Source organism: Spinacia oleracea, chromosome 4, assembly GCF_020520425.1.
Source record: "Spinacia oleracea cultivar Varoflay chromosome 4, BTI_SOV_V1, whole genome shotgun sequence".
In the NCBI taxonomy this organism is placed as follows: domain Eukaryota; kingdom Viridiplantae; phylum Streptophyta; class Magnoliopsida; order Caryophyllales; family Amaranthaceae; genus Spinacia; species Spinacia oleracea.
Window position 1 is genome coordinate 124,945,045 of NC_079490.1, and position 72,089 is coordinate 125,017,133.

Here is a 72,089-nt window from a genome sequence, read left to right on the forward strand (position 1 = left end):
GAAGGTTCCAAATATATTTAGGATGTATTTAGAATGCTTTATTATTGTTGCGAATGATTAGAAGTTGATTGGGAATCCTTGTTGGTTGTTTTAGGCGGAGAATTCTCTGTAGGCGACTTTTGAAAGTTCTAAAGTGGCCTATCAATTTGTTTACACAGGGTACGTACATACATGTGTGCTTGTGGATGTGTGCTAATATTGAAACCATGTTGAATATGTCTATAAACTTGGTTATGTTGAAATTTACATGTTTAATGTTGTTGGATGAACATGTTGAACATTGATTTTATTATGAGAATTATAACATGTTAGCATGGATGTTTGATGCAAGCATGTTGGTTGGGAACATTATATTATTTTATATATATATATATATATATATATATATATATATATATATATATATATATATATATATATATATATATATATATATATATATATATATATATATTATATATATATATATATATATATATATATATATAGGTTTAGATCGATTGATCGTTGTTCCCTTTTAGCATTTCACTACTTTATGAGGGCCGATGACCTTGTTTAGTAAGTTGAAACCTTATACCCATATAAAAGGGGTTAACCATTGTTAAAGGAGAGGTTGAATTAATTGGAATGAGTTCTTGATTGATAATTTTGTGATCGCTTACTTAATTCCAAGATAAAAACAATTGTGAATACTTATTGATTGTATGATTTATGGGATTGTTGAGTCATCACAAAGTATTAATTGGTAAATCATGTAAAGTGAAACTGAGTAACGACAGCTTTAGACTGTACACGTCTGAAGTGACGGACAATCAGGAGTTGGGATCATGGGTCGCCTATGGCTTTTTCTGGGGCCGGATTGATCACCGGTTCTATTTTATTCAAAAGTTCCTCGATATCGCAGGTCATTGGGGTTACGAAGTCGCGCCCGTACCTCGTCTTCCTTAGTGAAGGTTTCTAGTAGACAACTCGGTCCATTGACTATTTCAATTAAAATAATGTTAATGATACAAAGGTCTAGTCTAGTCAAATGTGGTTTTCAAATTAATATGTTTGGGTCGTCCTTACTTATATTTTATTAGTATCATGCTAGGATTGTTTATTCATTTGATTTGTATGTAGTACTCAGCTTTGCTGATTACGTGGTTTGTTTGTGTGTGTTGATCATGGCTATGCCTTATTGATCTTGTGATGACCCATTTTGGTGAGCAGTCTCTAAGGATCAATAAGCGTTGCCCATCTACAGGTTTGAAGATGATGCATAATTGGGATCGTATTAGAGAGCTTGTATTTAGTTTTGATTTGCTAAGTTGATATGGGTATGTTAAATTGAACTTTAAACTTGTCGTACACTAGTAGAAAAACCCCTGTTGCAGCCCCCTTGTTGCAGCGTACATGTATTAATACGCTTCAACAACCAGTCGGTCAACGCGGGTCAAACCCTTTAAAGGGTTATTGCAGCGTACAATTTAATTGTTCCCTGCAAAAAAGTTTATTGCAGCGTACATTTTAAAAGCCCCCTGCAATAGCTCGTTTTTATTGCAGCGTACATGTTAAAGCCCCCTTCAATAACCCGGGTAAAAAAAAATTCGCTGCAATATTCGTTTAAACTAATTCAAAACAAATTAGCATCTCTCGCGCTCAACTGAGCTCCTTTCTTCTCCCTTAACTTTCCCTGCGTCGTCCCCTCAAAAAAAAAAACCTTTCCCTTCATCGTCAATCTAGATTCTTCGTCGGTGGTTCTGCCTCCTCGCCAGTCGCCACCTATTAGCTTGCTCGGCCTTTGGTTCCAAGGAAAAACTTAGCTTGCTCGCGCTGGTGGTTTCAAGAAAGAAAGTTGCTCGCGTCCTATTTTCCGTCAACCTCTTTGCCGCGCCTAGTAATCTTCCCTGTCCCCTCTTTTAGGTTTGCTCAATTCGTTTATCTGATTTTCGTTTTAAGAATTAGGGTTTGTTCATTTCGTTTTTAGGGTTCTGTGCGTTTGGTCAATTCTTTTTTAGGGTTTGTTCAATTCGTTTTTTCAAAAAAAAATAGGGTTCAATTCGTTTGTTCAATTCATTTTTAGGGTTTGTTCAATTTGTTTGTTCAATTTGTTTTTACGGTTTTTAGATTGGGAAGGAACAGACGCATCATGACTATACAGGAGACTGTTTGAATTTATATGATGGGTTTTGGACCTTTTGGTTCTGTCGTTTATGTTAGAACATTTTGGTGCAGTTACTTTACCTTCATTACTGTTGAAAAACTATGTAAATCACTGGAGTCAGACAATAGTACAGGTACCTGATTTTCTCCCTTTATTTGTGTTCTTGTTAACCACTGATCTTATCCTTTATGGTCTGTTAAATTTCAATGTAGTTTTCAAACACTTTACCTAATTTATTGTAGGTGACAATGTTGTGATTAAAGGTGGAGATGATTCAAAGGCAAGGTTAGTTTGTAATTCTCACTTCTGCAGAAGTTATTTCCTGTATCTTATACCTCGTGTAGCTAATCACAATATATTGACAGCATTATTCACCCATTAGCCATTTAGCCCGTGACTTTCAGATAGGTGGTTGTAACTCTGATCACCTAGTGCAGTTACACCTTAAATCTTCTGAATATGAGATGAGTAGTTATATGTTTTTTGTTATTTAGCTCATTACCTAGTTTTCTTTCATTGGTTTAGTTTTATCCATTTGTTATTGGATATGCAACACTTTACTTACCACAGGAAGTGTGTCATATTGTTATACTAGTAGTCTATTTTGTCCTTTTGGATCTTAACTCATCTTTTAAATCGTTCTTACCCTTTCACATGGTTGGAAAGTTATCCTTGTCCGATGGTCCTAGTTTCTTGTCTCGATTTTAATTACTATGACTTTATAGTTTGGTCCTGCAGTTTCCTACGCTCATTTTGCATCAGTAGGCAAGAGTTTTTCTAGTGCCTCCCTCTTGCTAGATTTCGATATTATAGAGGAAATGGACCAAGCCTCTGATTAGTCCAGGACTTTTTTTCACTTGGTTTTTATTTTGGTTTGTCACCTATGGTTTGGTGCTTGTGACAAACTTGCATATGGAGAAGCATAATTTAGTTTAGCTTATACAAACGTAGGTTTTTACCTATTCAAACTTAGCTTGCTCGCAAACGTAGCTTCTGGTACCTATTAGAGTGTGGGAATGGTGTAGCTTATACTTTGTTGTGTCTGTGCGGCTTAGTTTAGCTTCTGGTACTGGTGTGTGTTGTTTGTGGTTGCTGCAGCTGCTTGGTCTCAGCAGACTGCGTTTTTTTTGCCTATCTGCTCATACAAATCTTCAAGCAAATCTATTGTGTTTGGTGCAGCTTCTGATTCTGGTCTGTGCAGTTTGTGTTTGCTGCATTTGCTTGATCTTTGCAGGCTGCTTTATCTGGCCAGCAGCTGATGCTTGTTAGGCTTGACACTGTGGTTGTGGCTTGTTGTTTGAAGGGTCTGCTGTGATGCTGCTGCTTGATCCTTTTTACTACTGGAAAAGCGAGAGAATACACAACCTTGCTTTCTGTGCGCACAGACCTGTACCTGTTGTTCAGTTGTTATTATGATCGTGGCTTGGCTATGTTGTTGTTCTGCTCGGTTTTAGCTGCTGTCGTCAAGGCTCGTAGCTGCAGTGAATGTTGAGCGTTGCTAGCTTGGCCTATGCACTGCATTTTGCTTGTGCTCGTGAGCCCACCGGGCTGCTCTAAGGCAACAGCTACACGTATGACAGTAGCTTTGTGCATGATGACTGGTGAAGCTTGTGCAATGATAATAAATGTCCTTTTGATTTAGGTTACATACTTAGTGCTTTACTCTCCCTACTTTTTTTTTGTCTTTAGGTGGCTGAGTATTCAGGACTGCTTGTACAGCCTCACAAGGCCATAGTTGGAGCTAATGCTTTTAAGCATGAGAGTGAATTCATCAGGTTTGTACTTTTAGCAACTCGTAAAATTCTTATTGACGCTGCACCTTTAACTATTGAGAATGTTGCCTATTTGAAGCCCATTTTTCTTGTTGCAAATGTTCTCATGGGCCGATTCTACCCTGTGTTTAGCATAAACTAGGTTGTTTACTTGTCTAAAATAAATTTTGGGTTCCTATTATGCCTGTGAAAGCTATGGAAAGAAACTCCCCATGTTCTTCAAAGTATCCAGTAATATGCCACTCATTGAAATACTGAAGTTAACTCATTTTGTAATTTTCTTCTGTCATTCATATATAAGTAATTTACTTTCCAGTTGAGCTGGATTTCCATTATTTTACGGTGGTGTCAGTGATATGGAAATACTGAAACTAATTCAGCAGCTCTATAGTTTTCTCGCTTCCTTTTTTATTTCCCCGATGGTGGGAGGGTAGTGGACTGGTGGGTGGTTGTGTGTTAGCCAGCTATTCCCTTATTCCTTGAACTATTTGTGGTGTTTTAAACTTTTTGGGTTGCAGAATAGTCATGAATACTCTAATAAAGTTTAAAGTACCCCGTAATGGGTTCTGACTCTTCTGACTTCCAGTGGCGCATTCTAACTAAATCGTTATAATACTTGTTTTGGTTGGCAGGAGCATGCCGAATTTTACTCTCAAATGATGATCTGTGGGGGTCTACGGTCGTCTATTGAACCAGACTCAAATACTGTTTGTACTAAACTGGGAGTAATGCAACATTTTTGTTGTGGCTTTTTTCCGAGTGTAATTACAGGAATAAACTTCATAGAATGCATAAGAATAGCATAATACTGAGTTGTTTCCCTCTCGACTTTGGAACTTTTTTGTAGCCTATTAGTTTCGGTACCTAGCAAGATATCTGTTGGACTTCAATATGATATGAGAAATGCTGATATATATTAGTGGAATAGGAAGATCTAAAGTTTAATCCAGTTCAAGTAGTTTCGGAAAAGTTTCTCTAATCACGACAGGTTATGGGGATGTATAGTATGAACCTTTAAAAGTGGAATATTAATAGTTGTGTTAGTTCGGGCCATGAAAGCTGGGATATTTGATGCTTACTTGTCTGAAGTTAACACGTTTATTTTTATTGTATTTTACTTTTGCATCCTGAACAGTGTATATATAATTATATATACATTTAGTCTTAATTAGAATATTGTTAATTTTTCCAGTGTGATGAACTTGTGGAACATTGAGCTACTGTTGGAGAAACACCTACAGATGTGGTCTGGAAGTGCAAGTATACGATTGCAATGTTGTCTGATCCCTCAGCCGCCATTTCGGTTCGTAAATTAGTTCTGAATGCTTTGTTAAATCTTGTTTTTGTATTCTTATTTATCCACAGCTTCATGATTCCTTAGGTTGCTTTTGATAAAGCCGGGGTGTAACACCCTAATAATTCCTTGCTTTTATAAAATTATTTTCCAACTTAAAATAAAGGAATTACTAAAGTATTACCGCCACCGTGATAACGGCTAAGGCTATTACCAGAATTACGCAGCGGAATTAAATGTCAACTAACTTTTAAAAACCATAATAAATAAAACATCGAGGCCTTCTACAATTTGGAACCATAATGGCCCAAAACCCAAAATATAACTAATTCAAATATTTCAAACATACTTAAAATAAAGTTAAATAAAATAGTTTCAAAGAACGAAAACATGCAACTCTCTCAATCATCCCAAGCCACATGATTTCGATCGTACTTGATCTACCAACCTGCTATATTAATCTACTCCCCAACAATACAAGTGCAAATGATGGATCATCATAGGGTCATTAAGGCAAAGGCCATGACCGGAAACACACAAAGCACGTAGTCAGCAAAAGCTGAGTACTTACAAGCATAGAGTAATGAAACTAAAGCATGCATCACTCACGAAATACTAATCAACATGCAAAAGCCATATAATAACAAATCAAACAATCATGAGAAACAAGACTCGACTCTTGACTCGACTCTTGACTCACAATTTAATTAGAATAAGCTTCGAACGGGGCAAAAGAATAATCCACAAAGGGAAAAAGGTGATGGGAGCCAACCAAACACCAAATATAATAATAATAAAATCGGGCCATACCGAGTGTAGGGCCATACCGACGGAATTCCTGCGCATAATATAAATGAAACAACGTCTTGTATCATTAGTAGGAGTACGAGCTTTCCGGCAAGACTCCCCCCATTGTTCATACTCAAGGTATATACGTTCCAAGAGTTTTGAAGCTTGTTCCGGTTGCACTTTACGTTTATTAATATTTTACTAAAGGCGAACTCAAGACTCGACAACATGCACACATACAATTAATAAACGACAACCAAAACAATCTTATTTTAATGCCTTAGGACTTGTGATCAACCAAGCAAGACACTTGTGATATTACTACCATGTTCCTCCTCACCAAAGTGAGACTCCACATCATGCATATTAACATGAGGGTTGTGCCCTTGCACGACAAATCCTAATTCATTTCATACATAATATTCCCAACTGAACCCTACATGTGCGGTGGCTTACGTGAGCTAACCCTTCACATGTGGTAAAATAAATAGTACAACGAGGTACAAATAAATGGCTCAAAGTATGCTAGACATCCCGTACAATAGCATACAAATAATTAATCCATCCCTTGCATGTTAATTGAACCATACATGCATAAATATTGAACAACATGATTGACAATGAAATCCATACTCATAATAATTCCAACATGCTTGTTCAACAATTAATTCAATAAATCCAGCATCACACAACAATGGTCGTTCACCAAAATAAACATGATTTCACATAATGTAATTCACATCATCAACAATCATGTATTGTCATTGACAAAAAGGTGTGGTCGCCCTAGACTTGTACGTACCTTGAATACCTAAGCGTAGGGTCACTTTGCAATAACGAGCACTCAACTAGAAATCACCTCCTATCATCAAAATAATGAAACTTAAATTATTTCCATGTTCATTAAATTTCCAGAAACTTTATAAAATTTAAAACTTCCTTTAGACTTTAGAATTCAATCGTTTTTCATTAATAAAGTTGTCTCAATTTGCAAAATCAATCCCTAGTACAAAAACATACTTTTTCCGCCTTTAAAATCAATAAAAATCGACACTTTAAACCTTTATTCAAATCTGAAAATATAATTGATTATCATAATTAAAATCATCACCTAATTATGCTAATCAATTGACACATTAGGTCTAGGTTAAAACCCTAACTTGAAAATCCCAATAACACTAGTTTAATGTCATAAAAATCCATGCTTTATTAAATAAACAAATCTGAAAATTCATTCTTTAATAATTAAAACAAACCTAATGAATCACAACACACAAATCCTCAAACCACGGTATTCATAACTGGTTCCCAGCATTTTAATTACTCAAAACAATATTAATATAATAATTTAAAATACGGAATTTAAATAGAATAGGTAAGGAAGAAGAGAATTATACCAATCCGGCCTATAGCACGGAACAACCACGAATTAATGTGATTGGGCGAAAAATAAATCTAATACGAACACACACACACACACACACACGCAATCGACCTGCGTGCACGCGGGCGAGGGGCAGGCTCAGCAGCGCGCTGGGGCGCGCGGGACGGATGGGCGAGGGCGCGAGCGCTGGGCGCTGTGCGAGAGGGAGAGGGAGAGCAGGGGTGTGCGGAGCACACGAGCAACAACAACACAGCAGCACAGCACCAGCAGCTATGCGTGCTGGCTGGGCGGGCTGCGAGAGAAAGAGCTAGAGACAAGTGGTGTGGGCGCTAGGCGCACGCGAAGAGGGAGCGAGGGCGAGAGCGAGTGCTGGGGCGTGAGGTCGAGCAGCACGAGGCACAGCCGCACGAGCACGGGCTGCGTGCGTGCGGGCGTGCGGACGAGAGGAAAAGAGAGGAGAGGAGTGTTGGGCAAGAAATCAAAAAGGGGCTTAATGAAATTTTAGGGGTTTATTTAATGATGGGGAGTCCTATTTATAGGCTCCCTAATCCCTTGATGGGCTACGCTTAGGACTTTTAAGTTGGGCTTAGGAATTAAATGAATTGGGCTAGCTTAGGACTTGAATTAAATACTTTTGATTGGGCTCGTTTAATAAAACGAATTGGGCTTTTTATTCAAAACCCGAAGCTTTAAAAATCATTTGCAACTCATTTAATTTCCCGACTCAATAATTAAATTCGTTTCGTAATTAATTAAAATAATAAATATTCTAATTAATTAAAGTACATTAAATACATTTAAATATTATTTAAATGCTAATAAATCGTAAAATGCTTTATAAATATAATAAAATATATTTATAAATATTATAAAAATACGAGGTATTACAGTCTACCCTCCTTAAAAGAAGTTTCGTCCCGAAACTTGGGTTCGGAAATCCAAAATTCAACTCAACTTGAGACTTTCTGAGACTTTTTAATACGTTCATTTGCCAAAGTTTTAAGTTGCTGTACTCTTTACATGATTAAACAGGACAATAATAAGTGCAAATTCAATAGAAAGCACTAAATTAAGTATAAAATAGGGGAAAACAAGGTAAAAAGCGCGAAATTCTACCGCACTCTACCCCCCTTAAAAGACACGAGTTGCGACCCCGTAACTCAACTAACCTCGGGAAAAAGCTCGGGATATTTCTTTCTCATTTCGTCCTCCGCTTCCCAAGTGGCTTCCTCAGATTCTTGATTAGACCACAACACTTTGACAATTTTCACATCTTTAGTACGCGTACTACGCACTTTGCTATCAAGGATTTTAACAGGTCTTTCCTCAAAGGTTAGACTTTGGTCTAATTCTATGGTCTCCGGTTTCAACACATGCGATTTATCCGGGATATATTTCCTTAATTGAGATATGTGGAACACATTATGCACTCTATGCAAGTCCATAGGCAAGGCTAGTCTATAAGCTACCTTTCCGATTCTTTCTAAGATCTCATATGGGCCTATGTACTTAGGGCTTAACTTCCCTTTCTTCCCAAATCTCATGACACCTTTCATTGGTGACACTTTGAGCAACACTTTATCACCTATGTTGAACTCTTCATCCCTACGTTTCAAGTCTGCATAACTCTTTTGGCGATCCTGCGCCGCTTGAATCTTTGATTGGATGGTTCGGATTTGGTTCATGGTGTCCTCTATCATTTGAGGTCCCAACACTACGGTTTCACTAATATCGTTCCAACAAAGTGGACTTCTACAATTTCGTCCATACAAAGCCTCAAATGGTGCCATTCCAATGCTAGCATGATAGCTATTATTATAGGAAAACTCAATCAAATCTAGGCTATCTTCCCAACTTCCTTGGAAATCAATAACGCATGCTCGAAGCATGTCCTCCAGGGTTTGGATAGTCCTTTCAGTTTGGCCATCCGTGGCTGGGTGGAAGGCTGTACTCATTTTCAATGTCGTACCAAAGCTCTTCTGCACACTTTTCCAGAAATTCGAAAGAAACCTTGAATCTCTATCTGATACGATATCCTTAGGAACTCCATGTAACCTCACAACATTCTTAATGTAGGCTTTAGCAAGTTGTTCCATTTTCCAGGTTTCCTTCATTGGTATAAACACTGCTGACTTGGTCAACCTATCTACCACAACCCAAATTGTATCATTCCCAGTCTTTGACTTAGGTAAACAAGTGACAAAGTCCATAGAAATACAGTCCCATTTCCAGCTTGGAATCTCTAAAGGTTGGACCTTCCCTTAAGGTCTCTTATGCTCAATTTTAACCTTCTGACAAGTCAAACATCTAGCCACAAATTCAGCCACTTCGTTCTTCATCCTTGGCCACCAATAGACCTTTTTCAAGTCCTTGTACAGCTTGTCACCCCCTGGGTGCACAGAATATGGCGTATTATGCCCTTCTTTCATCAATCTCTCTTTCAGTTCTCCACACTTTTGAGGCACGCACCACCTGCCTTTGTACCTCAACTTCCATCATCATGGATTCGGAATTCTAACTCCTTACCTTGCGAAATCTTTTCCTTGATTCGCTCCAACTTTACATCACCAACTTGGTTCTCTCTAATCTCATCAAATATTGACGGCTGGATGGTTAAGGCATTCATTATGCCCACAAGGCTTTCACCACTTACTATTTCGAGGTTTAAACGCTGCATGTCCTGACACAGCTCGTTAGCAACTACTAACGCATTGACACTATGACTTGATTTCCTACTCAAGGCATCCGCAACTACATTGGCTTTTCCCTCATGGTACTGGATATCCAAATCATAGTCCTTAATTAACTCCAACCACCTTCGTTGGCGCATATTCAAATCCTTCTGTGTGAAGATGTACTTCAAACTCTTGTGGTCCGTAAATATCCTACACTTCACACCATACAGATAGTGTCTCCATATCTTCAATGCAAACAATATAGCCGCTAGCTCTAAATCATGGGTAGGGTAATTGGATTCATATGGCTTTAATTGCCTTGACGCATACGCAATAACTTTCCCGTTTTGCATCAATACACACCCCAAACCATTCTTAGAGGCATCACTATACACATCGTATGCACCACTCTCATCTGGTAAGGTTAACACTGGCGCGGTTGTCAATCGCGTCTTTAAGGCTTGGAATGCTTCCTCACACTGGTCACTCCATTCAAACTTGGTTTCCTTCTTCATCAAGGTAGTCATGGGCTTGGCTATCCTAGAGAAGTCTTGAACAAATCGTCTATAGTAGCCAGCTAATCCCAAAACACTACGAATGTCAGTCACACTCTTGGGTGTAGGCCATTCACTAACAGCTTTGATCTTAGCAGGGTCAACTGCCACTCCTTCTTTTGACACAAAATGTCCCAAAAATGCAACTCTTTCTAACCAAAACTCACACTTGGAGAATTTGGCATATAACTAGTTATCTCTCAAGGTACTCAACACCGATCTCAAGTGTTCCGCGTGATCTTCTTTACTCTTTGAGTACACTAGGATGTCATCTATGAAAACCACTACCAACTTGTCCAAATAGGCATGGAATACACGGTTCATTAAGTCCATAAATATTGCAGGGGCATTGGTTAACCCAAAAGGCATAACAGTGAACTCATAATGTCCGTATCTAGTTCTGAATGCGGTCTTTGGTATGTCATGGTCAGTGATTCTCAATTGATGATAACCCGAACGCAAATCGATCTTTGAAAAGATTCCTGCTCCTTTTAGTTGGTCAAATAGGTCTTCTATCCTAGGTAATGGATATTTGTTCTTTATTGTGACCTTATTGAGCTCCCTGTAGTCTATACAGAGCCTCATACTTCCATCCTTTTTCTTCACAAACAACACTGGTGCTCCCCAAGGCGATGCACTTGGCCTAATATAACCTTTCTCCAATAGATCCTCTAGTTGGCCTTTTAACTCATTCATTTCTGCTGGAGCCATTCTATAAGGTGCTTTTGAAATAGGGGCGGTTCCAGGTACTAAATCTATGGTAAAGTCAATAGGTCGATTGGGAGGCATCCCCAGGATCTTTTCTGGAAATACATCAAGGAATTCATTGACTACTGCAATATCCTCAAGTTGATCCTTGGTCACATGCTCTAGGTTCCTCACATTACATAAGAAGGCTGGGTTCCCTTTACTGACTAGCTTCACGAGTTCCATTGCCGTGATGATTCCTATGTTCTTAGGTTTACCAAAACGACGATATGACACTACTTTGCCTAGGCTAGACCTCAAGTGAACCTTCTGCTTCTCACAATCTATTTTGGCTTTGAACTTGGCCAACCAATCCATTCCTAGAATTACATCTAGCTCTCCTAACTCGAATTCGATTAGGTTAGATAATAATACGGTCTTGGCTATGGTCATAGGCACATCTCTATGGATTTTGGTACACTTCACTATACTACCAGTAGGTATGACTATAGGTACTTCAGTCGATTCAGGCTCTTTCAATCCTAATTTCCCCAAAGCATCTACTGATATAAAAGAATAAGTCGCACCAGAATCAAATAGAACTTTGACTGAAACGGAATTAATAGAAAAAGTACCCGCTATGACGTCAGAGGAAGTCTCCGCTTCTTGCCTAGATATCACATTCAACTTTCCTTGGGCAACTCCTTTGTTATAGCCACCTCCATTGGTGTTCCCATTGTTGTTTCGGTTCCCATTCTGCTATTGGTTCCCTCCAGGCTTTCCATGGTTCTGGTGATTGCCATTGCTATTGCCATTGTTACCACTTTGGTAGTTCCTTTGATTTCCACCTCCATTTCCCCCATTCCGGTTCTGATTATTCCGGTTATTGCCTTGGTGGTTACCTTGGTTAGGCTTTCCATTCTTTGAATAGCATTCATACTCCCTATGGCCTAACTTCTGACAGAATCTACAAGTCACCAAGTTCCCATCACAATCCTTTCCAGGGTGATTCATGTTACAGCGCCTACACTCGTAGGTCCGTACTCCATTCCTTCCAGACTGATTTCCACCACCTTGGTTGTTGCGATTACCACCATTGTTAGCCCTAAACTGGAAATTCCCATTTCCTTTGTGCTTCTTAAAATTCCCCTGATTCTGATGGTTATTTCCTTGATTTGAGTTTCCACCATCCTTTCTCTTTTCAGCACTACCATTCTTCCTTTGCTGTAACCCATACAGGTGAGCAGCTTTTCCGTACAGGGTGTCTAATGAGGTAAAGGTCTCTCCAGACAACAACAGTTGTAAGTCCATGGTCAAACCATTCTCAAATCTTTGAGCCCTGAGCTCTTCCGTTGCCACCACTTCAGGTGCAAACCTAGACAGCTCTATAAACTTAGAATAGTATTCCGTCACAGACAAACTTCCCATTTTGAGTTCAATGAACTCCTGCGCCTTTTGCTTCTTCAGGTAGGGTGGGTAAAACTTGTTCCTTAGTGCAGTTTTGAATGCTTCCCATCCAAAGTTAGGTGTGGCTCTAAGGGTATTTTCACATCGTTGCCACCACATATCAGCTTCACCTCTCAGGTAGTACACAGCACTATTCACCCTAAGGTTTTCGGGGCAATTCACAGCTACAATGAGTTTATCAAACTCTCTCAACCAGTTCTCCAACACACTTGGTTCAATCTCTTCGCTATAGAGTGGAGGCTTGCTTTGAGCTATTTCTTAAACATTTCCCCAGCCGGGTCATGCATTGGGTTTTCTCTGGTTTGAGCTAGGTCACGAACTACCTCAGCTAGTTGTCTAACCACTTCAGAAATCTCTTGGTTAGCCATATCCCTTCTCCTGAATAAATAAAAAGGCTAACTTCAATATTGGTTGGACACGACATTACTAAGGTACTGGTTCTACAACGAACCTACTCACAACAATAACACACTTAGGCGCCACCTAGGGGAAGAGTTGGCGCCACTTTCGGGCCTTCTCACCCCACTATTCGATGCAAGTAAATTTAGATGGTTGCTACTAAACCACCTTGCACATAAAAATTTCATTGAAGAAATAACAAATAATCCCTTTGCGATACCCACACGACTTAGAATTGAGAATTAAACTTAAAGGATAACGAAAAGGAAATTCTATTCTTTTATTAAAACTCCAATGAATAAGTATTACATCCACTAATGCCATAACATCACCAACTATAATAGACTAAAACCATAAATAGTAGCTTTGCCACTTTATTACTTCAACGAAAAGAAAGAAACAAAAGAAATAAAACTAAGGATTACATTTCTCTAGAGACTAACGTCATCACGACGATCATTTCTTTCCTTGTATTGCTCTGGAGTAAAGTCTTGATCATTAGGATCATCCAAGTCTTCTTCCGGATCTGAGTCTTCATCCATAGCCTCATTATTTTGTTGTGGCTCACTATCAACCACATTATTCTCTTCAAGCTCATCTTCAGATCCACTGGATATCTCAATGGTTGGTTCAGGAACTATAGGGTTAGGATTCTCAATCTCTACTACATCATCATCACTATCCTCCTTAACATCACTAGCTTGCTCATCATGGATCATATCATCCTCACCATCACTTTCTATTCCTCCATAGCCCATACCTAGACCCGCAGAATACTTTCCATCCTCATAGCTATTTTCCGCAATCTCTAGTATAGTAGCAAGAACCTCAGAATCATACTTCCACCTACCATCACTAGTCCCATATTTGTACCAATTAGGGGTACCATCACTATAATGCATGTCACTGAACCTATTCTTGAGGTCTATGTAAGGGTACTTATGGGGTAAACAATGTATAATCATACTAGCCATCATATCTTTGTGCCTAAGGTGGGGCATGTTCTTGGTCGAAGCCAAATAGTCACAAGCAAACACGATCTTCTGAACATACGTGCGAGGAGTCTCATTATCCATCTTCTCTAAGTATCCTAGACTGGTGAACTTAGAAGGTATCATCCTTAATTCCTGAAAATTCACAACTCAAAAGTCTTACTAACGCGTTTCCATAGAATTTCCAACCCCAAAAGGATACAATAATTAGTTCATGGAGCCATACAATTTCAATGCACAAATATATGCTCAACATGAAATATGATGCAATTAATCACATAAAGCAAGATAAAACATGGTTAAAACATATACATGGCACTTAATAATCACATTGTCACATAATATGCATTCTTAGACTAATATGCCCTTCTTAGTCTACCCATTTCTCACTTGAAAATAATATTAATTTTCGAAATTAATTAAGAAATAACTCCTAACTTTGTTGAAATTATTTAAATTAAAATCGAAAATTAATAAGAATTATTGATTAATTAAATAAATAAATAAATAAATTTCGGATAAATAATTAAAAGGAAAATTCCGAAAATTTTAAACATAAATTCGAAATAATATTCGAATAAAATAAATAAATAAATAAATGATTAAAATAATTCGGATAATTAAATAAATTAATTTCCGAAATTAAGAAATAAATTCGAATTTAATTCGAAATTTTCGAATAAAAAAAATTCGGAAAGATTAATTAAGTTAAATAATAATTCAAACTTTTCAACTTATTTCAAATGACCCAAAATAATTTGTATTTGACCTTTAAAATATTGAGTACTCAAAATAATTCGTTTTGACTTTAGGAAAATAATTTTCGAAAATCCTAAAGTTCCGCAATCGTAGTTTAAGGATTTACCACTTTGCACTATTAATTAATGCAAAGCAGCTCTCAAACTAGAGCTCTGATACCACTTTGTAACACCCTAATAATTCCTTGCTTTTATAAAATTATTTTCCAACTTAAAATAAAGGAATTACTAAAGTATTACCGCCACCGTGAAAACGGCTAAGGCTATTACCAGAATTACGCAGCGGAATTAAATGTCAACTAACTTTTAAAAACCATAATAAATAAAATATCGAGGCCTTCTACAATTTGGAACCATAATGGCCCAAAACCCAAAATATAACTAATTCAAATATTTCAAACATAATTAAAATAAAGTTAAATAAAATAGTTTCAAAGAACGAAAACATGCAACTCTCTCAATCATCCCAAGCCACATGATTTCGATCGTACTTGATCTACCAACCTGCTATATTAATCTACTCCCCAACAATGCAAGTGCAAATGATGGATCATCATAGGGTCATTAAGGCAAAAGCCATGACCGGAAACACATAAAGCACGTAGTCAGCAAAAGCTGAGTACTTACAAGCATAGAGTAATGAAACTAAAGCATGCATCACTCACGAAATACTAATCAACATGCAAAAGTCATATAATAACAAATCAAACAATCATGAGATACAAGACTCGACTCTTGACTCGACTCTTGACTCACAATTTAATTAGAATAAGCTTCGAACGGGCCAAAAGAATAATCCACAAAGGGAAAAAGGTGATGGGAGCCAACCAAACACCAAATATAATAATAATAAAATCGGGCCATACCGAGTGTCGGGCCATACCGACGGAATTCCTGCGCATAATATAAATGAAACAACGTCTTGTATCATTAGTAGGAGTACGAGCTTTCCGGCAAGACTCCCCCCATTGTTCATACTCAAGGTATATACGTTCCAAGAGTTTTGAAGCTTGTTCCGGTTGCACTTTACGTTTATTAATATTTTAATAAAGGCGAACTCAAGACTCGACAACATGCACACATACAATTAATAAACGACAACCAAAACAATCTTATTTTAATGCCTTAGGACTTGTGATCAACCAAGCAAGACACTTGTGATATTACTACCATGTTCCTCCTCACCAAAGTGAGACTCCACATCATGCATATTAACATGAGGGTTGCGCCCTTGCACGACAAATCCTAATTCATTTCATACATAATATTCCCAACTGAACCCTACATGTGCGGTGGCTTACGTGAGCTAACCCTTCACATGTGGTAAAATAAATAGTACAACGAGGTACAAATAAATGGCTCAAAGTATGCTAGACATCCCGTACAATAGCATACAAATAATTAATCCATCCCTTGCATGTTAATTGAACCATACATGCATAAATATTGAACAACATGATTGACAATGAAATCCATACTCATAATAATTCCAACATGCTTGTTCAACAAATAATTCAATAAATCCAACATCACACAACAATGCTCGTTCACCAAAATAAACATGATTTCACATAATGTAATTCACATCATCAACAATCATGTATTGTCATTGACAAAAAGGTGTGGTCGCCCTAGACTTGTACGTACCTTGAATACCTAAGCGTAGGGGCCACTTTGCAATAACGAGCACTCAACTAGAAATCACCTCCTATCATCAAAATAATGAAACATAAATTATTTCCATGTTCATTAAATTTCCAGCAACTTTATAAAATTTAAAACTTCCTTTAGACTTTAGAATTGAATCGTTTTTCATTAATAAAGTCGTCTCAATTTGCAAAATCAATCCCTAGTACAAAAACATACTTTTTCTGCCTTTAAAATCAATAAAAATCGACACTTTAAACCTTTATTCAAATCTGAAAATATAATTGATTATCATAATTAAAATCATCACCTAATTATGCTAATCAATTGACACATTAGGTCTAGGTTAAAACCCTAACTTGAAAATCCCAATAACACTAGTTTAATGTCATAAAAATCCATGCTTTATTAAATAAAAAAATCTGAAAATTCATTCTTTAATAATTAAAAAAAACCTAATGAATCACGACACACAAATCCTCAAACCACGGTATTCATAACCGGTTCCCAGCATTTTAATTACTCAAAATAATATTAATATAATAATTTAAAATACGGAATTTAAATAGAATAGGTAAGGAAGAAGAGAATTATACCAATCCGGCCTATAGCACGGAACAACCACGAATTAATGTGATTGGGCGAAAAAGAAATCGAATACGAACACACACACACACACGCAATCGACGTGCGTGCGCGCGGGCGAGGGGCAGGCTCAGCAGCGCGCTGGGGCGCGCGGGACGGATGGGCGAGGGCACGAGCGCTGGGCGCTGTGCGCGAGAGGGAGAGCAGGGGTGTGCGGTGCACACGAGCAACAACAACACAGCAGCACAGCACCAGCAGCTATGCATGCTGGCTGGGCGGGCTGCGAGAGAAAGAGCGAGAGACAAGGGGTGTGGGCGCTGGGCGCGCGCGAAGAGGGAGCGAGGGCGAGAGCGAGTGCTGGGGCGTGAGGCCGAGCAGCACGAGGCACAGCCGCACGAGCACGGGCTGCGTGCGTGCGGGCTTGCGGACGAGAGGAAAAGAGAGGAGAGGAGTGTTGGGCAAGAAATCAAAAAGGGGCTTAATGAAATTTTAGTGGTTTATTTAATGATGGGGAGTCCTATTTATAGGCTCCCTAATCCCTTGATGGTCTAGGCTTAGGACTTTTAAGTTGGGCTTAGGAATTAAATGAATTGGGCTAGCTTAGGACTTGAATTAAATACTTTTGATTGGGCTCGTTTAATAAAACGAATTGGGCTTTTTATTCAAAACCCGAAGCTTTAAAAATCATTTGCAACTCATTTAATTTCCCGACTCAAGAATTAAATTCGTTTCGTAATTAATTAAAATAATAAATATTCTAATTAATTAAAGTACATTAAATACATTTAAATATTATTTAAATGCTAATAAATCGTAAAATGCTTTATAAATATAATAAAATATATTTATAAATATTATAAAAATACGAGGTATTACACGGGGTCCTTGAGGAAATCTGCAATGGGAAAGGCTATATTGATATGTCAACTGTCGATGCAGATACATCCGTAAAGATTAGTGAGGTTTGAACTTTGAAGTGTACTTCGTAACTTTTTTACTATAGTTTATGTTCGTGTGACTTTGACATCTTCCTAAAAACTTTCAAACCTTCACGTTTTGCATTTTTTGTGGTTTGATGTTCTTACTCACACCTTTCATGCTTTACATTGTATTACGGTTTCTGATGTAGGCTTGCCAATCACAATAATTCAAAATCTTTCATGCTTTACACTGTAATCTATGTAGTCAAATAAGAAAATTGAATAATTCAAAACCCTGGTCTGTTCATGACATAATCATATTGTTGTATTATGTTGAGGTATCTTGGTAACTAACCAGAACACAACCAGTGACTAACTGGCTATCTTATATGGATTTATGGTAACAAATAATAATGATAGAATTTCCATAAAACCCAATCGTGGAGTGATCCTAGATCATAGTTGGTGCTTCGATGCACTTTTTGTAATTGCAGCTGTGAGTTAAAATTCCATCTCCCAACCGTTTCAGCTGATTGTTTACTAGACTGTGTTTTGGTTCACTCTTCATTTTCGAATATCTTTTTTCTTCAGTAGTCTTTCCTCTTTGAAACTCCAAATTTAATTTAATTTGATTTGCAGGGAGTTACATCCAAGGGTGGAAGATTTCCTGAAGGTCCTGTTTCCGGTAGCAAAAAGCCTGCGGAGGATGGTCAATTGATTATCCTAGCTGCTGGTGAGAAGGTAAAAGATGAAAGTTTGTCATACATGTATCTTCTTTTGAAAACTACCAATCTGGCTTACTCCCATTACTCCCATCAAGATACATAGTATTTATTTATTTACTCAAAATTTTCTAGCACGCAGACATTTTCGCTCACAACTTGGAACTAACGAACTTTAGAACTCATTTCAAACTTATTACATGATTCATATGATTAGTTTTAACTTTTCAAGACTCAATCCAATCTACTTATGCACATTTGAGACTTGTTTGGCCATTATAGGTCATATTTAGGGTAAAATGACATTTTCGCTCCCAACTTTGAACTAACGAACCTAAAAACTCATTTCAAACTTACTACATGATTCATATGATTAGTTTTAATTTTCCAAGACTCAATCCAATCCATTTATGCACATTTTAGACTTGTTTGGTCGTTATAGGTCATATTTAGGAAAAAACGAGGCATTTTCGCTCTCAACTTTGAACTAACGAACCTAAGAACTCATTTCAAACTTACTACATGATTCATATGATTAGATTTAACTTTCCAAGACTCAATCCAATCTATTTGTGCACATTTGATACTTGTTTGGCCGTTATAGGTCACCTTTAGGCTAAAATGACATTTTTGCTTACAACTTTGAACTAACGAACTTAAGAACTCATTTCAAACTTATTACATGATTCATATGATTAGTTTTAACTTTCCAAGACTAAATCCAATCTATTTTAGCACATTTGATACTTGTTTGGTCGTTATAGGTCATATTTAGGCTAAGATGAGACATTTTCGCTCCCAACTTTGAACTAACGAACCTAAGAACTCACTTCAAACTTTCTACATGATTCATATTATTAGTTTAAACTTTCCAAGACTCAATCCAATCTATTTATGCACATTTGAGACTTGTTCGTTCGTTATAGGTCATATTTAGGCTAAAATGAAACATTTTCGCTCCCAACTTTGAACTAACGAACCTAAGAACTCACTTCAAACTTTCTACATGATTCATATTATTAGTTTAAACTTTCCAAGACTCAATCCAATCTATTTATGCACATTTGAGACTTGTTCGGTCGTTATAGGTCATATTTAGGCTAAAATGAGACATTTTTGCTCCCAACTTTGAACTAACGAACCTAAGAACTCACTTCAAACTTTCTACATGATTCATATGATTAGTTTAAACTTTCTAAGACTCAATCCAATCTATTTATGCACATTTGAGACTTGTTTGGCCGTTATAGGTCATATTTAGGCTAAAATGACATTTTCGCTCCCAACTTTGAACTAACGAACCTAAGGACTCACTTCCAACTTATTACATGATTAATATGATTAGTTTTAAGTTTCTAAGACTCAATCCGATCGATTTATGTACATTTGAGACTTGTTTGGTGGTTATAGGTCATATTTAGGCTAAAGGCTAAAAGAAGGCATTTTCACTCCCAACTTTAAACTAAAGAACATAAAGACTCATTTTTAAAACCTTTACATGATTAACATGATTAGTTTTAAGTTTCCAAGACTCCTTACAATCTATTTACGCACATTTAAGGCTCGTTGCGTCGTTAATTCGTTATAGGTTATATTTAGAGTAAAATGACATTATCGTTTCCAACTTTGAACTAAAGAATTTAAGGATTTAATTGAAACTTATTACATGATTAATATTGTTTTTGAAGGTATATCCTCCGGGGAATGCGCCTTATGCTAGTGTGGAAATTAAGGTGGTTCGTGAGCAATTGGCAAAGTTTTTACCAGCAAGTATTTATTATTGGCCTGAGCGCGCTTGGTCGAGTTGTTTGATATTAAAATGTATGCGTACATTGAAATTGGAAAGTACAAATATTTAAATGTAGTACCTGCACTTTGGTTTTGGGATATATTAAATATATAAAACAATAGTTATTGTTTTTATATTTGTTATACAGGTTGCGATATTCTATTATTGTTGTGACAGGTTTCTATATTTGTTGCAAGGCACTTTAGGTATCCCTAAACTAAATTAAAATTTTCCCGCCAAAAGTGCTTTGTTGCAGCGTACATATATATGTGTACGCTGCAACAAGGGTGTAAATTTTGCAAAATTCCAGACTTGTTGCAGCGTACAAATAGATGTACCGTGCAAAAGGTGGGGTTTTTGCAGCGTACACAAATTTGTACGCTGCAACAAGTCAAGTTTTTTGCCAAATTTTTGACATTTGTTACAGCGTACATAAAAAAGTACTTTTAGCAGCGAACATTGTACGCTGCAACAAGTTCCGACTTGTTGCAGGCCCCCCAGTTGCAGCATACGATGTACGCTGCAACAGGGGTCTAAAAGCCCGCTTTCGTTGATTGGTTTTGGATTTTACTCTGGAATTGATTATTTATGAACCTAAAGTTAGTTTTATGTTTTCCGCTGCAAAATTCTGAATAAGCCGTTATATTTTCACACGGGCGATATTGATAATTCTCTCTATAGTTATATTTGTAAAAAGGATTATTCTAGAAAATGGAGAATTGTCGGGGTGTTACTAGAGGTCAGAGGAAATATCCATTTCGCTCCTCCTTTTTCACGGGGAATTTTACTTTGCATGTACTTGATTAATTTATATGTTTTAACATATACCTATTGTAATCATTTTTACGTCTTGTATGTAGTACTTTCCTCAAGTTCCTGCCACTTAGTCTCAAGCGATGATTGACGAGACACGAGATACTTTGGTTACATATTTTTTCAAGAAAAAACAAGTTATCAATGATCATATTGATGAAGATGAAGATGAAGAAAATGGTCTTCTGGACGGTGATCATGAATGATATTTGTAGCTAGTGCATATTGTAAATATCTAACAAATGTTTTGGGAATCTCGTAGGAAGTTAATACATTTGAAGTACTTTGGATTTGAACTTGTGATTGGAGTTTGGGGAATGTTATGTTACAGTGGTTTTATTTAATTTATTGCTTTGGAGAACAAGAAGTTTGTACATTAGTCGGTTTGGAAAATAAATTATGCATATATATAGAGTTGATGGATTATTATTATATCATTGAGCCAATTTAGATATTGGATGGAATCTAACAGGTATCATTTAATTTGAAAATAAATTATCTGCCAATAATTTATTGGTTATAGCAGCCATTTAAAATTTTATTTAAAAAAACCAAAAAAAAAAATCAAAATAAATTTGGTTTCTTAGATTGCAGACGTTCATACCAGAGGAGTATCAAATAAATCGTAGATGCTTAAAATATAGTCTCCTTAAAAAAGCCAAAGGAACCGCATTGTGTAACAAAGTGGTTTCCTAGTACAATCAAAGAAACCACATATTTCATCAATTCGGTCTCTTATTCTTTGTATTTAAATTCACAGGACAGGGTCTAAGAAACCAGTTTCCTGGCAAAATCGGTTTCTTATATATATCAAAGAAACAAGACCAAAACTATGGTCTCTTATGCTAATAGACCTACTACGTACCTAGACACCGTATAAAGTGAGGTTTCTTTGCCTAGTTTTGTCCGGTTTCTTAGGCTATTTTTGTAGTAGTGTATGAATCTTTGAACTAGACAACATATTGAAACTCGTATCACATTGAGTAAATAAATTCATATTCACTCAAACCCAGGTGAAATAATAAAGTCATAAAACTTTATTAGCTTTCAACTCTATTGTCTAGGATTTCTAAAATAGTTCATTTCTTTTGTTACTTTTAACAAGTACGACTAGCTTGTCTTCAATGATCTAGAAATCACTCAACTTTCAAAAGTCCATCACTATGGAGCTTTAGAATGTTAACTTGTTGATATGGTCTAAGCAACAATGTCAAAGATTAGTGGAACTCAAATCAAGAAATTGATCTGTACCTAGTAAAGTTTTTGTTGATAAAGAGTTGTTTGTTTTATTCAGGCATACATGACTCAACCCTTAATTGACCATTTCATTCAAACAAATATTGTTTTTGTTTTCTTTGAATGTGAGTCTTTCTGTGTTTGAAACAGAAATTTAGGTATGTCGATTATGAAACAAAATAACCATTAAGTTCCAGCCTTGAAAGGACTTAAAACAAGCTAGATGACCCTACAACTAATGTAACAACGCCATGCATTAGTTTAAAAATAAACTAGCAATAATATTGTGCCACGTGGATAGGAAAAAACAACAAAAGAAATAAAAAAAACTAGTTTAAATGGTTGTAAGTCACAAAACATATAAAAGTTGAAACCCAAAATAGATAAACAGCAGACCAATGAGATTGGAGAGGCGGATATCAAATATGTGTGGCAAACACATATCACCCCACAACCTAACAAAACACACACCATAACATGACAAAACAGGGAAATGGTAAGAGATAAAGACAAAATGCAACAATTAGAACAAAAAATAAGAGAGAGAAAGAGAAAAAACAGAGAGAGAATGAGAAAAAAAAATAAAGAGAGAAGGAGATGATAGTAGAGAGAGAAAGTGACAAAGTGGAGAGAGAAATTACATTTTTTTTTTAAAGTATCATTTCTTAAAAAAACACGTATCATTCCTTTTAAAACAAGTAACATTTCTTTAAAAAATAGTACCATTTCTTTTAAAACAAGTATCATTCCTTTAAAAACAAGTACCATTTCTTTTTAAAAAAAAAAGTATCATTTTTTCATTTTTTTCGTATTCATAATCAATATAAAAAAAAAATTGCCAGCATTTTTTTTGTCCTTTACTCTGATATATGTGTTGCCACACAAATCAGATATGTATTTATAGTTTCTCTCGCAGACCAATAGGGGAAGAGAGCTACTCGTAAAAATCAATCCTTTACCATTATTTATATAGGTAAAAGGAATCTAACATGCTAACAACACTCTTTCTTATCTTGCCCTTCAAAAGGCAGGGCTCTCGGACTTCGATGTATGAAAATAATATATGGGGGTGGAGCTGATAATTAGGATAGGGAAGATAATTTTTTTTTTAAAAGATCAATTCTCAAAGACTGACTCATGATTAGTCAATAGTTAAGACGTTTTAAAGAAGACCGGTCATAATTGAAACAGACGACGTCAATTTTTTCAAATAAAAATAGATTTAAAATCTATTGAGGTATGAGAAGAATTAGGTGGATGAATGTTGTAAGCAATATGGTCCTAGTACAAATACTAGGTTCCTTGCTCACTAATTCATTATTTTCCCAAATCCCAATTTTTAAAAAGGTTTATGTACGTATTAACTTTTTTTTTATGAAGTATATTTTATTAAAACATCATAATTATGAAATACAAGTTAACTCTTTCTCTTTATTCATACTTTTATTCTATTAACCTTACAATTCATTTTAAATCTTTTGTAAAAAACATTTCACTTTAATTTTCTTGAGAAAAAATCTATCTATTACTATATAATAAAAGAGACATCAGGAATGACACGTATTAATTTTTGGGGGATTTTTTCCCGCCAAAAACCACTTTTCAAAAAAAAAAATTGTATCTGTTTTATTTTATTTTTATTCTCTACCTTTTTTATAAATTATTTATGTATAGAAATAAAATTTAGTTTATAAATTATGGCAATAATAGATATGATGTAATAATAATTATTCTAATTGGTAATATTTTAGTCAAATTGCTATATTAATAATGGAAAATATATGACTGAATATTTTAGTCAAATTAACACATTAGCATTTTAAATATGCATATTAGATGAATAAACTTAAACGAGTATGTTAAATATGTTATAACTATGCAGTAGTTTGAGAGATATTTATTTAAATATTTTTTGAAAAAAATGATCAAAATCCGTTCGTGTACGGGATCTAATCTAGTTACCAATATATTTTTTATTTCATACACTCATCCTTTTCATCAAACCCCTTTTTGGCTTTCTAAGAATTAAAAAATCATCACCAAAAAAAGAGTAAAAAATCATCAGAGAAAAATGGAAAGTGCAAACTAAAAAAGAGAGGTGTAAAATGTTCAACAGGTTCATTGAACCGGGACAATTATAAACAGGTAGTAATTCCTCCCCTTTTCTCTCCATTGTTTTTCTAGGCAATACAAATGCAACAAAATAAAGTTTACATTTTTCAATTTTAAACACGGTTAATTTCTTGTTCTTTTATCTTGTTCAAATCTTCAGATTAAAACACGTAAGCTAGCAAACAAACTAAACGAGTAAAGTCTAAATCCAAAAACCCCTAGCCCTTCCTTTTGACCTTTCAAGCAATCACAACCGTTTTTATTACTGTTACCTGGGATTTTAACCCAAATGATAATTTATGTACCACTAGAAGTTCCTCAGCCTTACAGGTACCCTCAAATGTGCTCACATTACAAGGTACACCCCTCTTTTTTCTTTTTTTGGTTTGTACTTTAAGAATCATGTCATTTTATTTTGTTTTCCTAAATGTTTTTTTTTTCTTCTAATTTTTTGATTGAGAAGTTTTTGGAAGTCATGAAAAGATGAAATGAGTCCCCACTATGAATGGTTAGAATGAAAAGCATTTATGAATGATCATGTATAACAGGTGTGGTTGTCCCTTTCCTTAGATTTCTTTTATTCTTCCATGAAAGTAGCTTCTTACTGGAGTAACAACCCCCCATTTGACCATTTGTAGCGTCGAACATATGCTAATTTTGGCTAATCAAATCCAAAATATTTGTTGTTAATTAATCAATCACTTGCTACTTTTGAGGGTTGATTTGACGGTTAGTGTAGTCTTTACCAGTATGTTTGAGGTAAATTCTTGTATAAGACGGGTGTATATAGTAAAATGACTTGAAATCACCTCGGGTAACATGTCATGAATCGCTATCCTATTTTCTAAAAAAAGTCATAGAACACCAAATTTCATGTATGGGAACTCTTTTTGGTGATTGGTTCTTGTATGAAAATAATGTTGTTAGTTTAAAACTAGTACATCGATGAACCAGAGGTGTATTGTATTGTCACAATTCACAAATAACAATCATTCAAATTATGGGCACATTAAACACAAAATTTCGTGCTATTAGCCATTTCACATTTAGCAATGCAGTTTTATGGGGAAGGCTGTATCTGAAACCATCACTTGAAATTAAAGCTTACAGGCTGATTACATTTACAGCTTGATTAATTGACTTGAGAAAATTCAAACTTCTGAAGCCAACTAATCTGATAGAAAGTATGATACAATAACAACCCTCCAATATGGGTCAACTCAACTATCGATAAAAAGGTTTTTGGATGTCCAAATGTATTATGTAGTTGTATCTCAGCTAACAATTAATTAAACAGATTGCTTCCGAATATTGTATTGCACTTTCCAAAGATAGTAAGTGATTGGAACTGTTTCTACAAGTTCTTCTGTTATGAGTTATGAGTTATGACTAGTACTGTTGTGATAAGGCATGATTTCAAGCACACCCAGTTACTTCACCTACATGTTTAGGTCAACCTAGCTTCATCCAAAATGTGCTTCATTGCTAAGCAATATACAACGTACATATTAACCAAATGATGATACTATCTTTCTTTTCTTTTTTTTTTGAGGGGAAATGATAATAGTATCTGGTTCTCGCTAACTTACAACTAGTACGTGTATTATTGATCCTCCTATAATGCCATATTTTTTATTTTTTATTTTTTATTTTTTATTTTTTATTTTTAATTTACTCGTGATATATTTTTTCTGATCCACCCATTTGTTTATGTTGACAACTTTCCTAACAAAACTATTGACTTTGACTAGTTGATCTTGGACACAACTTATAAAGCCCTGAGACCCTCTTGATCTTTTGCAAATTGTAGTAACTTCAATCAGTCACTTTCACTTTCACTTTCACTTTCACTTTCACTTTCTCCAGCTTATAGCTACATTTCTTTGATTTTTAGTTCTTCGGCTACTTAGTTTTTTCTCTCTTTCGCCTACTTTTCATACTAATATTCTTAAGCAACTTGTTTCATATGAATGTTACATTTTTTCAGATTTAAGTTGCATTAGCACCACCCCTTTTTATTTCCCCCTGTTCTCCCAAACACTTCAATGGCCAATCTTCCAACAAATGGAGAAGCCGATACCAAAGAGATTGATATGTCTAGCATATCATCCAAGCGTTACAACCAGAACTCGGACTTAGATGTTCACCATAAAGTCGGTGTCCCATCTAAGCAAAACTTGTTCAAGGAGTTCACTAACACCGTGAAGGAGACATTCTTTGCTGATGATCCTTTACGACATTTCAAGGATCAGTCAAAGTCCCGGAAGTTTATTCTCGGTCTTCAAGCTGTCTTTCCTATCCTTGAATGGGGAAGAGGTTATAATCTCAACAAGTTTAGAGGAGACCTCATTTCTGGCCTCACTATTGCCAGTCTCTGTATCCCTCAGGTATGCAATCAAATTCCTTTTTTTTTTTTTTTTTTTTTTCTAAGTTTGGTGTTTCATGTGTGACTCTCTTTGTTTTGTTGGTGTAACAGGATATAGGGTATTCTAAACTTGCAAATTTAGACCCTCAGTATGGATTATGTAAGCCCTACTACTACTACTACTACTACTACTACTACTACTACTACTACTACTACTACTACAACCTCTAGTTTTTGTTTAGCAGTCAGGGTGCAAATACGCGATATCAATTAATTAATAAATAATATACCCTGTTGTTTGTTGTTTGTGTATACTACTGCAGACTCTAGCTTTATACCTCCATTAATATATGCTTGCATGGGTAGTTCAAGAGATATCGCCATTGGACCGGTGGCTGTTGTTTCTCTTCTACTAGGGACTCTGATTCAGAACGAGATTGATCCTACTAAAAATCCTGTAGAGTACCGGAGACTTGCATTCACTGCAACGTTTTTTGCAGGGATCACCCAAATGACCCTTGGATTTTTCAGGTCTCAAATTTTGTTGGTTTTTTCTCTTTAATTACACTAGTGTAGCAATTAACTCACGTTACGTTAATTAATGTCATCAGATTAGGCTTCTTAATCGACTTCCTATCCCATGCGGCTATTGTCGGTTTCATGGGTGGAGCAGCAATCACAATCGCATTGCAACAGCTCAAAGGATTTCTTGGGATCAAGTCCAAGCAGTTTACAAAGAAATCAGATATAATATCTGTCTTACAGTCAGTATTTGGTTCCATCCATCATGGGGTAAACTCTCGCTATCTAGTATCTCTACACTAAATATATAATCCTTTCATTTTTTTTTATACTAGTCTCAAGTCTGACTATTTTCATCTTTCACTACTTGAAGTGGAACTGGCAGACGATATTGATCGGATCAGTCTTTCTGGCCTTCCTTCTCTTTGCTAAGATGATCGTAAGAAATAAACTTAAAAAGTAAATTTAAAGATGGGTTGTCTTTCATGGTATTGTAGTTAAGCTTTTCTTAATATTCTGATCAACAGGGAAAGAAAAACAAGAAACTATTTTGGGTGCCGGCAATTGCTCCATTGATGTCAGTCATTCTATCCACATTTTTTGTGTTTGTAACTGATGCAGAAAAGAAGGGAGTAGCAATAGTAAGCCAATTAACATTAAGTTTCATTTAGAAATATAGAGAAAAGAGCGCGAATATTTAAGTTTTGACATTGATTTGATTGTAGGTGAATCACATAGAAAAAGGACTTAACCCGTCATCAGTGCATCTGTTATATTTTTCTGGTGAAAACCTTGTGAGAGGTTTTAAAATCGGTTCAGTGGCGGGTATGATAGCTCTAACTGTAAGTTTTCCTACTCAATGGGCATTGGTTATATTTAGAAATTAGAATGTTGAACTGAAAGTGTGGCTTGTTGATAATAGGAAGCCACAGCAATAGGAAGAACATTTGCAGCAATGAAAGACTACCAACTAGATGGCAACAAAGAAATGGTAGCTCTAGGGGCCATGAATGTTGTGGGATCAATGACTTCCTGCTATGTTGCCACTGGTAAATACATGAAAGACTTTCGATCATCAGTTGAATGATTAATTAATTAATTATTATCTTTCTTAATGAATGATTAAGACATATGGTTGCAGGATCCTTCTCTCGATCTGCAGTGAATTACATGGCAGGCTGTCAAACTGCAGTCTCAAACATCGTTATGTCACTCATTGTGTTTCTAACCTTGTTGTTCATAACACCTCTTTTTAAGTACACCCCAAATGCCATACTTGCGTCCATCATCATATCTGCCGTCATCAACCTTATTGATTATGAGGCTGCTATTCTCATATGGAAGATTGATAAATTCGACTTTGTTGCATGTATGGGCGCCTTTTTTGGTGTCATTTTCGGGTCTGTTGAGATTGGTCTTTTAATCGCGGTAAACCCTTGTTCATATTTTCTTCTGTTTTTCCCCTCGGGTTTTTGTTTGCTAAATTGATTTTATACCCAATACATACATGCATACAGGTAGTTATTTCTTTTGCCAAAATCCTGTTGCAAGTTACTAGGCCAAGGACTGCACTCCTTGGCAATCTCCAAGGCTCGACCATTTACAGAAATCTTCAGCAATATCCTGAAGCCACTAATGTTCCTGGTATATTGATTATAAGAGTTGATTCAGCCATCTACTTTTCCAACTCAAATTACATAAAGGAGAGGTAATATTTTGAATTCACTTTTAAATTATTCTTGTTTCTTAACAACTTTTGTTGGGTCGTCGTCGCATAACATCTCTGGTCTGTTGTTCTCATGAAAGACAAATTCTACAGCAAGTGCTGAATAATGTAGTGTCAATGTCATTTGCATTAGATAACGCCAAGAATGAAATTTGCGGCAAATATTAAAACTCATGGTTCTCAAAGAATAAAGTGTGGTTGTTGACTTGTTGTACGTGTTACAGGATATTGAGATGGTTAGTCGATGAGGAAGAGAAGAGGAAAAAGATGTATAGACCAAGGATCCAGTTTCTTATCGTGGAGATGTCACGTAAGCAAGCTATTCATTATATATGATACGATACGATACGATACCATATGATATGATATGATATAATATGATATGATATGATATGATAGGATGATCAATAGAATACAATAGTAGAAGAAAACTGATCAACTACGTACTGTACTGCAAACGAAATCAATTTTCAACTTGATAATTTCTGGTTTTTTTGGGGGGTTGATGCAGCTGTGACCGACATTGATACCAGTGGCATCCATGCTTTAGAAGAGTTGCACAAAAGTTTACAGAAAAGAAATGTGCAGGTACGTACACAGCTTTCTGCATGAGTTAAAATGATTAAGAGATTTGTCTAAGACTAATTAAGACCCTATGACAAGGCCTGGTTTAACTGATTAACCGATCAGAACACAAGTTAAAACTCATCTAATCAACGTACACTTGACTAGAACGTAAACATAAACCGAATGAGTCAGTATCCAAATATGATATGAACCACTTGTTTTCTACCTCTACTATGGCGAGTTGATCTAGATATATCCAACACGAGTCATGAATGCTGTAAATATATACTACTCAAGTACGCTGACATATTATGTTTATGTCCATGTAGCTTGCTTTGGCAAATCCAGGGCCAGTGGTAATTGAGAAGCTACATGCATCCGATTTCACAACATTAATAGGGGAAGACAACATGTATCTAACAGTAGCCCACGCTGTTCATTCATGTTCTCCAAAACTAGTTGAAGACCCCTGATTAACCATCGGGAGATTCCAAAGGTTGATTCAATTTGAATGTATGTACGTTAAAAACAATGAGAATTGATTAATAAACTGGGTAATTGTTGGATCATCCAGCTACCCCGTCCTTTTACGTTCTAAGCTGAGGTTAAGGAAATTGTTTTAGGGCCCGGTAAATCGGTAATGTTGTGTGTGTGTGTGTACAGAAATGTATATGTTAAGGAAATTGTTAATCCATTTTCAAATGCATTTAGCAATGTGCCATTTCAGGGGATTTGATATTATTGCCTACTTATGCTCTAAATTTTAACAACTGTATTTTACAGAGAAAACCCCGGTACTAAATGATGTAACCTATACATACAGCTGAAATTGCGGACCAAAAACACACAAGATAAAGAGAGTTGAAAGGAAAATCAACCTCTACCATCTATTAGTCTTTGTCGGAGCAACTTCTCTAAGCTCATTAAACATTATGATAAATCTCTTGAGAAGGACTTAAACATGGAAAAGAGTTCATTTATTTACCTATGCAAAACTTGCTGAAGATACTTGATAAAACTTCTTCAGAGATGTCATCTCCACTAATCTGACCAAGAGACATTGCTGCTTCTCTCAAATCAATTGTCCAGAAATCCAGTGGCAATTCTTCCTCCATTGAAGCTTTTAACCTCAATAAAGCCTCTTTGGTACGTACCAACTGCTCACATTGTCTCTGTTGACAACAATTAATATCAGCACCATAATATATATATATATATATATATATATATATATATATAACAAGCATGCCATGCCATTATATGAAGAGCTTGAGTGAGGTAACAAATGAATGGGGCTGGGGAGAAGAAACCTGGACAGCTCCACAAAGCCAACCGAACTTGGTCCAGTCCAGGTAGGCCAACCTTATTGTCATTTCAAGTTCAATCTACCTTCTTGGTGTACTAAAAGTCCGCTAAACACAATTCCTACGGGAATGAACTTAACATTTACGAAAGAGAATGAACAAGGTTATTTTCTTTTGTTGTTGTTTGTTATGCAATTTAATTCATTCTCTATTATCCTAAGGGGCGTTTGGTTCGCAGAGGGTAAAGGGAATGGAATCAACAAAGGGAAATAAAGGGAATGAGAATGAATCCCTTTGATTTAGAATATTGTTTGGGGAACACAAAGAGAATGAGAAGAAAGTAGAGGAAAACCAATCGCCGGAGAAGAAGGCTGGCGGCACCGACACCGCCTCTTCTCCTTCGCAGACCTAGCCGCCGCCTCTTCTCCTTCGCAGCCGCCGCCTTCCTCTTCCTTTTGTCACATTTTCATGGGCGAATTTGAGGTTTTAATGGTTTAATTCGACCATGAAAACACCAGATCCGGAGTTTTTATGGTCGAATTTGACTATTTAAAGCCATAATTAAGAGGTTGCTCGAGCGGCGATGGTAAAGCTATTAATGGTGAAACTTGAGCGGCGACGGAGGTGGTGAACTCGAACGGCGACGAGAATGAGTGTAGAAGGTTTTGGGATAAACTCAATAATGAAAAAGGGTAAAGGGAATGAAGAAATAGGCATAACAAACAACAAAGGGAATGATATCCTCCCATTCCCATTCCCATTCCCATTCCCTTTGATTATTACCCCCAACCATTGCCTTCTACTCTCATTCCCCATCCCCCCAAGGTATTTGCATTCCCTTTACTTAACTCACCAGCACACCTACCATGAGTACTCCACTATCACCGCTCCACAACCTCCCACCAGCATCACCACCCGACCTACCACCGCCAAATCTAACCAACACCTCCTCCACTATCCAACCACCCTCTACCCAGCTACGACCACCCAAAGCCCACCTAAAAGACTGAAACCACCACGAAATCAACCGAAACCAACCTTCCCAACCTAAATCACCCTTCACCACCACCAGAAATCACCTCCACCTACCTGAAACTACCCCCACCACGTAGCTACCCCATCCCATAAACCCACACCGATACACTTTCAAACAACACCGCCACCGCAAATTACCACCAACATCCACCGGAAATTTGTAGCCCAAAAGATTTGGGAAAAAAATAGGAGAAAGAGTTTAAAATACCTTTTCATCAATAATTATTGTTTTTTTGGTCAAATTCGGCCGTAAAACTCTAGATCTAGAGTTTTTTGGGTCGAATTTGACCTTTAAAACCTCAAAATCAACATTTAACGGTGGAGGTGAGACTAAGAGAAGGATGAGAAAGGGGGGCGACGGCGACGGAAACTACAGTGTGCGGCGTCAATAGAAGCGGGGAGGGAGAGTCGGAGGCAGCCCGAGTAGGAGCGGAGGGGCGGCGCCGCACGAAGGACGGAGTTTTTTTTAATATGAAACTATGAAGGACAGAGGTTATGGTGGAGAAGTAGTGAGAAAAGGAAAAGAGGTGAAGACACAAAATGTCACCAAACAACTCAATTAATCAAAGGGGTTTTCTTTCCTTTCCCTCCCAACCTCGTTCTTGATCTCATTACCTTTAACCCTCCGTTTTAACTGTTTCTCAAAATGTTATTGTTAATTTTTCAATTACAAAAAAATGGTTAACCTTAAACTAGTAGATATCACAAACTTACAAGCAGATACTCTGTATAACTTAAGGCTTTAAGATTTTAAAGTTCAGCACATCAAATTAAGAAAAAAGTTCTTGCGATCACAAATAATTACTCGGTATAAGTCTCCATCCATCATGAAGTTGCAAGGTTTTGCACTTTTGCCAAAGGTCTGAGAGCCAAAGAAGACTTACTGGAGAAAATATTACCTACATAGTTTCATTAAGGCAGAAAATTATCAGAGCCAAGGCAGTAAACCACTAAACCCTGTAAAATTTTGACAAATCTATCAAAGGGATAACAAGCCGCCACAGCTTCACAACAACATTTATCAACTTGGAGAGCAAGGTGTGTAGCACTGTTGCAGGACACTGAGACAAAACCGCTCTCTGAATCTCTACAGTGTGTTACTTCAGATCTGAGCTTTAAGCCCTGTTTGGCAATTCGATGCTAGCTGGTTTGACTAGTTGCTAGCTGTTTGTATTAGCTGGTTGAATTAGTTGTTTTTGTAAAGTGTTTGGAAAGCGATGTAGGTTGGTAGGAGTTGTAATTTTAGCTATTAGAATAGAGTTGTCATTTTACACCCACTTCTTCAGACCTTTAATGCAAAAAGCTCTTTCAAAACTAGTTTTTTCATCCCATATCTCTCTTCCAAACCTCTCCTAACTAAACACTCCCATTAGCTTTTTGACTTGGTCAAACCTCTAATTCACCTAAAAAAACTCTAATTTCTCCGACCTCTCATAACCAAACATCCCCTTAGTATTCCTTCAAAAAGAAAATTAAAGGGAAAAAAATATGAACTTTAGTATTCCAAAAAGTTTGACACATTGCTCATCCTAGATATCATAATAGCCTTTATTGTGCCGAGAAATTTGGGCTATTCATCGAGGACATAGCTCAAGCTTTTAAAGTTGTTTGGCCTTAATAAGAAGTGGGGTAAAAAAACAAAACTGAAACAAAGGAGTGCACAAAAGCATGTTCCTAATAATTTTCTTTTTCTGCTCAAGCATAATGAGATGGCAATGAGAGAGCGAATCTAAGATAATAGGTATTCCAGAATGACTTCCCCTTTTCTCAAGTTTATAAGATGATACGAGAGGGAAAGAAGTACACATATCCCTAGTAGTAAAACACACACACGTGATAAAACACACACGTGATAAAACAAGAGCTCAGAGACCAGTTTTCTTTACCCTTTGGAATATAAGGCGGCAGAAAGGCTAACTGATGAAGACATGACGCTAACCAGGTCTTGCACACAACCTACCCACGACTTTAAAACAATTCTATAAACCTTTTTGGAAAAAGGAGGAACAAAAAAGGATGTTTATTGTCAAGAGTCAGCGGAAACACGGATATAGAAATAAGATTTCACTAAATATGCACATTTTTAGGCACAAAGGTTTTCAAGTGCTAGACCTCAACTTACATGGCAGATAAAAGGAAGAAGAAAACAAGGCAGACAAAAGGGGGTGAAAAAAAGGAACCTTTCCAAATGAATTCTAGCTTTAAACATCTGGAGAATTAAATTTTAGTGAAAGGCTTTGAACATTAACTAGTTCTATCTTTCCACATATTCCGTCATCCCCCTTCCCATCTTGGCTACCTTTCTAGGAGCTAGAAGGTGGTAATCCAAGGGTATAGAAATTTATAGGAAGATGAAATAACACAGTTGAAGGTAGCTAACCTGGTTGATTGTCCATCTTCTCCCCCCTGCAGAAATGCTGTTCAGACCCACAACTTCTGATACTGCCCTCTCAAGATCTTCCAGCCCTTCACCAGTGACAGCACATGTAGATATACACCTAGCAAAACTACCGTCATTGACATTGAAGCTTTCAGCATATGCGGACGGAAGACAATCTATCTTATTGATGACGAGAATTATTGGTGTAAAAGATCTCATATCCTGTGTATTTGCACAAACAAGATAAAGCAACAGCAAGTCACAAACAAAAAACAAGTAAGAAAAGATAAAATATGCAGAAAAAAGTATAACAGAGCATCATGGATAGCTATGATTTTTGCAAAATAAGCGGGAGACATTCCCTTATTTACCACACTGGTGATAAGGCTCAGAGAGAGAGAGAGACCTTAGCAGATTGAATTCTACTTAGAAGCCTATTATCATCCATTGTCCAACCATCAACAGCACTAACTGTCATGATAATGACGTCAGCACCTAAGGCAGCAACTTCAGATCTCTCCACCCCTGCAACCAAAAATGTCAAAACAAGTTCAAGGCAGCTGAATATCTGCCATCCACCAAACAGCATAAACCCTAGTTTTTTTTTACATGTATATTTAGAAGCTCATACAACAGAGCCTCAAAGGTAACAACTAGGCAGGATGTCAACAGACAATGTCTAAGTCTCAGAAACAATATATAGTGACAACTGACAAGTACAAAAAATTGTTTTTGGTGGCTGAGTGTTTTGTTTCATAATATTCACAATAGCTGACCCACATATATATTACAAATTTGCATTACAAATTTACATGTAGATGCATCTAACAGAAACCAGCTCAAGCACTCAACAATGCACGAGACCACAGTATTATGATCAAAGAAACAGACAAGTACACAACCTACAATGCCAAAGCTGTTACTAGCATGGCTATCCTATAATTATACTTATTGTAACATGTTTTCCTACATATTTTTTCTCTCTCTGACTAGTAAGTTAACGAATCAAACTTGATACAATAAACTTCAAGTTGACTACAACCAACATAAACAAACTTAGGACTTTCGTACTTTGTAGTAAACAGTCCAAGGAAGGGATTGGAGAGTAGATCAGCTAGGTCCATACAAATTACAAAACCAGCAAAATCAGATAGGAAACCAAGTCAGCTTGAGGTACGGTTGTCTCTTTTCAATTTAAAATCAAATATCACAGACAGTGTACCATCTAGCTGCACTACTAGAATAGGGCTTTACTGTTCAAAATATAATAGATGCCCTTACCAATCTTTTCAACTATATCTTCAGTTTCCCGAATTCCGGCAGTATCAAGCAAAGTAATAGGGACACCTTGAACTGTAATACTGGCTTCAACGACATCCCGAGTGGTCCCAGCAATTTCAGTGACTATAGCTCTCTCACTCTGAATAAAGAATTAAGCCACGTATTCCAATCAGTTTAGCATGGAACATACCAGATTAAACACATCAAACGGGGAGATGAATCAAAGAACTCTCGTACAGTATCTGTACAGACGACAAAAGAAGAAAATAAAAACTAAGCAGTATTCATGCCTAGTGCCTATAACCCTCAGCTAAAACTTAAGAGCTACAAAACTGCCACCTGATCCAACTTAAAAACTACAAATGCTCAAGGCAACCTAACTACTAGCATCCCCTACATCATTTTGATCTGAAACTCATTGGGAGGTTTATTTTGTTTCTATAACCAAGATGATTAAAAAATCACACAACTTATCAAATAGCATAAACACGTCTCATGAGCACAACTAATGCCACCAGCATCACACCTTGTACAGACCCCTGACATCTTACAAGAATAAGGCATGATAACGAAACTTTTCTGCACTTTTAAAACTTCAATAATGGGCCGAGATGATAGAAGTAATTTTCTGTTTGTCCCTTAATAATTGCAATATACCACTTTGTTAAGCTTCAACGATTTTCTGTTAATAACCCAACCTATCTAATAATCTAAACTTTAGACCTCATTAACTTTTATTGAACCTAAATGACCGGAAACCGGCTAAGAAAGTCAACTTTTTAATTTATTTTTGTTTTTTCTGCCTACACCTTCCTCCTCCATTTTTCTATTAGTTGAGCTTTCTTCTTTATTTGTTGTTGTACTTTCTGTGGAGCTTCCCGGCCTAATAACCAGTTTCAGATTCTCAAATCAACCATTCCAAGTTCCCAGTTTATCCAATTAACCAATTTCAAGTTCCCGAATTCCCCAATTAACCAATTCAATAGAAAATTACAGTAAGACAATATACCTCATCATTTACAAATATCACATACAAATCCCTAAAAATCCAATTTGACAACAAAGCAAAGAATAATCACGCCAAATTAGCAATAAACCAATCGTGAACAATTGAAAAGTTTTAGGAGATGTTGAGTAGGAAAAGACCATAGAGGAAGGTGACATAAAAAACTTGTGCACACCGGAGAAGACGATGCACATGCTCCGACAAACTGAGATGCGCTCAAAGCCGTCAGCGGCCTTTCGTGGTGTCGCAAAGTCGAGCGTTCAGTGATGGGTCGGTGTAGTGGTGATACGCCGTGGTTGAAATAGTGGATGAGATTCTCCATCTCTTCGATTTATGATTTTGTTGATTTTGACTATGATGATAATGATAATGGTGGTGGGATTTGGATAACGGTTGCGGTGGAGGAAGGAGGAGTGAGAGAAGGGATGTAGGGTGGTGGAGCCGTGGAGGAAGCCAGGAAGGAGGAAAAAGACAAGGGTGGTCTGTCGCCATTGCCGGAGGCAGGAAGGTAGGAGGAGGAAGGAAATAAGAAGAAAAAAATACTGACGGAAGGAAAGAAAGGGGGAAAAATTCTAAAAGAAATTATATTAAGTAATTATAACGAACAGTTGTATGACACGTCTATATGTAACCTGCTATATCAAGTTAGTGACTAGTTGGGTGCAAAGTTTGGATTATTAGATAATAATCCAAAAGTTGGATTATTAAGGGGAAATCGAAAAGTTAGATTATTTAAAGGAAATTTTGGTATTTACTACCTTTAAAATACACCACTTTTGTATTTACTACCTTATGAAATTTTTATTTTAAATTACTACCTTAAACTTCCAATTTTTTTTTATTTACTACCACTTTACAGTTTTCTCATTTTAAAATTAAGATATCTCTTTCGTTTCTTAATCGTTTAAAGTGATTCAAAGTTCATTATTTTCCTTTTTCTATAAGGATTTCAATGAGAACGTCATTTCAAAAAAAATCGTTTGATAATGCATATATATTTTAAAATTTTACAAATGATATTTAATTTGTTTTACTTTTTACAAAATGTTAAAGGCAAGATCCCTATGGAATCCTTACATATAAATGAGAAGAATGGGTTTTGAATCACTTAAAATGATAAAGAAACGAGAGAGATATCTCAATTTTAAGATGAGAAAATTGTAAAATGGTAGTGAATACAAAAAAAATAGAACTTTAAGGTAGTAATTTAAAATAAAATTTTGATAAGGTAGTAAATACAAAAGTGGTGTATTTTTAAGGTAGTAAATACCAAAAAAATCTTATTTAAAACAATTTTTCCTAAGCTTTTTGTCCCTACTTATTCTCTCAAGTTGGGCCACAACCATACACCAACTTTTTACACACTACTTTTTCTCTCTCCGATCATTTCCCGAGGAAATAAAAACCAATCATTTCCATTTTCAGCTGCCCTTTCTAGAACTAGGAGTTCAAGCAAACTGGTTGATTTGGGGAATAGCTAGAGCTTAGCTAAGTGAAAGCATTGGAAGTTTGTATATGGAAGATAACCAACTTTGGGTATAATTTACATGTCACCCAGTGAACTTGATCATAGCACAAAAGATATTCATTCATGTGACTTCAGATTCTTTGAAACGCCTTTTGAAACTTGTATAGAGTTTCATTGTAAATAGTTTGATCAAATAACCACAGATTACGCACAATAAAATATGAAATACTTATTGGTAAAACAGTTTGTAGATGCAAACAAGCATTCAAAAAACACATAAAATTAAACTAAACCATGTTACATGTCATTTATGGGGGGAGAAATTACGCCATCCATCTATTTTTCGGCTTTTGAGAAACAAGAAAAAAAGGTTCCTGTTTAGTTCCTAGGAGTAAGTCCATGCATTTCATATACCATGAAATAGCTACTGCTTTAATCAGCTAAATTTGTTATTTTTAACAACAAATACAGTTACAAGAATTATCATAAATGTGTGAACAGTTCACTAAAAATGAGCAAAGAATTTCTGGTTTGTACCTTACTCAAAGCATTCAAAAGGCTTGACTTTCCCACATTAGGCCGGCCAACAATTGCAATCTGCAAACAGTTTGCAAAACAAAATACATCAGCTCTTAGTACATAAAAAAAAAAGGCAATAGAAGTAATGATGTAACTATAATCAAGACACACTACCACTTTCCAGTTTCCACACCTATGTTGAGGGAGAATTATGCCATTTACATATTTTATATTTCACCAACACAATATTCCGTATTTCACCAAAACAAGATTCATCTTTGTGAAGACATTAACCAACAACTACTGGGCTTTAGGTAAATCAAATAAATGGCCTTAAGCAGGGCAAAGAAACAAAAGGTATACAGCAGACTAGCAGAGTAAGTAGTGTAAAATCATAAACAGCGGAACACAAGCTTTAGGGATCATCAGCGACCTGCCAAAGGAGTTTTGTATTATTATCCACCAGACAAAACAAAAACCCTTATATTGCTAAAGAAAGATAGATATATATGCCCTCATAAATTAACCACATATAAGTTCGATATTCTTGATAGTTAGCTTTTACAGAGAGACAATACAAAGACCCAAATTATTTGTCATCTTAAAAAAGATTCACATAAAAGATACGAAGTACTTTTTATCTGCTAGCCTGCTCAGGGGAGGAATAAACAAACCAAGACATGAAGAATTTTACACAGATCAAAAAGGATGAAATGTCAGTCCATAACTTTTGCTGAAAATCAAACTATCACCTGCAGTCCTGATTGTAGAAGCTTGTCGTAGTTGGCAGTTTCCAATGCCTTTTGTACATCCTCTACCATCACATGTATTTTATTGGAAATAGATACCAAGTCCAAAGGTGCCATGTCTTCCTCAAAATCAAGACGTGCCTCGATTTCAGTAAGTAATTCTATGCAATGTTTTCGAATTGATTTGACAAGATGTGAGAAACCTCCCTATCAAAAGATTTACCCAAGGTTGTAAAATATTCAAAAAGGAAAGGTATTCACAAAAGAAGATATCCTAATACATAAACACATGCCTGAATTCCGGCTAGGGCTGCATCCGCAGCACCCACTGAATTTGCAGTAATAAGCCTCCCAACACTTTCTGCCTGGGAAAGATCCAAGCGACCATTTAGAAAAGCACGAAGAGTAAACTCGCCTGAGAAAGAGAATAAAGAAATTGTCAAGGACGACATATTGAATCGGTTCCTGAAACAGTAAAAAGTTCCCTCAAAAGGGTGAGCAATCATTATATAAAATTGTTTTGGTGGAACATTGGGTAGTATCCATAAGCCAGATATACAAGATCCTTAAGCCCCATAACTTATCATCTTTTAAAACAGAATAATGTATTGGGAGATAAGAACACACAAGCCAGATATACAAGTTGGAAAGGTCTTACTAAGATTCTTGAGTTTTATTGTGCAAAGTTGCAAGGGAATTAAACTTGAGATTCCTACAGTTTTGGCCACAGATGGAGCTTGTCAAACATCTAACAAGATCAGAGAAATACTAATGATCTAATATGCAGGAAAAGACAGATTGCAAAGAAAGGAAAGGGCGGGACTTTCACGAACTATTTCAGCAACCTCATTGGTAAGATAATGCAACTAATTCCCATATCCCAAGGAATACGATTCACAAAATCAATAATGGATCTTAATGAAGAAAAATATTTGTCAAGATATCCTTTTGCAAAACAGCATAGCATGCATAACTCTTGGGTTCGGGTTAGTTCGGTTCGGTCACTTTCAGGTTCGGGTTTACAAATGCTTGTTCAACACCAAGACCTTTCGGGTTCTGGTCGACCCAGCGGGTTTATAGATTTTAAAACGCGTATTACATTTTCATTAATTTGGGTAATAAATATACAAAATATGTGCATAAATTAACAAATCTTAATAAACTAGTTTATATTTAGTTAAATTCAACCATAGAATGGTGGATAATTCAAATCATATTACACCCAACAATATTAACGTGTTTAATGCGCTTAAAATTCTTCGTAATCTCATTTTTTTACTATAAATACAACGATTTTTAATCGGTCGGGTCAAAATGGGTTCGGTCGGGTTTTGACCCATTACTTCGGGTTGTTCGGGTTCGGATAAAATCAGGTTATGGGTCACAAAATCTTGTTCAAGACCCAGTATTTTCGGGTTGGTTTCGGGTCGGGTCTACTTAACATAGTAAAGATTAAAAATGACACTCAAGAACGCATAAGAGATGAGTCAATTTACAAAAAAAGGGATGGGTTGTAGAACCTATATTCAGAAAAATAAGGATTGGTGACAAGGTGAGTACACAAATTACAGGACCTTCAGACCAAGGGAACAACACCAGGATACCTAATGTCTCCTCCAAAAACATCTCGTTTTCCAGCATCAGGAAATAAAATGGGATTCTGGAGCTCAAAGGATAGCTTAGACTAATGTTGGCATCCATAATCCAGATCTCCATCAACTTTTAAGTTCCAGCTAACGATTTTACGAACAAGTAAGCATAATTCTACTCTGGGAGAAACCCTTTCTTGTCCTTCATGCCTTCTTCCTTCTCTTCTATCATAAATTATTTCAATCCATAAAAGCTACTGAACAGGACTTTATATCTCCTTATCATTTCTGTTCTAGCCAAGATCCTTCAAACATTTCAGTTTTGGGAAACCATACCTGCCCAAAACTCAACAATGGACATCGAGTTGAGGTGAGGGGAATTTTTCACCACTTTACCTCTTACGGACCTAGACGCCTGTACCTCCCACCCTCCTTAGAGCACCAGTTTCTCTTACAAAAGCCCAAACTTCCCTTTCTGCAGCCCAAAGGATTTAAGGTAAAAGCAATCTTCTATACTTCTCATGGCCAAAACTATACAGAAGCCCAAACCTCCCTGCCTCCAACTCCAAGGAAGTAATGCAGGCCGAAAAGGAGGTGGGTAAAGCAGCAGAGAAACAGCATTCACACACCTAAGGGAGAAAGGATACAAAAGGTCTTGCGCGCACAAGGTGTACAATAAACTTATTGTACACCAAGATAACTTTTATGCAGTTTTTTGTAACTTTAACCTACTTTTTTGTAACTTTACTCCGTACATTATAAAAATAAAAAGTTGATAGATAAACATTTGGAAAAATTGATACTGACAGTCCCAACTATGGTCACTTCACTTTTAAAGGTCCCAACTTTTGATTATTCTAGAGTGGTCTCAACTTTAAGGTGTGTTTTCCCAGAATGGTCCTTTAGTTTATTAAACTGTTAATTAAGTTGATTTAAGCATATCATACTATTCTATTTACTTCATTTAATTAAAAAATATGGTTATTGCACGAGAGATATGAGTCTTAATTAAGTTATTTAGCACTTAATTTTAATTAAGGGACCATTTTTGGAAAGGACTCTCTATAGTTGGGACCACTATGAGATAATCAAAAGTTGAGACCTTTTAAAGTAAATCGGCCATAGTTGGGACTGATAATATCAATTTTTCCTAAACATTTTAAAGGGTTAAATGATTAATTTATACATATTAGTGATTTTGAAGAAATAATTTTTATTCAAATGAACAAATTTATCATTAAAAATAGATAACTTTTACATATATAAATGTAACTTTTAAGCATTTTGAGTCAATTTTTACTCCGGTGTACAATATTTATTGTACACCACTTATAAATAAGAATTTGTGGAAACGATAAAATAAGAATAAAGGGATTGGGCATCCACGTTATTTGTAATTTCTAATTTGTTTGCACTGGTGGTGGATTGATATTGTTAGTTGATTTTGGTCAATTATTTGAAAAGCAATTAGTGACTTTACTAATTAATTTTACATATCGCTTTTAATTTATAATATTCAGCATATAATGATATACACGACACAATATATTCTTTTAGGTTTGATCACATTACCGAGGCTTTAATTCCATTTAGGTGAATATTTAAAAATATCCATGTCGCATTAGCCGCAATTCGTTCCATTACATCCATTACAAGCCTATTCTGCGACACTGCAACCGCTTCTGTGATTTTATTCTCCGTGATTCAAATGGCTACAGAAAAGTTAGAAGAGGTCTAGAAACTCTTGTATATCACCTTTTAGCATATGTACAAGTGAAAGTGTGAAACATAAGAACAAATACTTTAGCGATCCTTTTTGCTGAACAAAATCCGAAATCCTACAGATTAGTTGATCTCATCTCACATATTATCTGAAAAGCTCTTCCTAAAGACCACCCAACTCAGCACCTAGAGCTACGCAAGGACATATTTTCTTCAATCTCTCTGCAATTGTAGGGGTAAGGTTGCGTACGTCCGACGGCCCCCGTACCCCGCTTGTTGCGGGAGCCTCTTTGAAGGCAATGGGGTAATGATAATGAAATGAATGATGTTGTATACAGCAATGTTTTTAACTTCAATTAGTATATCTAATTTGTGTTGTTTGAGCAAAACATTATTTGGTTGCACTTGATTGTTACTCCATGATGTTCATCAATTAAACAAAATGGCCTCCCAAGGGAGTCGTCGGTCATCACGGACCTTAGAACTAATTAATAATTAGATTACAGAAAGCAACAAAGAAAAGAAAGATAATGGCCGCAAAATAACAAAATTACTTTTATACTACCAATAAAAGCTCCCACCTGGTTCAGCAAGTCTTGCCCCTGCATCTAAACAAGCTCTTAGCACACGACGAAGACATACTTCACTACCATGGCACTGGAGCTCAATCACATCCTCACGAGTGTAAGATCTTGGAGCCATCATAGGAACCACTAAAACCTAACAACAATCTTAAGATTGGCATGTTTTCTTGGATATGACAGATAAGTGAGCACGCTAAAACTACACAATATAAAGTATTATAGACTTAAAAAAAACTCTGTAGATGCGAGAGTGCAGAAACAACTTCACGCATAATTTCACAAAGAAAAAAGGTCTCAACCCCTCCAAATATTAGAAAATAATGACCCCTCATAATATTTTGTTATATGAAAATGGGGAAAAAATGAAAAAGAAGTAAAGAAGGAATTGTTACGTGCATGTAAATAATGTCCCAACCCCCCTAAATATTAGAAAATTGCATGATATACAAATAAAGCCAACAAATATGGGGTATTTCTATCCTTTCACCATATGTTAGATAACAATGGCATATGGGAAACCTAATCATCAATATACTACTTAAAGTGACAGCTTTTTTTCGCACAACTTAAAATTATACATATGACTATTGCAACCGGTTCTCTCTTATCTTTGTCCTCAATCCTCATTGTCTGCAACTCAAACTTTCCTCATAAAATCTTGAATCCTAATTTATCCCACGTGGTGTTCTCACGCATCCATCTCAGATTCTCAACATATGCATGTCTACTACACGGTATACACCCTTCTTCTTAACATGATTTTCCCCAAATTCCCATCATTCTAACCCTAGCCTATTCATCCATTAAATTTTCCTTTAACATTAGAGGCACACTACAATTGCAAATAGTCCAATTGCTACGCTCGTTCTACATTTGAACAACCCAAACTTAATCATGTAGTTTATTTTTCGATCAATAAGTAAGAAAAATTGTATAAACCACCAACTAAACTTTACAAAAGTACAACTAAGATCTAAGGAGGGGCTTACCTTCTATGAAGGGTCTCCCACACCAAAGACCTATACGAACAACAGAGCATACGCTTATAACTACACATTGAGCTACCTAACCACATTTTGACATTATTGCAATTTTTTGGGAAAATTACCTAAAATCTCAAGCAAACATCATGCCTAATTCTGCTAACCCTCTTTGGTGGAGTATCATACACCGATTCCAAACTACATTGTTACGTTGCTCCCAACTGTTATACAAAAGAGCCACCACAGCGACCTACAAGACCAACTTCTCAAATGTCCCCACTTTAGCCTTTAGGAACCACTTGTTACATTTTCCTAAGTCTAAGAAGTTTACTTCCAACTTGAACCACCCCTTCCCGATCACATAGCATCTCCTACTATATCTACACTGAAGAACAAATGTGCTAAGGATTCTGGTGCTTCCTCACACAAGGAGCAAGCCCCATGGTTTGTGATTTGGGACTTAACCAACTGTTGCCGTGTTCTCAATTTCCCTAACATTATCTTCTAACAAATAAAACTAGCTTAGGAATACAAAGCCTATTCCAGACCCATGTAGACCAATCAACTCTCACATGAGAGTGTAAAACGCCAATGGTACCCACTTGAGATGGAGTACCCTGTTGTGAATTAGAAGTGTTCAAACTAATTTGTGATAACAACCATTAACAAAATTGAGAAATAAACAAGAAAACCAAGCAACGAAAACAAGAAAGTTTACCGTGGGAAACCCGAGCACCGGAAGGAAAACCCACCAATCCACTAGAAATTATGATGAAGACTTACAAAGAGATTATCAAGCTAAGCAAGCTTCACCTCACAACTCTCCCTCACTTAAACATTAAGTGTATGAGCTTTTAATGAGGAGTTTCTCTCTCTTAAATCTACAACTCTCTCTCTAAAATAAGCATACTATGAGTATATATATAGTGCTAGGGTATACTAGAAAATCCAAGGGTTCTAAACAAGCTACATCCCTTGATCAAAACATAAAGAGAGGAACCTAGTAAGAGCCGACGTGAAAACCAGCAGGCCGGCTGGCCACCCGTTTGATCACGAAAGGAAGAAGAAATTCGCAACAGCAACGCCCGCTGGAAACCAAGAGGCCCCGCTGGATTTTCCTACGTAACCTTTCTTCCACCTTCCAAGCCTCTCCTTATGCCTCCTTAGTTTATTGCCCATCAAACCCATCTCCACACTACATCAAACCCCAACATACCCCTTGCCACCCCCAACAACCCAACTATTACTAGAATATCCTGCTTTTATAGCATCTTTTTCCTAACATATTTGCCTCCGGCCCTACCCTGCAAGCCTAATCATGTACTTACAGGTCAATTATCATCATTTATTTGGAAATTCGATCCACAATAATAAAACGTTCACCTAGAGGTAACTCATTACCATTTGATATCTCTACTTCCTCATTTAGCTCTCTCCTAATCATTGTTACCTGATTCGCAAGTATTAGATTGGGTAAAGGTTTGCAATGCGCTACTTAATTTGTTAAATTAGACCAAAATTGTACCATTTTCATGTTATATTCGCCTTATCGGTTCGATGTTCGTAGGGTGATTAGAGAATTAGGTAGCATTGCTCCTAATACTAAAATAGCACTCCATGTACTCAGTTTTGCTCCAACTTAACCTAAACTTTCAAAATACTAAAATGTGTTCCCGTGCGTTAACCTTGGTTCTAGTCTCATACACTAATACAACATCTTTCGCAAATAAAAAATACCTTGGTATCACATCTTTGATAGAATGTATTACTTAATCCTACAATAGACACGGGCTACACGAGCTACACCGCTACAAAAAGTGACACTATTGCAGAAGGGAAAGAACTTAATGCATAGCGTTTGTGTAGTACAATTGTAATAAGAAAACCCTTAGTTACCTCTCCACTAATCTAGACAATTATTTGATTTCATGTCTCAATAAAATCCTTATTTGCTTGATTTTATGTCTCGATACCCTCTTTCACTAACATTTCTAGACTTTTACTCATTAAACACACAAACAAATGAAAAGTAGTATATTCCACAATTTTATTTTTCTATAGTCTACCGTAATTTTACTTTTCGATGGATTTTCAAATTACAATGACTCCCAACTCAATATTTAAGCCTACTTCCAGAAAATTTTCCACAAAACTCAAATCGAAATTAAACAGCACACATTTGCTAATTGGTAGGTCTACAAAAGTCTCTAAAATCCTAACTAAGATTTTTATGTTAGATATGAAAACCAAACTACCAATCACGAGCGGACCTATATAGGTCCACAGGGACCCCATTATTTTGAAAAAAACTGTAACGTTGATATTGGGGTAATTAATTGCACTTGAAATAGTTAACTTATGTGTAATTAACTTATATTAATGACAATGAAATATACTTGTAGTGTAGCATAATGGTTGCTTGAATACTATGCTACATAGGTAGTCAGGGTTCGAATCCTCTTAAACGGAGGTTAAATATGATTTTTTTCCCGCTTCTTTTTGTCTCTTACTTGTCCTTCGTTGATCATCTAAATTCTTCATGTTTTTTTTTTTCCTTTTCCATCACCGCCTTTTTTTCTTCTATAATGGTTTATGATTTTTCTTTTACAAAAACACAAAACAAAAATAGTAATGTTATTTTTTCTTCAAAAAGATTTTGTAATTTTCACAAGATATACTTCTAGTAATGTATTTTTATACTCCAATTTTATAGACTTATAATTCCATGTTTCTTAGACTTAGAGGCTTAATTTTTTTCCTTCGTATATAATAGCATAATGCCCCATAAGCGTTAAGAATGATGTTCCTTTTTTTTATTAGTGTCTTTGTGTGCTATTTGTTCAGTGGCAATTATTGTAATAAAGTAAATCTCCTTCAAAGTATGAAAATCTTGCTTTTTCCATTTTAAATTGAAATCGCGCCAAGTTATTGTTGCAATTTGGACTAGGGATTGAGTTTTATTGTTATAAAAATCAAAAATTATAATTCATAAATCCTCCACATATTTTATTATGTCATTTTTAATGTTTTGAGTACTTACCTAACTTTAACCCTCTATAAAGAGCAAATATGAGAAATTAGAAAGCAAATCATTAATTTTTCTTTTAACCCCCATTTGTAAATTCCTGGATCGACCTATGTAAACCACTTACTTTTTAATAATTTACTTAAATTATTGAAAAGTAAATTCCTGGATCGGCCTCTGCTACCAATGACTATGTAAACCACCTACTTTTCAATAATTTTCTTCAATAAACATCCAAACAATAAAAAGTAGTAACTTGTCTATAGTTTTCCTTCATCCTATGTTTCCACAGTTTCCACACTAAAATGATTTCAAAACACAATGTAATCCTAAAACAATCACATAACAACAACAACAACAACAACAACAAAGCCTTAGTCCCAAAATATTTTGGGGTCGGCTAACATGAATCGTCGTAGGGGATCGTTATTGTCACCAATCAAACCAGAAAGGAGTGGGAAGTTAAAAATATAAACAAGGAGAAAGTGGAATTAATGAAAGTAAGATAAAGAGGAAAATATATAACAAAAGAAAAAAATTATTAAATTTACTACCTCATCAACAACATTGCCAAGATGATCCAAAACCACACCATACTCAACAACGTGGCTTGTAGGCCGCCACAAACAACATCCACCTTCTTCCTTCTTCTTCGCTTCTCTCATTGGCCGAAACACCTTACGAGAAATCTCCACCGACGAAGGCCCCGATAACCTGACAATACCGACCGCAGCAGAAGGACCACCCAAAGAAGTAACAATGGCAGCAATTGTACTAGAGGCTGACATCTGGGTATTCTCAATTGACCCAGAAAACCGTTCATCTTGCTTCAAAATCAGCAAATCCCCTGCAAAAATTTACACAAAATGAGCTCAGAATGCAATAAAATTGAGGAAAATGCAACAACAAAAAAAAAGGAGATTAAAAGGGGTACCTTTTGAATGAGGAAATTGGGAATTAAGAGCATGAAGGTTTGAGGAGGGTTTAGAGCAGATGGGTCCGCAGAGAAGAGTAAGTGTGGAAGAAGAGGGTTTTGGAAGAAGAGATAGAAATGGTGGTTGTGCAGGAAACCAAGTATGGTGGATGATGATGTTGAGTAGAGAGCGAAAGGATGAGGAGGGGAGATGTGCCATTTTTTCTTCGGCCTTTTGGTGTAGCGGGAAAGATGGACTGCAAATGTTTCCCGAGTAACCGGATTGATATGGCTTCAATTCATTAAAGGGTTCTCAGAAACCAATTGAGGTTGGCATGAATAGGGATGGAAATGGATGGGATTTGGGTCGGGTGGAGCATCACCCGCATCCATCCGCTCCACCCGATCCATCCATCACCCGGCTTGCCTATCACCCGGATTCCATCCATCCATCACCCACGGGTGAATCGGGTGGATCGGGTGAATTTCGGGTGAAAATACGATAAATTTCTTGTATAAAAATACCAACTAATACGAAAAAAAATATTACTCCGTACTAAAATACTTTCAACGTTTAGTTCCATGACATGAGAACTTTCCACTGTTCGGAAAAATTACAAACATTAAGCGTACACCACTTGACTTTAATAAATTTCCAAATAAAAGAAGAGTTCAACAATAAAATTAAAACAACAAAGTCTGTACTCTGTAGCTAACAGCAGGTACAAAATAAAGATCATTGGCACAACAAGTCAGCAACAACATCAAGCAGCAGTAGGTTAATTAGCAGCAGATCAGCATCAACTCAACACCATCTTCCAGCATGCAAGCTTCCAAACCATCTTACATTACATGGCATTAAAGTAATCTTCATCTCCCTATAAAATAAATGATTAAGGTATGAATATACACTTCTTTAAATGTTACCATCACGTACATAGTTAAATATTTAATGAACTTACCGAGTCATCAAGATCAAGCACATCGCTTCCATACCCACCACTTGTTTCACATTCCATAGGGTCATCGTCTTCTAAAATTGTAGCACAAGATTGAGCATTGTCGAATGAAGTACCTATTTAAAGTAGAAAATATATCAAATGAAAAATAAACTACGAGTATACAAATAAAATATAAGTAGTAGTGTTATGTTACCTGAATAATCTCCGATTATCCAATTTTGCAGGCACATTAAAGCTTCCACGGTGTTTTGAGCAAGTCTAGAACGAGAAGGGCTAACAACTCTACCTCCCATACTAAATGCACTTTCGGATGCAACTGTGGATGCCGGAATTGCTAGTATACCTTAGCAATTCTTTGCAATGTTGGATACTTGAGCTCAATGTTCCAATACTTGAGAATATCAAAATTGCCATTCTCCGGCAAGGCATCTTCCTCTAAGTAATGGTCTAACTCAGACTTTACATTCACCTTTCTCTTTTTGGTTTTCTTCACTCTACTCCACTTATCACCACCACCATCATCACCAACACTATTACTATCTAAACAAGATGCAGAACGTTTTCCAAGCACACTACTTTCAGATGGAGTGGACGAATATGCTTCATTTGAGAAAACTTTATCTTGATATTCATATAAGAGTTCATATAAAGTGTTTTTGACCCTCTCAATTTCCATATCAGAATCAATACCATAAATCTCACTGAAATAAAATTCCACACATTCCAACTTGTTCCTAGGATCCAAAATGGTAGCAATAGCTAAAACCTCATTGATGGTGCTCCAATACTTATCAAACTTTTCAATCATTTTTTTTGCCATGTCCCTGATAACTAGGGTTTCACATTGCAACCATGAAGTAAGAGCAAGTTTGATTTCACACACTTGGCGAAAGAATAAATTAGAAGTTGGATACTTTCTACCAGAAAACAACTCAGTCAATTTGTGAAACCTTTTCAACTTTTCACACACTAGGGCTGTAAATTCCCAATCTTGTTGGGTTGGAAGTGTGAATTTCAAACGAGGGCTTTGACGCTTAATACTTGCAAACACATCTTTATATGGTAACACAGTTTGAAGCATTAGAAAAGTTGAGTTCCATCTAGTTTTACAATCAAGAACAAGCTTTCTAACTTCTTCACTTTTCATAGACTTCACTTTATTTTCAAAAGTTTCAATTCTTTTAGGAGTTACAACCCAAAAAGCCACACAATCACGAACCCTCTCAATACCTCCACCAATCACATCCAATCCATCTTGCACAACTAAATTAAGAATATGCGCACTACATCTCATATGCAAAAATCTGCCCTTCAAAATCAATGATTCTTCACTAAACCTTGGTTTTAAAATATCCAACATAGCATCATTCGTAGTGCAATTATCAACAACCACAGATGAAATCTTTTCAGCAATATTGTACATATTAAGTGAATCCAATAAAACTTGAGCAAGTACGTCCTTTGTGTGTGGACAAGGAACATAAGTAAACCTATATTTCAATAAAGGACAAAAAAAAAATCACAAACCAGTAATAGAACAAGTAAATAAGCAACAAACTAAAATCTGGACAGCAAGGTTTTAGCACCAAAAGTATCAAAAACATTCACCCAAACATGTACAAAAACTATTATAAGAAAGAATATAGTCATGTAAGAATTATTACCTCAAAGTTTTGTTGCGTAGTACCCAAAATTGGTCAATATAATGGGCAGTCACAACCATATAACCTTTCTTTTGATTCGAAGCAGTCCACATGTCTGTGGTGATGGCAATTTTTGACTCATTATTCTCCAACACCTTTTTCAAGCAATTTTTCTCACTTACGAACATCTTCAAGATATCTGATCTCAAAGTAGGACGAGATATGATCTTGAAGCTAGGATTCAAGCTACTCACGAATCTTCTAAAACCAAAATGTTCCACTATGGCCAATGGATACTCGTGAACAATCACCATATTAGCTAGCTCCTTCCTTGACACTTCTTGGCTAAAGTTTGTATTCTCCACACTACATGTCCCATCACTCCTCCGATTAACGCTCAATAATTTTTAGCGAATATCAACTTTCTGGTTTTTCTTAGTGCACCTTTTGGTTAAGTGATCATTAAGGTTAGAAGTCCCATTGGTGGTGTTAGCCGACATCAATTTGTTACAGTGAATGCACTTCGCCTTGAACTGATCATTTACCGTAATCCTTTCAAAATGATTCCACACAGGTGATGTAAGTTTTCTTCCTTTGCGAGAAGATGTAAGTTCACTTGGTTCTGGTTGTACCTCAGGTTCATTAGCTTCACCAAGACGAGAAGACGATTGTTGGCGAGAGCTATTGGACTGTGAATGATATAATGGCGGGCGGGGAGGAGGTGGTGGCATACTGTTGGGAACGGGACTAGGAGATACAGTAGAAGGAGTCGAGCGAGGTAATGAAGACTCATATCCAGAATCATTACCATCCATCATTGTATACTATTATATGTTCCTACATAATTAAAAAAATCAACAAAACAATAAGAGAATATTAATAAGGAAATGTCATTTATTAAAAGAGATTAAGAATTTGTGTGAACTTGTTAACTAACTATACATTCAGTAAGATCAGATAGTTTGTTCTGCAGCTCCTCTGTAGTATTTAACATGTAAATAGAAAAACTCTATTTAACTTTTTCTAGAACCAACAATAAAATAAGGCAACAACTAAAACCCCAAATGAATTGAATTCCTGGTTAAATGCGACGAACCAAATGAATGAGTCCGACAACACATCCAAAATATTTCTCAACTTTAGACTACAAATCAAACTGATGCCACAAATTAAATGAACAATAGTTGCATCAGCAATCCCATATGCTTAAAAGGTAATTAGGAATTAATAGTAAGTAGTATTATAGTGACCAGTAAGAATTAGTAACTAAAAGGTTGAGTTTCTTTTATTTAAAACTCCAAAGATATACCTAACCAAAACAATACAGATTAATAGATTATAGGCCTTCGTTTAATTAGGTCGCCTAAATTCAAATTAGAAAAGTGAAATCAATCAAGTAACTCATTAGTTAGACACTAAGAGAATTGACGATGAAATGCGATAATCTATTTGCATAATGAAACCACAGAGGCTGACAAAGTGACAAGCTCCATAACATATTAACTTTAGATTGAAAAATAATAAGGTAGAATAAGAAGGAGAAATACCTGAAAGTGGAGACAAAACTCATGTAAGAAGAGAAGATGGAGCCATGGAGGAGAGTTTTGAGATCCGCCGCTTGAGTAGTTTGAAAATAGGAGGAGAGAGATAGGTAATAGTATTCTGAGACGATGAGCGTGACTGCGTGAGACTCTAAGAGGCGCCTTAATGTATTCTAGGGTTTGGCTTTGGAAAATATGCAATTTTATTTAAAACAGATTTTTTTTATACGCATATATATATTAGCGGGTGATGGATCGGGTGCTAAAAGGGTGATGGGTCGGGTGATGGACCAAAATTTTTCACCCGAATCCGACCCGGATCCGTCACCCGGTTCACCCGTCACCCGCCTTTCATCCATTTATTGCGGGTTTTCATCCATTTATTTAAAGCGGGTGATCGGGTTATCGGGTGATCCACTGGATATTTCCATCCCTAGGCATGAGTGGTTAAGGGCCTCTTGCTCCTTAACCAAGGTCTCGGGTTCGAGCCTTCGGAATGGAAAAAATCTCAACTGGGAGGGATGCTGCCCATCGAGGTACCCATGCAAACTCCCGGCGGAGATTAGTCCACTCGCCTAAGGCGGTGGGAACTCCTCGTAGTAGAACCAAAAAAAATAAATTAAAGGGTTCTCAGAACAAAGGTTTCTCATCCCATATTGGCTTGTGTCCGGATTGGACATAAGTGGGGACTCTATTGTCTTTTCACATAGAAAATGGGAGAGGTCCACTTGAATGTTACGGACTTCGTTATGTATTGCTGGCCAAAATTTTCAATTCTTGAAAAGTTTTTTTTTTTTTGGTGAAAACGTGGGGGAGGCCCCGACAGGAAATGAAATTAAGCAATTAAACGGGGTGTTGTAACACCTATAAAGTCCTCCCTGAGGAGGTTAGCTATCTCTGCTATAGGACTATGGTACATCATTAATCTATCAGTTTGTTCCACTCCAATGTTCGCCAACTTGTCTGCGACCTTATTTCCCTCTCTGTAGCAGTGGATGATTCGAGTTTCCCAAGTGTCTTGGGCAAGTAGTCAACGAAAGTGATTGATGATATGGCAGCATTCTCCTCCATTGAATTCCATGTTCTTCAAAACATGTACACAAGCTTCATTATCCATTTGAATTTCCAGCTTAGTAATTCCCATTTCCTTTGCCATGTCAATTCCCAGTGAGACAGCCATTAGCTCCGCTCTAAACGTCGTACATATTCCAAAGTTTGCAGAGAAAGCACGCTGAAATGTACCACTGCAGTCTCGAATAACTCCCCCACCTCCAGCTCAGCCTGGGGTCCCTTTAGAGGCACCATCAGTATTAAGCACTAACCAATGCAGTTGGGGTGCCTTCCACTGTATGAAGACTTGGCGACGGGCTCTTCTGCTATCTGTGACTCTGCCATCTCTAGAGGAGTTCATAGCAGCCCACACTTCCTCCACTTTTGTTCTTAAGAAAGTTCCTGTGTCAATTGGCATCTCCTTACCACGGCCAAAGATAGAGCAGTTCCGCCACTTCCATATCCACCATAGGGTCGTGGCAAAGCAAGTAGGCCACTTGTTTGAGTATATCAGACCATCTGCTCTTATGTTTTTGCATACCCAGTCAGTGAGGGTCCCTGTAAAGAAGGAGGGGTAATTGGCACTTCCTCCTACGCTTTGCCATATGTGCCTTGAAGTGGGGCAGTCACGAAGTAGGTGAAGAAGAGTTTCTTCATTGTGGTTGCATCTTTGGCAGCATGGGTCCTCAGTTAATCTTCTCTTGAGTCTGTTTGCATTGCACAACAACTTATCATGAAGGGCAAGCCAGAGGAAGATTTTGACTCGTTGTTGTACAGGTGCTTTCCAAGCCAATTCCCATTTTGGATCTTTAGCTGAATCTTCTTCGTTTCGAATGAGGGTGAGGGCATGCTTGATCGAGAAGCGACCAGAAGTAGAACCACGCCAGTACAACAAGTCACCAATGTTGGGGTCCTCGACTACCGTATGTGCTGCTATCTTTTTTAATGCCTCCGCTGGCAATAAGTTGGCAAATAAATCCCATTTCCAGCCACTACCAACTTCCCACATTTCTTGTACAATAGCACCTTCCACCTCACTTGGGATGTCTTGAGTAGCTAACTCACGAAGGGGAGTGTCAGTGGCCCAACTATGCTCCCAAAATAGGGTCTGCAGTCCATTCCCTACTGTTGTGGACGCTCCTTTCTTGATCCATTGCGCATTATCCGTGATGCCCCTCCATACATTGGACATGTTCGTTGTAGGGGTGAACATATCAATGTCGCAGCGCCCTCGATAATATTTGTGTCTGAGAACTCTGGACCATAATGCATTGGGCTCAGTGAGTGTTCTCCAACCTAGCTTGGTGAGAAAGGCTGAGTTGGCCTGTCTTGCCGAGCGCAAACCAATTCCCCCTTGACCACGAGGTTCTAGCAGCTTATCCCACGAGATGAGATGAATTTTCCTAGTATCACCATCTTCACCCCAAATAAACTTTCTTGCTCTTCTATCAATATCATCGCATAATGTTCGAGGCAATTTTGCAGTTTGCATCGAGTAGTAACCCATGGAAGCAATGGTTGATTTGGTGAGAGTTATGCGTCCTGCTAAATATAGATATTTGGTCTTCCATCCCGACAGTTTTCTGTCTATCTTTTCACACAAATGCTTGAATGTGTCCCTTGTTACTCGGCTAGTCAGTGTCGGCATGCCGAGGTATAGTCCCAAGTCATCAGTCATCTCCATTGATAGAGTATCATATATGGATTCTCTTGTAGAGGTAGGCACATTTTTTGAAAAGTAGACACGGGATTTTTGAAGACTTACTTTCTGACCCGATGCCAAACAAAAACGATGAAGGCAGCTGCTCAATATGCTAGCCTGTTCGGTTGTGGCCTCTGCAAACAACATTATATCATCTGCGAAAAATAAGTTTGAAAGGAGAGGTCCACCTCTACTAGCATATATAGGTTTCCAGTGCCCTTGTATCACTGCTTCCTCGATTATTTGGTTGAGTCTTTCCATGCATAACACAAAGAGGTAGGGTGATAGTGGATCACCCTGCCGGATTCCTCGTGAAGGTGTGAACGGATCGGTTTGTTCACCATTCCATAGTAGGCGCATTGAGGGGGAAGTAACACATTGCATAATGACCTCGATCATGAGTTTCGGAAAGTTCATCTCGTTAAGAGTATCAAGGATAAAGTCCCACTTGAGTCTATCATATGCCTTTTCGAAGTCTATCTTAATTGCCATGTATCCTTTGAGACCTTGTTTCCTTTTCATGGTGTGGATAACTTCTTTCACGATTACAATATTATCCGTGATTTGGCGTCCCGGGAAAAAGCTCGTTTGAGTATTTGAGGTGATTAGAGGCAGCACCGGCTTAATTTGATTTACTATGGCCTTAGTAATTATTTTGTAGGTGACATTGCATAAGCCAATCGGCCGGAATTGGGATGGGAGTTCGGGTTTGTCCAGCTTTGGGATGAGAACCAGGAAAGTCTCGTTAAGAGAAGGGGGCAAGCCCTTTCCTTGTAAAACAGATAACACCATTGCATACACACTAGGAGCAACCACATCCCAGTTTTTCTGATAAAATAGATCTTGGAATCCATCCGGTCCGGGAGCTTTGAGGGAACCCATGTTTAGGATAACTTGGTCTATCTCACTCTTCGTATACTGGCGGTTCAACCTTCTCCAGTCTTCATCAGAGAATTATGTGCAAATCCCAGTGGGTATCTCCACCTCTTCTGTCACTCCATCATCTGTAAAGAGGTCAGCAAAATATTTCACTACAATTTCTTTGACCCGGGTTGCATCATGTACCCATTGATTAGCATTATCTTTAATTGCAGTGATTTTGTTTCGCCACCGTCTGATTACCGTACTTAACTGGAAGAAAGTGGTGTTGCGGTCACCATCATTAATCCAATCAACCCGTGCCTTTTGATACCAGAGAATTTCCTCTTGCTGCAGTACTGTATCTAACTCCCGTCTAAGTTTATTTTCAAGTTTCATAAGACTCGAGTTTCTACCCTTGAGTGTTGATTGTATGCCAGAGATACGGGCCATTAGAGTCTTTTTTTGGTGAAAGATATTATGGAAGACATCTTTGTTCCATTGCTGAAGGTCACGAGAAATATCTTTGAGGTGTGGGACAAGGGGGGCCGCATTGTTCCACTTTTCCTGGATGAATTCTTTGAATCTCTCGTGGGTTAGCCAAGCAGCCTAGAATCTGAAAGGTCGGTTCAAAGCTGACAGGGGAGCAAAACCATTGGATGAAATCAACAAAGGGCAATGGTCTGATTGAAGTGCAGGTAAGTGCTTTACTCCACCTGAATCGAATCGTAGTCCCCATTCTGTGTTGCAGAGCGCTCTATCTAATCTTGCACTCTGCCTGGTGGTGACTGAGTTTCCTCTAGCCCAAGTGTGGGAAGGACCAGAAAACTCGATTTCTAGTAGCTGATTGTTTTCTATCCAGTGGTTGAAGCGTCTGCTACGCCTCGAGGTCTCAGAACAACTTGAACTTCTCTCCCACCCAAACCGTGTCTCGTTGAAATCTCTTGCTAGGAGCCATGGTTTATCATTAGATTGGGCGAAGTTTTCTAGTTCACGCCAAAGATCTTGTCGTCGTGTTGGGTCTGGGCTCGCATAGATAGCCGACAAGTACCATGGTTCTTCTCCAATTCGTGTGATCTCCATGGTTATGAATTGGTTGTGTTGCACTATAGGATCAACAGTGACTAAGTTCTTTTTCCAGTATACCCATATTCCCCCACTGAATCCCTGGGCATCAACTCGGGTGTTTCCATCATAGCCTGTTGCAGTTGCAATGTGTAAGGCTTGCTCACCTCCCATGTGAGTCTCAACTAGTGCATAGACCATAGGTTTGTGGGTACGGATGAGTTCTTTCAATACAGACACGAACTCACGACTCCCGGCTCCTTGAGCGTTCCACACCATGCACGTTATGGGTGGTAACGAAGAATTCATAATATGTGTATTATTCATAAGCCCAATGGCTTGAGGGAACATAGCAGTGAAAGCATTAGACAGGTGCCTTAGGGCTTGCTTGATTTCATTGGGTAACTTCAGCGTTACTACCAACTCCGGCTTCTCTTGGTTCGGTGCTAACCATGAGTGTATCTCCACTTCCATCTTGTGGGTCAGGTGGTCGGCTATGCCCATATATGGGTTGGTCATCGGGTAGTTCGCACATATGATCTTTTCGGGTGGGATGGAGAGGAAGATCGGTCTCGGGTGAAGGTGAGACATGAGTGAATTCCGGTGAGGCTAGGGGCGTGGTGATTGGATTTTGAATGGCTTCGAGGTGCTTGGTGGTTGGTGCTTCTTTGGTGGCTGTGAAGATGGTCAAGGTATTTTCCTTTCCTTGGGCTTCTGCAGGAATAATTATAGGAGAGGATTGATTTCCTTGCCTATTAGTCAGATTTGCTAAAGGAGTTTTGGTAGTACTAGTCTGTTGTTTCCTTTTTGCTTGCCACTGGGATTTATTTACGAAACTTTGTTCTTGGCTAGCATGTTGACTTGACGATTTCCCTACATTAAAGGGATTCTGTTTCCCAAAGATAAGGGTGTTTTGAGAAGATTTACCCAAATCTACCGTATCAAAATTATTTGATATGGAATCAATTCCCTGATTATTCTCCCCTAAAATAGCAAATCTTGATCCCCCTGAATTATCGCCTTGGACTTGTTTTTGGTGAGTTTGACCTGGATTGTTTTGCTGTTGACCACTTCTGTTCGCCGCCGGGTGCTTTTCCGGCCTAGGGGTTCTTTTGCGAGGTGGTGGTTTTTTTTACCAGCATCCAGGTACCAAAATCACATTGTGTTTCCTTGGGTAGTTGGGGTTCTTTGGCCACTGGGTGTCCCCCTTGTTCTACTTCAGTTTGAATGTGATCAAGACTTTTATTATTTTGGCATTCTTCCTCTTTGTGTCCAATTTTCCCACAATGAAAGCATATCATGCGTAGTCCTTCGTATTGGATTTTCCAAATTCTTCCCCTCAACCAAAACTTTGAAAGTAAGGGTTTTTGGAGATCGAGTTCTACACTGATTCGAATAAATTGGCCACGGTCTGCATTGGCAGTGTTATGATCAATTCTGATAACTTTGCCTATCTTCCCACCAATTTTATTTAGAAACTCCTTGTCAAAATATTCCACCGAGAGGTTTGGAATTCTTACCCAGGTAGTGAGATATCTCATTGGTTCATTGTCCGGAATGAAATTCGAAACCCATTTTCTGATTGTGAGATAGTTGTCATCGAGCATCCATGGGCCCTGCATCAGAACATGATTATAGTCTGCTAATGCCGAAAACCGAGCAATGAAGTAGTCATGCCCTACGTCTGTCAAAATGAGGCCACCCTTGAGATCCCATTTTTTTTTCAATCTCTTCATTAGGGACATGTATCCAATCTTACTGTCAAACATTTTGATGATAAGTGCAAACTTCCATGGCTTCCTTAGGCGTTGTTTTTCCTCTTTTGTTAAAAGTATAGTTGGGCATTTGGGGTCATCTTCTATTCCCTCTGGTGCCATGTCGTCATCAGACAGGACATCATCTTCCTCTTCAGTATTGTGGTTTAATAGGTTTTGTTGCAATTGATCTGCCACAATAAGGTCTCTGAAGGATAGATGGGGATTAATTCGTGGTATAGGTTGCCTCTGTGTACTTTCGAGATGTGGATTTCCTAATAAGGATGGAGTTCTGATCTCTGGTGGATGTTGGTCAGTGGGAAAGATCAGGTGATTGATCTTGCGTTTGTGTTTTTTGGTGGATCGGTGAATGAGGTCTCTCTCCTCAATTGATTTTTCTGATTCGAGAGCATTTTCTTTCGTGAGCATTTTTCCAGTACTTGGAATTGATAGTTATTTATTCCCTATAGAAGTAAATAAATCTGAATGGGTGTATAATAAGGGCTCTTGATACCATGTGAATATAATGATACGGCTTTGAATTTGAAAAGTTTGATATTTAATACTCACATTGAATTCTGTCTCCTTACTCTCTCTCCTCCTTCGTCGCAGTGCAGCTCATTCTCTCTCCTTCTTCGCGGCGAAAGTTCCTTCCTCCTCATTTGTTTCTGCAAGAAAAAATTCTGACCACCTCCATTTTAAAGAAGCTAGCTTTCTAGGTGAGTTCGCGTATATTTCGTGACGTTCTTGCACGTCTACGTTGAAGCGGCCAAGGAAGCGGATTTTTCTACCATAAGAAGTGAAACCCTAAACCCTAATTTAAATATTTTATGAATTTAGTTATTTTGGAGGCTTTATACTTGTCATCTTTAGTTTTATACTTAATTTCTTTAATGTTAAGAATTTCCCAGAAAAAGGATTTACAATTAAACTTGTTTTTCAGTTAGGTATTGGGTGTAATTGGTGCATGTTCTTGTTAGTTGATTAATATTGATGCATGCTGGTTAAGTTCCTAAATTAGTACGTTGATGGTGGAATTTTGAGTATTTAAATAGCCGGTTGTTTTCGAGCTGGGTGTTGGATGACGAAATTGGTTTATTTGTTGTGCTGGAATTATGGAATTATATAAGAAGTAGTGTTGATATGGAGAATGGTACTTAAAATATTGGTTTAGTTTCAAAAAGTACAAAAATTAATTATTGATCCTGAAATGGTATTAACTTTTAGTGTAGTATGGTATTCAAAATTAATTTGGGAATGGTTAATTTGTACCAAATTTGGTGGTTATTCCTGGGATATGTGTAGGTTTGTATGTGTGGGTGTTTGTATGCGTGTAGTTGAAAATGGAAGTAATTGTGATGTGTAGTATTTGAATTTTGTGAATTGGTTGTGTTAGTTTAGATATTCATTGATGAAATGACGATTAGTTGTAGTCCGAAAGTTTATAATTTTCTAGGAAAAGGGTAACGTAATTATACTCCAAAGGAAAAAAAGATTGAGGAAAACGTTACGACAAAAGGAAAGGGGATTACCATGTCTACACGGGGTGGATTACAGACGGTAATTAATACAAAAATGCTAAAAATGAAATTCCAATATAATTTTTGATATTTTTAAAATAAATGTTGTTGTGTTGTGGGTGTAGAGAACGACGACAAGTGGGTTAAAGCCACTAGAAGGTTCTTCTAGTGGAAAGAAGAGAAAAGTGTACGATGTTGCTGAGAGTAGTGGAGGGGAGCATGAGCAACGTACAGAGAATAATGATGAGGAGGACGTTAGTATTCATAACGTAAACAATACTAGACCGAAGGTTTGTTGAATTGTTAACTTCCTATTTAATCATGGATATCTAATTTTTGAATGAATGTACATTACTTAGATTGAATGTATATTGACTGTTGTACATTACTTTGAATGAATGTCAATTTTTTTGCATCTTAGGTGAGTAAAGGTGCTGAGGTGAAGAAAGCAGAGACGGTTGTGTCTACAAGGCAGAGGAAATGCAAAGCTATGGTATATGGAGTAATGCATAGTTTTATATTTGATGTAAATTTTGTAATAGTTCTTTGTTTTATATTGCAAGTTAACTTGACACTTGTTATCCCAATTTATGCAGCCATTGTTGGAGCACGATAGGCTGGAGGTGTTTTCAAAGTTGTTGTCATTGTTGGATGAAAGTCGAAGGGAAGTTGTGAAAAAAATGGGGTTTGGAGCCCTCCTACGCCTGAAATTGCGTAAACTGTCCCCAGAATTTGCTTATTGGTTAATGACAAGGGTAGATGGTGCTAATGGGGTATTTTATGGTGGGGGCGATATGGAATTCACCCTAGATCCCATCCAATTAACTGTGTGTAGGGGCTGCCTATGGGTAAAGAACCTGTACATCGCTTAATGGAAACCTAGATACGCGTCATAGAGAGATAGCAGACCATATTGTTGAGATGTATAGGGACAGTGGTGGAGTTTCAGTTCAAAAATCTTGGGAATTTGCAGTTGGGATGAATGATGGACAAGGTAAGCATGTGGGTAATGTTTTCCCAATCGTAACAAAAGAGCAGGAAGAGTTTGAATTCAGAACTGCATTTCTGATTGTTATATTGGAGTTGGTGTTGTGCCCCAGTACGGACGGGTTTACCTTGGCAGGGAGGTTTTTGAAGGAAATATTTCCTTCACCCTAGGTGCATTAATGTAATACCTCGTATTTTTATAATAATTATAAATATATTTTATTATATTTATAAAGAATTTTATGATTTTTATAATTTATTTCGCATTTAAATATTATTTAAATGTATTTTATTTAATTAGAATATTTATTATTTTAATTAATTATGAAACCAATTTAATTTTTGAGTCGGACAATTTAATGGAGTCGCAAGTAATTTTAAAGGTTTGGGTTTTAAATAAAAGTCCAACTCGTTTTATTAAACGAGCCCAATCAAAAGAATTTAATTCTAAACACTAAAGCTTGCCCAATCATTTAATTGCTAAGCCTAATATCAAATTCCTAAGCCTAGCCCATTAGGAATTTGGGAGCCTATAAATAGGACTCCCCTCATTAAATGATCCCCCTTATTTTTCATTAAACCCTTCCTCCTTTGCTTGCCCAACACTTCTCTCTCCTTCTCTCCCTTGTGCCCGGCTCCCCTTACCCGCACACGACCGAGCAGCGCTGCTCGTTGTGCCTTGCTCGTCGCTGCTGCTCGTGCCGTTCCTCCGTGCACCAATTGGGCTTCCCATAACATAAGGCGTGCCACCCCGCTCAAGTTTTTCCGCCGGACCACACTCTTGACCTCCGATCAAGCTACGAGCACGATAAAGCTCCGGGATTGGATGGCTTAAATGCTGTTTTTTTCAAACAGAGCTGGAACATTATTAAAGGTGACATCTACTCTGCTATTCAGGAGTTTTTCAGAACTGGTAGCCGCACTCTCCGCCCACACCCTCGTCACTCCTCTCGCCTCGCGTAGCGCAGCACGCCAGTGCTGTTGCGCGTTGTTATTGTTGTTGTGGTGCGCTGCTGTGCCGCTGCTCTCGCCCAGCCACGCACGCACACCCCTAATCCCTCTCTTGCTCGCCCAGCCGCACACCCCTCGTTGCTCGCGTGCCGTGCCCAGCGCGCACTACTGCTGCCTTCGCTCCTTGTCCGCGTGCGCACACACGAATCTTGTGTGTGGGTGTTGTTTTTGTTCGTTCGTTCAATTTTTCGCCCAATCACATTCAATTCGTGATTGTTCCGTACTATAGGTCGGATTGGTATAATTCTCTTCTTCCTTACCTATTCTATTTCAATTCCATATTTCAAATTATATTATTATTATTGTTTTGAATAATTAAAATGCTGGGAAACGGTTGTGAACACCGTATTTTGATGTTTTACATGCTTTGATTCTTGAGGCGTATTTTAATTATTAAAGTATGAAATTTCAGATTCACTTATTTAATAAAGACTTGATTTTTATGGTGTCAAATTGATTTTATTGGAGAATTAAGGTTAGGGTTTTAACCTAGACCTAAAGGGTCAATTGATTAGCATAATTAGGTGATTGATTTAATTATGATAATCAATTATATTTTCAGATTTATAAAAAGGTTTAAAGTGTCAATTTTTATTGATTTTAAGGGTGGAAAAAGTATGTTTTCATACTAGGGAGTAGTTTTTCAAATTGAGACGATTAATTTATTAAAGAACGATTAATTTCTAATTATCGTCAAGGTTTTATATTCACAAAAGTTGCTGGAAATTTAATGAACATGGAAATAATTAAGGTTTCATTATTTTGATGATAGGAGGTGATTTCTAAGTAAGTGATCTTGTTTGCAAAGTGGCCCCTACGCTTAGATATTCAAGGTACGTGCAAGTCTAGGGCGACCACATTATTTATCAAGGGACAATACGTGATTACTTATTGATGTGAATCATATTACATGAACTGGTGAATCCATATTTGATTTGGTGGACAAGCATGTGAATTATTATTATTGGAATTATTGATTTGTTGATTGAACAAGCATGTTGGGACTATTGCGAGTATGGATTTCATTGTCAATCATGTTGTTCAACATTTATGCATGTATGGTTTGTTTCACATGCAAGGGATGGATTATTTATTGTTATGCTATTGTACGGGATGTCTAGCATACTTTTGAGCCAACTATTCGTGCCTCGTTGCACTATTTATTTTACCACATGTGAAGGGTTCGCTCACGTAAGCCACGACACATGTTGGGTTCAGTTGGGAATATTTTGTATGAAATGAATTAGGATTTGTCGTGCTAGGGCACAACCCTCATGTTAACAGGCATGATGTGGAATCTCACCTTTTGTGAGAAGGAACTTGGTAGTAAATTCACTACGTCTTGATTTATTGATCACAAGTCCTAAAGGATTAAAATGAGATTGTTTTGGTTGTCGTTTATTAAATGTATGTTTGTTTGAGTCTCGAGTTCGCTATTAATAAAATATTAATAAACGTAAAGTGCAACCAGAACAAGCTTTAAAACTCTTGGAACGTATATACCTCGAGTATGAACAATGGGGGAAGACTTGCCGGAAAACTCGATCTCCTACTAATGATACAAGACGTTGTTTCATTTTATTTATGCGCTGGAATTCCGTCGGTATGGCCCGACACTCGGTATGGTCCGATATTCATTATATTATTTATTATGGTGTTTGGTGGGCTGCCAACACCCTTCCTTTTATTGAATCTTCTTTTGGCCCGTTCGAAGCTTATTCTAATTAAATTGTGAGTCAAGAGTCGAGTCTTGTATTCATGATTTGTTGGTTATTTATTATATGGCTTTTGCATGTGGATTAGTATTTTGGCGAGTGATGCATGTTTATAGTTTTATTTCACTCTAGCCTTATAAGTACTCAGCTTTTGCTGACTACGTGCTTTATGTCTCTTGATCATGGCCTTCTCCTTAATGACCCTATGATGATCCATAATTGCACTTGCATTGTTGGGGAGTAGATTTAATTTAGCAGGTTGGTAGAACAAAGTACGATCGAAACCATGTAGCTAGGGATGGTTGAGAGTTGCATTCTTTTGTGCTTTGGAAACTATTTTAATATTTTAAGTTCGTATTGCCTTCGTGGTTTGAATTATACTTTAATTATGTTTTGAGTTTTTGGATTTTCAATACTTTGGTTTTGGGCCGTTATAGTTCCAATTTGTAGGAGGCCTCAATTATTATTTATGTTGGTTTGAAAGTTAGTTATCATTAAATTCCGCTGCGTAATTCTGGTGCTAGCCTTAACCGTTATCACGGTGGCGGTAATACTTTAGTAATTCCTTTATTTTAAGTTGGAAAATAGTTTTATAAAAGCAAGGAATTATTAGGGTGTTACAAAGTGGTATCAGAGATTAGTTTCATTCTTTCTCTGTAGTAAGTAATACTACAAAGTGGTAATCGGAGACTATAGCTGCTTTGTAATAATCAATACTACAAAGTTGTATTTGCGGAACTTTAGGATTTTTAAATTTTATTTTCCTAAAGTCAAAACGTATTATTTTGAGTACTCAATATTTTAAAGGTCAAATACCAATTATTTTGAGTCGTTTGAAATAAGTTGAAAAGTTTGGGATTTAAGATGCTACCTTCTAAGTTCTCAAGTCTAGGATGCCTAGAGAAACTGGATAACGAGACTCCTCATATGTATGTTCAGAAGATTGTGTTTGCTTGCAACTATTTTGCTTCAACCAAGAATATGCCACATCTTAGGCATAAGGATATGATGGCTAGTATGGTTATTCAATGTTTGCCCCATAAGAACCCTTACATAGACCTTAAGAACAAGTTTAGTGACATGCACTATAATGATGGTACCCCTAATTGGTACAAATATGGGACTGGAGATGGTAGATGGAAGTACGATACTGAGGTTCTCACTACTATCTTAGAGGTTGCTGAAAATAGTTATGAGGATGGAAGATACTCTGCGGGTCTAGGTATGGGCTATGGAGGAGAAGAAAGTGACGGTGAAGATGGCATGATACATGATGATAAAGCTAATGATATTGAGGAGGATGATGATGAGGTGGTTGAAATTGAGAATCCTAACCCTGTAGTTCCCGAACCAACAATTGAGATATCTAGTGGATCGAAGGCTGAACTTGAAGAAGACAATGTGGTTGATAGTGTGCCACAACAGGATGATGAAGCTATGGATGAAGACTTTGATCCTGAAGAAGACTTGGATGATCCTAATGATCAAGAATTTACTCCAGAACAATACAAAGAAAGAGATGATCGTCGTGATGACATTAGTCTTTAAAGAATTGTGATCCTTAGTTATTTATTTTGTTGATTAATAAAGTAGCAAAGCTACTATTTATGGTTATTAGTTCAATTATGGTTTGGAGAAATAAAAGCAATGTTATTGATGGATGTAAGACCTTTTCATTGAAGTATTAATAAAAGCATCGAATTCCTTTTGTTATCTCTTAAGTTCAAATCTCGATTAAAAGTTTCGTGGGTATCGCTAAGGGATTAATTGTTATTTCTTCAATGAAACTTTACGTGCAAGGTGGTCAATTTAGCAACCATCTAAATTACATGCTTCGAATAAGTGGGATAGAAGGCCCAAAGTTGGCGCCAACTTCCCCTAGGACGCGTTTAATTTGTGTTCTTGTGGTGAGTGGGTTCATTGTCGAACTAGTGCCTTAGTGATGTCGTGTCCAACCAATATTAAAGATTAGTCTTTTATTTTATTCAGGAGAAGGGATATGGCTAACCAGGAAATTTCTGAAGTGGTTAGACAACTAGCTGAGGTAGTTCGAGACCTAGCTCAAACTAGAGCCAACCCAGTGCATGATCCGGCTGGGGAAATGTTTAAGAAAATAGCTCAAAGCAAGCCCCCACTGTACCACGGGGAGATTGAACCAAGTGTACTTGAAAAATTGGTTGAGAGAATTTGATAAGCTTATCCTAGCTGTGAATTACCCCAAAGACCTTAGGGTAAACAATGCTGTGTATTACCTTAGAGGCGATGCTGATTTATGGTGGCAACGATGTGAGAATGCCTTTAGAGCCACACCTAACTTTGGATGGGAAGCGTTTAAAACCGCGTTGAGAAATAAGTTTTACCCACCTTACCTGAAGAAGCAAAAGGCGCAGGAGTTCATCGAACTCAAAATGGAAGGTTTGTCAGTAACAGAGTACTACTCCAAGTTTATAGAGATGTCTAGGTTTGCACCTGAAGTGGTGGCAACGAAAGAGCTTAGAGCTTAAAGGTTTGAGAATGGATTGACCATGGACTTACAGTTGCTGCTGTCTGGAGAGACTTTTACCTCATTGGATACCCTGTACAGAAAAGCTGCTCACCTGTATGGGTTACAACACAGGAAGAATGGAGGTGCTGAGAAAAGAAAGGATGTTGGGAACTCGAACCAGGGGAGTAACCAACAGAATCAAGGGAGTTTTAAGAAGAACAAAGGGAATGGGAACTTCCAGTTTAGAGGTAACAATGGTGGAAATCGCAACAACCCAAGTGGCGGAAACCAGTCTGGAAGGAATGGAGTACGGACCTACGATTGTAGGCGCTGCAACATGAACCACCCTGGAAAGGACTGTGACGGAAACCTAGTGACCTGTAGGTTCTGTCAGAAGTTAGGCCATAGAGAGTACAAATGCTATTCTAAGAATAGAAAGCCTAACCAAGGTAACCACAAGAACAATAATCGGAATAACCAAAACAGAAATGGAGGAAATGGAGGTGGAAACCAAAGGGGTTACCAAGGTGGTAACAATAGCAATGGCAATCACCAGAACCATGGAAAGCCTGGGGGAAACCGACAGCAGAATGGGAACCGAAACAGCAATGGAAACACCGATGGAGGTGGCTATAACAAAGGAGTTGCCCAAGGGAAGCTGAATGTGATATCTAGGAAAGAAGTAGAAACTTCCTCTGACGTCATAGCTGGTACTTTTTCTATTAACTCCGTTTTAGTTAAAGTACTATTTGATTCTGGTGCAACATATTCTTTTATCTCAGTAGACGTTTTGGGAAAATTAGGTTTGAAAGAGCCTGAAACAATTTAGGTGCCCATAGTCATACCTACTGGTAGCATAGTAAAGTGTACCAAAATCCATAGGGATGTGCCTTTGACCATAGCCAAGACCGTATTCCTATCTAACCTAATCGAGTTTGAGTTAGGGCAGCTAGATGTGATTCTAGGGATAAACTGGTTGGCCATGTTCAAAGCCAAAATAGATTGTGAGAAGCAGAAGGTTCACTTGAGGTCTAGCTTAGGCAAAGTAGTGTCGTATCGTTGTTTTGGTAAACCTAAGAACATAGGGATTATCACGGCAATGGAACTCGTGAAGCTAGTCAGTAAAGGGAACCCAGTCTTCTTATGGAATGTGAGAACCTAGAGCATTTGACCAAGGATCAACCTGAGGACATTGCGGTAGTGAATGAATTCCTTGATGTGTTGCCGGAAGAGATCCCGGAGATGCCTCCCAATAGACCTATTGACTTCACCATAGACCTAGTGCCTGGAACCGCGCCTATCTCGAAAGCACCATATCGAATGGCTCCAGCAGAAATGAATGAGTTGAAAGGCCAATTGGAGGATCTGTTAGAGAAAGGTTACATTAGGCCAAGTGCATCGCCTTGGGGAGCACCAGTCTTTTTCGTGAAAAAGAAGGATGGAAGCATGAGGCTCTGTATAGACTACAAGGAGCTCAATAAAGTCACGATCAAGAATAAGTATCCTTTACCTAGGATAGATGACCTATCTGACAAACTGAAAGGAGCAAGAATCTTTTCAAAGATCGATTTGCGCTCAGGTTATCATCAATTGAGAATCTCTGATCACGATATACCAAAGACCGCATTCAGGACTAGATACGGACATTATGAGTTCACGGTTATGCCTTTTGGGTTAACCAATGCACCTGCAATATTTATGGACTTAATGAACCGTGTGTTTCATGCTTTCTTGGATACGTTTGTAGTGGTTTTCATAGATGACATCGTAGTGTATTTGAAGAGTGAAGAGGATCACGCTGAACACCAGAGTACGCTGAGAGATAACCAGTTGTATGCCAAGTTCTCAATGTGTGAATTTTGGTTGGAAAAGGTTGCATTTTTGGGACATTTTGTGTTTAAAGAAGGAGTGGCAGTAGACCCTGCTAAGATCAAAGCTGTTAGTGAATGGCCTACACCCACGAGTGTGACTGACATTCGAAGTTTTCTGGGATTAGCTGGTTACTATAGACGCTTTGTGCAAGACTTCTCTAGGATAGCCAAGCCAATGACAACCTTGATGAAGAAGGAAGCAAATTTTGAGTGGAACGACCAGTGTGAGGAGGCGTTCCAAGCTCTGAAGACGCGATTGACAACCGCGCCGGTGTTAACTTTGCCAGATGAGAGTGGTACCTATGATGTATATAGTGATGCCTCTAAGAATGGATTAGGGTGTGTATTGATGCAGAACGGAAAGGTGATTGTGTATGCATCGAGGCAGTTGAAACCATATGAATCCAATTACCCTAACCATGATTTAGAGCTAGCCGCCTTAGTGTTTGCATTGAAGATATGGAGACAATATCTCTATGGTGTGAAATGTAGGATATTCATGGATAATAAGAGTTTGAAGTACATTTTCACACAGAAGGATTTGAATATGCGCCAACGAAGGTGGTTGGAGTTAATCAAGGATTATGATATGGACATTCAACACCATGAGGGAAAAGCCAATGTAGTTGCAGATGCCTTGAGCAGGAAATCAAGTCATAATGTGAATGCGTTAGTCGTTGCTAACGAGCTGTGTAAGGACATGCATCGATTGAATCTAGAAATAGTGAGTGGTGAATGTCTTGAAGGAATAATAAATGCCTTAACCATCCAGCCGTCGATATTTGATGAGATTAAGGAGAATCTGGCTGGCGATGTAAAGTTGGAGTGAATCAAGGAAAAGATTTCGCAAGGAAAGAAATTAGATTTAAAGATCCATGATGATGGAAGTTTGAGGTACAAAAGCAGGTGGTGCGTGCCTCAAAAGTGTGGTGAATTGAAGGAGAAATTGATGAGAGAAGGGCACAATAAGCCATACTCTGTACACCCGGGTGGTGACAAGTTGTATAAAGATTTGAAGAAGATCTATTGGTGGCCAAGAATGAAGAATGAAGTGGCTGAATTTGTGGCTAGATGCCTGACTTGCCAGAAAGTCAAGATAGAAGATAGGAGACCTCAAGGAAAGATCCAACCTTTGGAGATTCTGAGTTGGAAATGGGACTGTATTTCAATGGACTTTGTCACTTGTTTGCCCAAGTCAAAAACCGGAAATGATACAATTTGGGTCGTGGTAGATAGGTTGACCAAGTCGGCAGTATTTATAGCAATGAAGGAAACCTGGAAAATGGAACAACTTGCCAAACCTTACATTAAGAATGTTGTGAGATTACATGGAGTTCCTAAGGATATCGTATCAGATAGGGATTCAAGATTTCTTTCGAACTTCTAGAAAAGTGTGCAGAAGAACTTTGGTACGACATTGAAAATGAGTACAGCATTCCATCCAGCCACAGATGGACAAACTGAGAGAACCATTCAAACACTTGAGGACATGCTTCGAGCATGCGTCATCGATTTCCAAGGAGGTTGGGAAGATAGCCTGGATTTGATTGAGTTTTCATAGAACAATAGCTACCATGCTAGCATAGGAATGACACCATTTGAGGCCCTGTATGGACGGAAATGTAGAAGTCCACTTTGTTGGAATGACATTAGTGAAACAGTAGTGTTGGGAACTCTAATGATAGAGGACACCATGAACCAAATTCGAACCATCCAATCGAAAATTCAAGCGGCGCAGGATCGCCAAAAGAGTTATGCAGACTTGAAACGTAGGGATGAAGAGTTCAACTTAGCTGATAATGTGTTGCTCAAAGTGTCACCAATGAAAGGTGTTATGAGATTTGGAAAGAAAGGGAAGTTAAGCTCTAAGTACATAGGCCCATACGAAATCTTAGAACGAATTGGAAAGGTAGCCTATAGACTAGCCTTGCCTATGGACTTGCATAGAGTGCATAACTTGTTTCATATATCTCAGTTGAGAAAGTATGTTCAGGATAAGTCGCATGTGTTGCAACCGGAAACCATAGAATTAGACCAAAGTTTAACTTTCGAGGAAAGACCTGTCAAAATCCTGGATAGTAAAGTGCGTAGTACACGTACTAAGGATGTGAAGATTGTCAAAGTGTTGTGGTCTAATCAAGAATCTGAGGAATCAACTTGGGAAGCCGAGGACGAAATGAGAAAGAAATATCCCGAGCTTTTTCCCGAGGTTAGTTGAGTTTTTTTTTTTTGGCAAATAATAATGAGCTTTATTTACCAAGTAATCAGAGTGTTAACAAACTCTGAAAACACCAACTGTCCAACAGACACAACCAAGCACCTAGCTAACCAACACAAGCTAGCAAATGAGCACAGAGGCTACTACTGACATCTACACTCAACATTAAACATAATGTTGCTAACAACAGTCTTAACTGGATCAACATGATCCCTAAAGACCTTAGCATTTCTTTGCAACCAAATACAATAAACAGACTCAATGAAAGCTATACTATACTTGAAAGCTTGCTTCTGTGTGCTTCTGCTTTTCTTCACTGCAATCTGAACTTCCTCATGCCAAGGCAACACATTTCTATTCACACCTAAAGAAAGCAGAACCTGCTTCCAAATCTCCTGAGAATAGGAGCAAGAGAAGAAAAGGTGCTCCAAGTTTTCATTTTCCACCTGACACAGACCACAAATACCATCAATATTTAGCTTCCATCTTATCAATCTGTCTTTTGTAGCAAGTCTGTTCTGCACTGCTAGCCACACAATGAAGGTGCTCTTTGGACTAGCATGGCTATTACAAATCAATCTCTTCCATCCCACCTGAGCTCCAACTGAATGAAGAAACTTGTACATTTTCTGAATTCTGAATTTACCAGCTTGCACAAACTGATCCACTCCATTTGCCTGCAGAAATACTTCTCTATTATGCCAAATTTTCCTTAATGACCAAGTTAAACCATTAGGAATTGGCATAGTCCAGAAGTCTCTATGCTGAATGTAATAAGCATGAATCCACCTCACCCAAAGCCTATCCTGCTTCAAAGCTAAAGCCCAACAGTGTTTCAAAACTGCTGCTTTATCCACACAGTTAGATCCTTAAGATTCCACCCTCCACAACTCTTAGGGAAACACAATTGCTCCCAAGAGATAGAAGCTTTCCTAGAATCTGCATCAGCACCAGTCCACAAGAAACATCTACAAATTCTCTGAATCTCCTTCATCACCTTTTTAGGCATAACAAAAATCTGACACCAGTAGAGCTGAATACCAAAAAGTACAGATTTCACCAGTTGCAGCCTACCTGCATAGGAAAGGAACTTAGAAGTCCAGCTCTTGATTCTAGCAACAGTTCTATCAATGAGAGGCTTGCAGTCTGTGAAGGAGAGCTTCCTAGTTGTAAGAGGGACACCCAAGTATCTGAAAGGGAAAGAACCCTTAGGAACCCCAATTGAGCT

The 72,089-nt window shown here is 37.4% G+C and overlaps 5 protein-coding genes across 6 annotated transcripts; 1 reads left to right on the top strand and 4 right to left on the bottom strand.

Annotated features, from left to right (window-relative positions):
* The first annotated feature begins 24,888 nt into the window (after positions 1–24,888).
* Positions 24,889–30,682, top strand: LOC110804812 (sulfate transporter 1.2). The gene is made up of 14 exons (XM_022010422.2): positions 24,889–25,099; positions 26,729–27,128; positions 27,218–27,266; positions 27,430–27,637; positions 27,718–27,898; positions 28,002–28,067; positions 28,156–28,269; positions 28,354–28,470; positions 28,551–28,677; positions 28,770–29,056; positions 29,146–29,336; positions 29,579–29,664; positions 29,866–29,942; positions 30,251–30,682. The coding sequence occupies exons 2-14, from the start codon at positions 26,787–26,789 to the stop codon at positions 30,392–30,394; spliced, it is 1,989 nt and encodes a 662-aa protein (XP_021866114.1). The 5' UTR covers positions 24,889–25,099; positions 26,729–26,786; the 3' UTR covers positions 30,395–30,682.
* A 100-nt stretch (positions 30,683–30,782) lies between these two features.
* On the bottom strand, positions 30,783–48,762 carry LOC110804813 (uncharacterized). 2 transcript variants are annotated; one of them, XM_056827557.1, is made up of 10 exons: positions 48,501–48,762; positions 48,121–48,413; positions 43,556–43,694; positions 39,953–40,078; positions 39,667–39,866; positions 38,933–38,992; positions 35,922–36,060; positions 35,047–35,165; positions 34,641–34,862; positions 30,783–31,093 (listed from the first exon to the last, which is right to left on the bottom strand). In XM_056827557.1, the coding sequence occupies exons 1-10, from the start codon at positions 48,697–48,699 to the stop codon at positions 30,899–30,901; spliced, it is 1,692 nt and encodes a 563-aa protein (XP_056683535.1). In that variant the 5' UTR covers positions 48,700–48,762; the 3' UTR covers positions 30,783–30,898. The 2 variants fall into 2 exon arrangements, with proteins under 2 accessions (XP_056683535.1, XP_021866115.1); XM_022010423.2 differs by having other exon boundaries at positions 39,667–39,870; positions 39,957–40,078; positions 48,501–48,761.
* Positions 48,763–51,491: 2,729 nt separating this feature from the next.
* On the bottom strand, positions 51,492–53,805 carry LOC130471857 (uncharacterized). The gene is made up of 2 exons (XM_056842188.1): positions 53,725–53,805; positions 51,492–51,908 (listed from the first exon to the last, which is right to left on the bottom strand). Exons 1-2 carry the CDS (start codon positions 53,803–53,805, stop codon positions 51,492–51,494), a joined length of 498 nt encoding a protein of 165 aa, XP_056698166.1.
* Positions 53,806–56,844: 3,039 nt separating this feature from the next.
* LOC110800389 (uncharacterized) lies at positions 56,845–57,579 on the bottom strand. Its single transcript, XM_022005694.2, has one exon. It carries the CDS (start codon positions 57,577–57,579, stop codon positions 56,845–56,847), a length of 735 nt encoding a protein of 244 aa, XP_021861386.2.
* Positions 57,580–71,004: 13,425 nt separating this feature from the next.
* LOC130471858 (uncharacterized) lies at positions 71,005–71,607 on the bottom strand. Its single transcript, XM_056842189.1, has one exon. The coding sequence runs from the start codon at positions 71,605–71,607 to the stop codon at positions 71,005–71,007; it is 603 nt and encodes a 200-aa protein (XP_056698167.1).
* Positions 71,608–72,089: the final 482 nt, after the last annotated feature.

Bases quoted from the DNA above. Each gene is read 5' to 3' on its own strand.
- LOC110804812 (XM_022010422.2), top strand. From the start codon at position 26,787: ATGGCCAATCTTCCAACAAATGGAGAAGCCGATACCAAAGAGATTGAT. The intron at 29,337-29,578 runs GTAATATTTTGA...TACGTGTTACAG, and splicing joins TCAAATTACATAAAGGAGAG to GATATTGAGATGGTTAGTCG. The intron at 29,943-30,250 runs GTACGTACACAG...ATGTCCATGTAG, and splicing joins TACAGAAAAGAAATGTGCAG to CTTGCTTTGGCAAATCCAGG.
- LOC110804813 (XM_056827557.1), bottom strand. From the start codon at position 48,699: ATGGCACATCTCCCCTCCTCATCCTTTCGCTCTCTACTCAACATCATC. The intron at 43,695-48,120 runs GTAGTAAATTTA...GATTGTTGTTAG, and splicing joins TTGGCAATGTTGTTGATGAG to GTTTTAGTGGTTCCTATGAT. The intron at 40,079-43,555 runs GTGGGAGCTTTT...TCTCTTTCTCAG, and splicing joins GGCAAGACTTGCTGAACCAG to GCGAGTTTACTCTTCGTGCT.
- LOC130471857 (XM_056842188.1), bottom strand. From the start codon at position 53,805: ATGGCTGTCTCACTGGGAATTGACATGGCAAAGGAAATGGGAATTACT. The intron at 51,909-53,724 runs GTACATGTTTTG...AACATATAATAG, and splicing joins AAATGGATAATGAAGCTTGT to TATACAATGATGGATGGTAA.
- LOC110800389 (XM_022005694.2), bottom strand. From the start codon at position 57,579: ATGGTGTGGAACGCTCAAGGAGCCGGGAGTCGTGAGTTCGTGTCTGTA.
- LOC130471858 (XM_056842189.1), bottom strand. From the start codon at position 71,607: ATGCCAATTCCTAATGGTTTAACTTGGTCATTAAGGAAAATTTGGCAT.